Source organism: Lissotriton helveticus, chromosome 2_2, assembly GCF_964261635.1.
Source record: "Lissotriton helveticus chromosome 2_2, aLisHel1.1, whole genome shotgun sequence".
NCBI lineage: Eukaryota > Metazoa > Chordata > Amphibia > Caudata > Salamandridae > Lissotriton > Lissotriton helveticus.
Genome location: NC_136060.1, coordinates 181,310,586 through 181,382,674, shown reverse-complemented (window position 1 = coordinate 181,382,674; position 72,089 = coordinate 181,310,586).

Below are 72,089 nucleotides of genomic sequence, written 5' to 3'. Positions count from 1 at the left end.
CCTGGATTCGATCGGAAAGATGGCGGGCCGCATACTTCTCGATCGTCTCCAGGAGTGGTCAAAAGAACATGGTGCGCTCTCAGATCTGCAATATGGTTTCAGGGCCGGACTGAGTACCATGGATCAAGTGCTAAATTTAACATTATTGGCCGGAAAATATGTCAAAGCAAAGAGTTCTTGCTTACACATGGTCTATGTCGACCTCACAGCAGCTTTTGACTGTGTCCAACATTCCAAACTCTGGAGAATAATGCTGCAAATGGGGATTGATCCATCAATTGTCGACTTTCTCCGCGAACTATATACTGGCGCCACCGGCAAGGTCAGATTTGGGACAGGAGGACAACTGACAGATAGTTTTCCTATACAGAAGGGGGTCAGACAAGGGTGCGTACTGGCCCCCTTCTTATTCACGCTTTATACCAATGGCCTTGAGAATGCAATGCTGAAGGAAGTAAAAGATCTCCCTGAAGTAGGTCGTCGGCAGATTCCTGCATTATTATATGCCGACGACGCGGTAATTCTCGCTCAAACCCCTGTTCAACTTCAACGGGCTCTAAACAATTATAGCTCTTTTATGTCAAGTTTAAATCTGAAAATTAACATCAAAAAAACGTACGTGATGCACGCAGGTACCAAAGGGAAAAAAATAAAGACTACACGTGGACAACATACCCCTTGCAAGAACTAAAACGTACCCTTACCTAGGCATCATCATGGACGAGGCCTTTAACTGGAAAGATGCAGTAAATTCTCGAACCTTGTCCCTCATAAGAACTACAGGGGCATTAAAAGCTTTCTCCCTCCGTCTCGGAAAAAGGCCCCCGACTGAAATGATCAAGATCTATAATGCCAAATGTATAAGCACTGCCACCTTTGGAGCAGGGGTTTGGGGAACAACAAACGTCGAGCAACTGCAAAAAATCGAAAATTCCTTTTTCAGATTTTTACTGGCTGTCCCAAGAAGTACAACAACGTATGGATGTCATCTCGAACTTGGGGTGGAATTTATCAGTGACATCATTAAAATTCAACCAATTATGCTATGGCGCAGAATATGGGTTACGGAGGAGTGTCACCTCACAAGGTCAATAATCCAGGACTGTCTGAAATTAGACAATAGGAGAAAGATAAAATGGCTGGCCTACGTGGAATCCTTTTTTGCAGACATTGGTTTCCGGAGGTTTTTTGACGATCCATCCTCAGTTGCAGACATATCAAAAAAAGAACTGAAAACAATCTGTATGTCGCATTTATCCCAACTTCGGCTAATGACAGAAATAGGGAAGCCATCAGTCCAGCACTGTCTAATGATTCAGCTGACCCCTACCATCCAACCCTACCTACAGTTTGACTTTACTCAATATGAAAAGTTTCTTCTTACCCGTTTTAGGTTTAATCTGTATCACTATTTGGTCTTGTTTCCCAAACAAAACGACTGGACACATAACATTTCAGTATGCCCTTGTGACTCTATGGCACTACAGTCCACTATTCATGTCTTATTCTTTTGCAAATTCTACATACCATTACGTAACCGATGGATTATACCAGTACTTAAAGCTTTAAAAATTCGTAGATGCCGCCCCGCCTATATGGCACTACAATTCCTGGAGAACCATCTAATGTCCAAATCGGTTGTACATTATCTTAAACTCTGTATCAGACACAGACTGAATCTATGATCAAAGATGAAATACTTGATTTCTTTTTACATGTATCGTTTGGTTCAAAATGAATGCATTTTAAAATTATGTACTGTGTTTTTTATACACTTTTATGGTTTTCAAAGAAAAAGGAAACCGAATAAAGATGATTTGATTTGGATTTGAAGTCCCCGATTGTTAATAGATTCTTGAAGGCATCACTCATATGTTCCCCCCTGTTCCTTTCGTGATGCCCCAGTGGGACTTGAACCTGGTTCTGACTTACCTGATGTGTGCTCCTTTTGAGCCGCTTCATAACTGTCCTCTCCGTCTTCTTACACTTAAGACTGCTTTCCTGGTTGCCATCACCTCTGCCAGGAGAGTGAGTGAGTCCAGGCTCTTTCCTCTAAACCTCTTTTCCTTTCTGTCCATCCGGACAAGGTTGTGTTGCAGACAAGACCCTCTTTCCTGCCCAAGGTAGTCACAGCCTTCCACATCGGGCAGTCCATCACCTTGCCCACCTTCTTTCCCCCTCCGCATCCCTCTAAAGAGGAAGAGCGGCTCCACCGTGTGGACCCAAAACATGCGCTGTCATACTATCTGAATCTCACACGCCAGTTCCTGGTGGATGACTAACTCTTTGTTGGTTACGTGGGCGCTAAGAAGGGGCGGGCGGTGCACAAACGGACCATCTCTCGGTGGGTCGTGTTGTGCATCAAGGCATGCTACTCTTTGGCTAAGAAGGAGCCTCCTGTTGGGCTGTGGGCCCATTCCACTCGGGCCACGGCGGCTACTACTGCCCTGGGTCTGGGAGTCCCCTTGCAGGACATCGGTCAGGCAGATACGTGGGCCTCGCTGCACACGTTCGCAAGACACTACTGCCTGGACAGCCAAGTCCGGAGGGATGGCTTCTTTGGCCGTTGCGTCCTCGAGGACTTTCTGGTGTGATTATTGGTTCGTAGACCCACCACCGGGGTTGGTATTGCTGGGGTATCTATTCTAAGGTAAGGAATCTAATACTAACCTGTTTCTTTCAAATGCACAAGTTACTTACCTTCGGTAACAATATATTTGTAAGAAACAGTAGTTAGTAATAGATTCCTTACCGCCCCACCCATCCTCCCCGTTCTGCGAACCCATATCTAGGGTTAAGGTCATCCCCTTTCAGGGCCCTAGTGTCATGGCACCAGTGTTGGTTTTTATCATGGCTCTGCGTTTCTGGCGCGGAAAAGCTGTGTATAAGAACTGACATCAGCGCGCGAGGGCGACGTCTAAGTACTCCGGCGGCGCCAATGACGATGGGCGCGGAGCCGCAGACGACGCCTACCGGCGCGCAAGGGTACTGCTACCCAAAAGTTTCCGGATCCAGTCTGACGCCTGGGGATATTCTAAGGTAAGGAATCTAATACTAACTACTGTTTCTTACAGATATATCGTTACCGAAGGTAAGTAACTTGTGCGATAGTGCTTATAGCATGGTTAGGACTGACAATAGCAATACCTTACTTGATGGCTGCTAAACAGAATGACACTAGTATACACTGAAAGATAGCGCACCACAAACAAGATAGAGTCGATTTAGAAGCACCAGATGAGATAGAATTACATCACAGTAGAAATAGAAATGAGACTGAGATGAATGTATTTGCTAATCTATTAGTACATTATGTAGAGACAATGACAATTAGTGATTGCTATGTCTGTAGGAAATTACCGACATCAGTAGCTGAAGGGGTTACTTACCATCATTTACCACTGACATATGGTATTACCTGTAGTATGTTAACTAGTTTGTTCTATAGAACAGGAAGGTTACAGTATTATTATTCTAACCTAGATGTCATTTTTCCTGAAATTCCTATACGTGTAAAAATGAACCCTGTCCTTAGTGCTAAATCTGCCCAGTTCTTTGGTGTATTTTTTCTAACAATGAAAACAATACTTATGGCTGAAGCACATCAAAGCAACTTAACCTGTAGATTATATGAAGAGGAGAAAATATTTTAAAATTTAGTTGAGAAATGGAGACAGGGTTCCATAGAAAAGCCACTGAACCGAAACGCAAGATACCCAAATGGGCTGAAAGGGAAGAATTTATGGCAACTGGCAAGACTCATGCTGCTATGTCTCTAGATTTTGAAAAGAAGGGGAAAATCGGTCTCCATAGAGAGAAAACTGAGTATAACAATATATTCATCGGTTCCAGTGAATGTGAACACAATGTCCTAATAATTGGGGGTTGGGGACTAAAAGGGGAAACTGATCCAGTATTTCCTGGAGTCTATTATATTTGTGGGAACAAAGCTTATTTTAAGCTGCCTGATCATTGATACGTGAGTTGCTATTTCAGAATAGTATTCCCAAAAGTATACCATGTAAAGAGAATCACTGGAAACAATGAAAACGATAATGAACTAACACAACATAAAAGAGCTAGTTTTTCAGAGATTGTAGGTGATATATTTAGTGCATTGATACCTTCTGTGGGAGTAATTCTGAACACTCAAAGAATTTGTAAATTGTCTACAGTGGTGGATCGCTATCGACTGACACTGCTGGAGGATTCCTATTGATCAATACTGAATTGGTTGCGATCAGATCAATGGTTTTACAAAATCGACTTGCTCTTGATATATATTATTGACAAAAGAGGGCAAAGTCTGTAGAATGCTGAAGGCGCAACATTGTTGCACTTACATACCTGATAAAAGTGTTGAAATTGGAACGTATGTAAGAAATATTACTAATTTAAAAGAAGAACTGAAACCAATGGAGGTTGATAGTGCATGGAAGAGACTAACTGATGGTCTCTCCTCAGTAGGTAGTTGGCTTTCTAATGTTGGTAGAAGCATTGTAGGTAAAGTACTGATGCCAGTAATGGGAATATCACTAATAATTTTTGTGATAATGATTGGGTGCAAATGCTGCAGAAACAGAAAGCGAAACATAGTAAAAGAGGAAAAGAAAGATTGATGAAATTTAAATGGAGGAGTTGAAGGGGCTATATATAAAAGAATGAAAGTTTTCCAAAATAAAAGTGAAAAAAGAACTCCCAAAGTAATTGAAGAAATTGAAAAGGGAGAGTGCTAAAGTTGGCATCTGGTTCCGTAATTTGTGATGATATAAAATATCATCAAAGAGGGGATTGATGGAGCAAGGTTTCATATGCACAGAAACTTGCTTGGACTCCGTCCTCTCGAAATAACCTAGAATTAATTAATCAACAGGTTTTGTTTACTAATATTTGCATTTCATGACATTTTTAGTATCATGGGGAAGCTTTCCTATGTACAGTAACCAAAGTGTCTTAAAATGGTCGCCGAAAATGCTGGAACACTTCTGCGCATGCTTCTGCCACATCTACGTGGTGTGACGTATCTGTGCTTTTGGTGGGAACTTCTTGCTTCTGTGCACTAGTGCCAAAATGGCTGCTTCATGCTTACTCATACTAACGCACATGCTGCTGCTTGTACTAAACTTTGTTCGTTCTGCTTAACTATTAATGCTATAGTATAAATAAAGTAATTGGGTTAGAGTAGAGATAAGTAGTATACAGTGCATTGATTTATTTTTGTATTATAATGTGTCTCTCTTTGACTTCTTTAATAGCTCGTATTTGGGCCTGAGGGGTGACGTCCATCGCCATACTAAATCCATTCCGCGCATGTGCCAAGAACTTTGAGAGACCTCAAGCAATGGCATTGAACTGATGCCAGTGAACAGTCTTTCCAGCAACTCGCATGGGAACCACAACCTATAAACCTGGGAAAGGAAGAAGAATTGCTACTTTATTAAACTTTGTATATTAAATTGAAATAATATTGCTGGGTGGAATAAAAACGTGAGAAAGAAAATTATGGGCGGGAACATTGATCCATTACATTGAATAAGAAATTACCTCATCTTAGTATGGTGTGATGACCTCTCCTCGTCTTTCTGACCAATCACTGAAGGGGAACACATAGATTTGCAACATTTAGGGGTGTTACATTGCCCTGGAAATAGTATAACTAAGGTAGGTTTAGTTAGAGAAAATTGTCTGACTTGTCTGAATAGCTGACCTGTCACTGACCCCACTCATGCTATAGGAGATCAAGAGCAGAGGTGCTGGCGGAGCACTCTGTCAGAAGAATCGAGGTGTTGCTGAGGGAGATTTATTGATTATTCAGTCGGAGTACTTAATTTAGCTTCGAGAGAAGGGTGTAACTCTGGCGTTGCACTTAGCTGAGGTCACCTGTCCTGATCTGCACCTGTCCTGTCCTGTTGGCACCTGATTAGTCAGGAGCCCTATCTTTGACCCAGCCCGTGGCCAGGGTTGGTCCTCACATCATTCTAGGTAAATATAATCCATGTAGTATGTCCTTGTGCTATTTCCTTTTCTCACTCTTCCCAGGTACCAATGTCTAAAGGTGTTACTGTGATTTCTTGCAAACTTTATGTCCTATTATTCATATTCTTACTTGTGAAATTTATGATCACTGTAATTTGGATAAAGACTCACCCAAACTTGCATAGCTAAAGTGTTTAAAACTTCTCTTGAGTCTGTGGTTATTACAGGAAAGGTAACATTGTTAAATACTACTTATTATGCTAACACCCTTTCGATCCCTAGGACTTATAGCATAGGTGACAAGGATTGGTAACTCATGGTTTACAGGTATAAGTCCTAAAAGGACTCAAAGTACTGATAGGCTGAACATAGAAAACAGGACTACTAGTTCAAAGTGTGAATGTTTATGGGCCCAGGTGAGTATGGTAAATTGAGCTTGTGGTCCCGTGCGCCATCACTCCCTCAAAACTTTGAATGAAAGCAAAATCTTAAAGGAGCTCACATCATTGAACCCCTCTGACCACTTCGTCTATCCCTTGGGCATTCGAGCGCTATATAAATTTCCAAATCAAATCAATCAAATCAGATCCTCTACCAGCTAACTACTTAAATGAGTTCAAACCTTTCTTACTGCCACTATGGACCAAGATTATCAATGCCACTCTGCTTCAAGGCATTTTACCAGAAAACCTTGAATCTGAACCGGTATCCTCTATCCTAAAAAAAACGACTGCGGACCATACAGACCTAAATAATTACTGCCCGATCTCTAACATTCTACCTTTGGCTAAGCTCCTGGACAAATGTGTACACATCCAACTTCGCAACCACATCGAACAATTCAACCTGTTAAACCAACACCAATCTGGTTTCTGCGCTGGGCACAATACTGAATTGGCTCTGATGCCCATAGTGGATTATGCACTAAAAATCCTAGAGCAAATCAGAGCTTTTCTTTTAATCTTGCTCGACCTATCTTCGGCATTCGACACTATCACACATGACAATCTTGTAGACATCCTGAAACATAGAATGAGCCTATCAGGATCCGTCCTAAACTGGTTCACCTCCTTTCTCCAAAATAGATTCCAAAGATTTACGGTCAATCAATCTCTAAGTACATCCCAGTCACATCAGGAGTGCAGCAGGGCTCCTCTCTTTCACCCACTCTCTTTAATCTATTCATGGAACCTAAAAAACAAATATATCCTGAGCTTAAGTCCGTACAAATGAATGTCCTTGTTAAATCAGAACAAAATAGACGATCTTCTTTTCATTCCTTCCTTCATTCTTTAATATTCCAAACTTGGTCCTAGCCAAATCGTGTTTCGTCTCTCTTGGTGTCAACCATAGACTTCGTCAGGGCTAGAATGTTATATTTGATTTTGATATAACGAGAATTTATACAACTTTTGTGATTTTAAAACCTGGTGTGGTACTGACGATATGGAATTTTTACCTACACAGAGTTAATTCTCTATGGATATATGAAGGAACTGTGTTATATGTATATCCTAGTCTCTAGCCATTTTTATGGCTTTATACTCTTGTTTTAAGTTTTGCCATCTATAATAAGGCTCCCGTTTCTTACACACGGAGAAAGTCCTCTTTCTAAGTGGTGCGCGGCACTCGATAGAAAAGGGTGTTAAAAGGTGGCGCCGGTGCAAGACGCCGGTTTTCCCTATGAGAGAACATCGACAATGATAGAGGTGAGCGTGAGATTACAACTTCCCCAGGCAACTTTGTGCCCTTTGATTTCGCGACTTATGAGGCAGAATATATTTGACGAGAGTACACTCAATTTAGTGTTTTTGGCGGCAATAAACTTAATTTTAATATCCGACTATAATTGACGTTTCGGGACATATTCTGGACATGCCCTAATTAAAATGGAATGAGGGACGTTGCGTCCATAGTGGTTTTTAGTTTTGTGATCATGAATGTCTACTTTTGAATTATTGCTTAAGTGTAAACATTGATTTTAGACTTGAAACGTATACGAGTTAAACACAGTATGACATGTCGGCACCTCTGAGGTTTTCGTTAGAGGACACCCAGAACGTGGCTTATCAACGACTTTATACAAGACTCCTTCAAGGAGTGATGACCTAGTATTATTATTTCTCTTTTATAATTTGAGTTTGCATATGACCATACGTTCACGTATTTTTCTGAAAATTGCTGTATGTTTATTTCGTACAGACTGATCTGAAAGAGACACGTTAGTATTAGATTCCTTACCTTAGAATATCCCCAGGCGTCAGACTGGACCCGGAAATTTTTGCGTAGCAGTACCCTTGCGCGTCGGTAGGCGTCGTCTAAGGCTCCGCGTCCGTCGCCGGCGTCGTGGGCACCGTGATGACGTCGTCGGAGTACTTAGACGCCGCCTCCGCGTGCTGACGTCAGTTCTTCTTTTTTCCGCGCCAGCAAGCGCAGATCTGGAAAAAGCAGTAACCCTAGTCATTTTTTTACTGACTTTTTGATCGATTTTGATCATTTCTCGAAGTCTTTCGACTCCGATCGGTGTCGTAGGGATGCCCGGCTTTAAGCACTGCGAGGATTGCGACCGCCTGATGTCGGTCACGGATCCTCACCACCGGTGTTTAACTTGTCTAGGCGTCGATCACGACGACAAGGCCGGCTCCGACTGCTGGGCCCTCTCTTCGAAAGCCAGGCGGGAGCGGTCCCGCAGGCGACTCGAACTCCGGCAGTCGGTCCCGCGCCGCGAGAGGTCTCGGTCCCATGGGAGGTCGAGGGACAGGTCGCGGGCTTTGAGCCACCACAGCTCCGAGAGTAGGCCGCACTCCTCCGGGTCGAAGTCGTCGTCCAGTAAGAAGCACAAGAAGTCCAAGAGGCGTCATCGCTCTTCGGACTCCCCCCGACGCTCGCACGATGCGGCCGGGGGTTCGGGTGACACCACCCACGCGGCTCCGACGGAGTCGCGGGCGCCGCGTGCAGCTTCACACCCTCCTGGGCTGAACGCGGCGCCGGAGGAGATCGAGCGCTTCCTCATGGCCATGAGGAAACTCTCTCCTCCGACGGGCTCCGCGGCGCCTTCGGGCCCAGCGGACCCGTCTGGGACCCCTAGCGGGTCGGGGGGTTCGGCCCCGACGCCGTCGGGTGCTGCGGCCCCGACGCCGCCGCCGCCTTCTGACCCGGCGCCGCCGGTTCCCGCTATCCTTACCCCGCCGGCGCCTTCGGGCCCGGCACCGAGGGGTCAGTTGTCCTGGCGCCGCCGGCGCCTTCGGGCCCGGCGCCGCGGGACGCCGCTGGACCTCCTTCGGGATCTGGATCGTCGCCGGTAGACCTTACGACCTCCCCGGTGTCGGACCCTCAGGTGTCGCCTCCGGCGCCGTCCTCGGGCGGCACCGTCCCCGATCCCCCCTTCATTCCTGTTCCGACGGGACGGCCCCGATGGGCGCCGCTCCAGACGTCGTTTGGGGAGTTTCATTTCTATGAACAGGCCCCATTAGTTGAGAACCCTGAGTTTCAGGAGATGGGTGTTGAAGAGGATTGGGAGGGGTCTGAGGACCCTCTGACCAGAGAGTGTCAGTCTCATGAGGACTGGGCAGGAGACCTTGGGGAGGCCAGTGGCCTGGATACCTCTCCAGACACTGGTTTTGTCTCCCCTCCTACCGTGGCTTCGGAGGAGGGGGCAACCTATAGTGTGGTGTTGATGAGGGATGCCAAGGCCTTGGGCCTTGAGCTCCCCGTCGCGGCCGTGAGGACTAATCTCCTCACAGAGGTCCTTAAACCGCAGTCAAGCTCGGCTGAGCCTCTGCTGCCCTTTAATGAGGCCTTGACCGACGTTCTTCTGGGCACTTGGTCCAAGCCCGCTACGGGTTCGCCCGTAGATAGGAACGTGGCCAGACGCCACCGCCCAGCCCCGGGCGACCCATGTTTCCAGCCATGCCACCGCAGAACCACCGCAGAACCACCGTGTATCGGGGGATCATTTGCGACTTCTGCAGGAGGAAGTTACGGCCCTCTTGGCCAAGGGGGCCATCGAGCGCGTTCCTGGGCCAGAAGTAGGGTGTGGTTGCTACTCCCACTACTTTCTGGTACCCAAGAAGGGCAAAGGGGGCCTACGCCCTATCTTGGACCTAAGGAATGTCAACGGCTTCCTCCGGAAGGAGAAGTTCAAAATGCTGACTTTGGCTCACGTCTTAGCTGCCCTGGACCCAGGAGACTGGATGGTAGCGTTGGACTTGCAGGACGCTTATTTCCACATCCTCGTCCTGCCGGCCCACCGGCGCTACCTGCGGTTCATGGTTGGCCACGAGCACTTTCAGTTTACCGTGCTCCCCTTCGGCCTTACCAGCGCCCCACGGGTGTTCACGAAGGTGATGGCGGTGGTCGCAGCTCATCTGCGCAGGTTGGGGGTTTCAGTCTTCCCCTACCCCGACGACTAGTTGTTGAAGGCGGGCTCGGCCCAGACAGTCGTCAGCCACCTCCAGACTACGGCGGATCTCCTGCACCAGCTGGGGTTCTCCATCAATGTGCCGAAGCCACACCTGTGCCCCTCTCAGAAGCTCCTCTTCATCGGAGCGGTTCTAGACTCGGCGCGGTTTCGGGTTTATCCACCCGAGCAGCGGGTCCGGGATATTCAGGCTCTGATTCCCCTCTTTCAGCCATTATCCCGGGTCTCGGTCAGGTTGATGCTGCGGCTTCTGGGGCTGATGGCCTCCTGCATCCTACTGGTGCATCGCGCCAGGTGGCGGATGCGCGCTCTGCAGTGGGACCTGAAGTTTCAGTGGGCCCAGCATCAGGGCAACCTGTCCGACCACGTCCTGAACTCGGAGGGCACTGCGAGACAGCTGCAGTGGTGGCTCACGGACCGCGATTGGGTCAGCGGCAGATCCCTCTCCCTTCCCCAACCGTAGCACGTAGTTGTGACGGACGCGTCCCTCCAGGGCAGGGGAGGCCACATGGGAGAGGCAGAGATCAGAGGCCTCTGGTCTCCGGTGGAGGCCCGGCTCCACATCAACCTGTTGGAGTTACGGGCAATTCGTCTAGCACTGAAAGCATTCCTCCCCTCTGTCTGGGGGAGTGTAGTGCAGGTGTTCACGGACAACACCACCGCCATGTGGTACTGCAACAAACAGGGCGGGGTGGGGTCGTGGACCCTTTGCCAGGAGGCTCTGCGCCTCTGGCAATGGCTGGAGCGCCAGGGCGTGACCCTGGTGGCTCAACACCTGGCGGGTTCTCTGAACGCCAGGGCGGACGAGCTCAGCCGTCGGTGCATGATGGATCACGAATGGCGTATGAACTCGGACGTGGCGCAAGGCCTCTTTCAGCAATGGGGAGAGCCTTGGTTAGATCTATTCGCCACCGAAGAGAACGCGCAATGTCATCAGTTCTGCGAGTTGGAATTTCCAAGGCGGCACTCGCTCGGAGATGCTTTTCGTCGCGAGTGGAGTTGCGGTCTACTGTACGCCTTTCCGCCTATACCACTTCTGCCCAGAGTGCTGAAGAAGATCAAGCGCGACCGGGCCCAAGTCATCCTTGTGGCTCCGGACTGGGCTCGAAGGTACTGGTATCCAGAGCTACTCAGTATGTCAGTCTATCCCCCGGTTCGTCTGCCTCTTCAGGAGGACCTTCTGTCGCAGCAGCAGGGGACGGTCCTCCACCCGAACCTGTCCAGTCTCCACCTCCATGCTTGGAGATTGAGCGGCGACAGTTGAGGCCATTTGACTTGCCTCCTGAAGTCTGTAACGTCATTCTGGCAGCCAGGCGCCCCTCCACAAAGTCGGTATACGCCTGCAGGTGGAACAGATTTGTGGCATGGTGCACAGCAAAGGCTGTGGATCCTCTTGCTGCCCCTCTCTCTGAGGTTCTTCTCTTTCTTCTTTCTCTTGCCCAGCAGGGCTCTGGTCTGGGCACTATCAAGGGCTACCTTTCTGCCCTTTCAGCCTTTCTAAGGCTGCCTGATCAACCTTCTTTGTTCAAGTCCCCTATTGTAAATAGATTTCTAAAGGGCATCACTCACACATTCCCTCCTGTTCCGTTTGTGATGCCTCAGTGGGACTTGAACCTGGTTCTTTCGTTTCTGATGTGCACTCCCTTTGAGCCACTTCACAACTGTCCTCTTCGCCTTACTTTGAAGACTGCTTTCCTGGTTGCCATCACCTCTGCCAGGAGAGTGAGTGAGCTCCAGGCCCTTTCTTGTACTCCACCTTTCCTTTCTGTCCATCCGGACAAAGTGGTGTTGCGTACCAAGCCATCTTTCCTGCCCAAGGTTGTCACGGCCTTCCACATTGGGCAGTCTATCACTTTGCCAACCTTCTTTCTGCCACCCTCTAAAGAGGAAGAGCGGCTCCACCGTCTGGACCCAAAACGTGCGCTCTCATTTTATTTGGACCGCACACGCCAGTTCCGGGTGGATGACCAACTCTTTGTTGGTTACGTGGGCGCTAAGAAGGGGAAAGCGGTGCACAAGAGGACCATCTTCCGGTGGTACCCAGGCATGCTACTCCTTGGCTAGGAAGGAGCCCCCTGCTGGATTACGGGCTCATTCCACCGAGCCACGGCAACTACCACTGCTCTTCGCCGGGGTGTGCCCTTACAGGATATCTGTCAGGGAGCTACGTGGGCATCGCTGCACACGTTTGCAAGACACTACTACCTGGACAGTCAAGTCCGGAGGGATGGCTTCTTTGGCCGTTCCGTCCTCCAGGACTTTCTGGTGTGATTATTGGTTCGCAGACCCACCACCGGAGTTGGTATTGCTGGGGTATCTATTCTAAGGTAAGGAATCTAATACTAATGTGTCTCTTTCAGATGCACAAGTTACTACTTGTGTAACGATATATCTGTAAGAGACATTAGTTAGTATTAGATTCCTTACCGACCCACCCATCCTCCCCGTTCTGCGAACCAATATCATGGGTTAGGTTTGCCCTTTTCAGGGCCCTAGTTTCAAAGGCACCAGTGTTGGTTTTTAACATGGCTCTGCGTTTCTGGCGCGGAAAAGCTGTGTCTAAGAACTGACGTCAGCACGCGGAGGCGGCGTCTAAGTACTCCGACGATGTCATCACGGTGTCCACGATGCCGACGACGGACGCGGAGCCGCAGACGACGCCTACCGACGCGCAAGGATACTGCTACGCAAAAATTTCTGGATTCAGTCTGACGCCTGGGAATATTCTAAGGTAAGGAATCTAATACTAACTAATGTCTCTTACAGATATATCGTTACACAAGTAGTAACTTGTGCATTACAGAGGACTTTGGTATTGAAGATAATAATGGAGAGTTCACACTTTACCTCATGAATACTGTGCTCCTACAAGTGAGTTATAAAACTGCATTTATCTGGTTGTTTGACACAGTCCCTTCGCTGTAGAGAGGATAGACTCTTATTGACCATCTTGTTGACCATCTTACTGTTACCTTTTGACAGATATGTTGACCTTGGGAACCTTTTCCATCACTATTTACGATTTGCTCGCTTTCTGTAAGAAACAGACTCCTATATCTTGGTAGGTGAGTTTGTTTGGTTTCAGTAGCCTTTCTCTCAATTACATGTGGATTATTTGTAATCCATTCTGGTTTTTGATGTTCACTGTTATACTAACTTTTGTTCTCCTTTATTATTTGATACACTTCTTTATATTCTCACTTGCGTCATTAATGCAGTAGGATATCACACCAAACACTGGTGGCGTATTACTATATAATTTTCACACTCGGATGCCGGATTCACTTTTTTTCCATATTTGCCACTTCATTCCCTTTTTTTGTTTCCTATTTGAACTGTCTGCACTCTTTGTATCAATCAATCAATCAATCATGGCATTTGTATAGCGCCCTACTCACCCGGAAGGGTCTCAAGGCGCTGGGGGAGGGGGGCCGTCACTGCTCGAAGAGCCAGGTCTTGAGTTGCTTCCTGAAGGAGAGATAGTCCTGGGTTAGCCGGAGGTGGATGGGAAGGGAGTTCCATGTCTTGGCTGCCAGGTAGGAGAAGGATCTTCCACCGGCGGTGGCTCGGCGGATGCGTGGAACGGCGGCGAGGGCGTGGTTGGTCGACCATAGCTGGCGGGTGGGCGTGTAGAAGGTCAGGTGGTCGTTGAGGTACTTGGGGCCCAGGTCGTGGAGGGCCTTGTGTGCGTGGGTGAGGAGTCTGAACGTGATCCTCTTGCTGACGGGGAGCCAGTGCAGGTCTCTCAGGTGGCCGGAGATGTGGCTGTGTCGGGGGATGTCCAGGATGAGTCGGGCGGAGGCGTTCTGGATGCGTTGGAGTCTTTTTTGCAGTTTGGCTGTGGTGCCGGCGTAGAGGGTGTTCCCGTAGTCCAGCCAGCTGGTGACGAGTGCCTGGGTGACCGTCTTCCTGGTTTTAGTGGGGATCCAACGGAAGATCTTTCGGAGCATGCGCAGGGTGTTGAAGCATGATGACGATACGGTGTTAACTTGTCTGGTCATCGAGAGGTAAGAGTCCAGGATGAAGCCCAGGTTACGTGCGTGGTCCGTTGGCTTGGGAGTGGAACCCAGTGCAGGGGGCCACCAGGACTCGTCCCAGGCGGAGGGAGATGGTCCCAGGATGAGGATTTCCATCTTATCTGAGTTCAGTTTCAGGCGGCTGTTCTTCATCCACTCGGCGACGTCTTTCATCCCTTCGTGTAGGCTGGTTCTGGCGGAGGCTGGGTCGTTGGTGAGGGAGAGGATGAGTTGGGTGTCGTCGGCGTAGGAGATGATGTTGAGGTTGTGTTGGCGTGCGATGGCTGCGAGGGGGCTCATGTATACGTTGAAGAGGGTGGGGCTGAGGGAGGATCCTTGTGGTATGCCGCAGATGACTTCGGTGGCCTCGGATCTGAACATGGGGAGGCGGACTCTCTGAGTTCTTCCGGCGAGGAACGAGATGATCCATTCCAGAACCTTCTCTTGGATACCGGTGTGGCTGAGGCGCTGCACTAGGGTGCGGTGGCAGACAGTGTTGAATGCCGCGGAGAGGTCCAGTAGGAAGAGGGCCGCTGTTTTCCGCTGTCGAGCAGGGATCTGATGTCGTCAGTGGCTGCGATGAGGGCGGTCTCGGTGCTGTGGTTGGCTCGGAAGCCGGACTGCGAGTGGTCGAGGGATCCGTTCGCCTCGAGGAAGGCGGCAAGCTGTCTGTTGACGGTCTTCTCGATGACTTTGGCAGGAAAGGGGAGGAGCGAGATGGGGCGGAAGTTCTTGAGGTCGGTGGGGTCCGCTGTCGGTTTCTTCAGGAGGGCGCTGAGCTCGGCATGCTTCCAGCTTTCCAGGAAGGTGGCGTTTTTTTTTTTATTTATTTTTTTAAAAACCTTTATTGGAGCATTCAAAAGCATTACAAGCACAGGCCTACAACCACAGAAGCCGGCTGTAAACTCAGCAAATCAAATAGGAAATGTACTTATCAGTCAACGGCCCTGGCACCAGCTGTGATGAACGTTACAGCGTACGGTAGAATGCGATATCAATAAACAGGATAATACAGAGGTTTCTTTTTTTCTTTTTTGAAGAAGCAGTAGTGGCATTACTATAAGAGGCGTCACACCATATAAATAGGAGCAATTAGAGACGGGGTATGTACCTCGCACTGCAATCAATAGAAGGTAACGAATAATATAGCCGTAGTAACGCAACACCTAGCAGAGGCAGACAAGGAGTAAAGGATAATCGATTAGCGAGCGATCTAGTGCGAGTACCATCCAGAAAACCCACTCTTAGGAGACAGTAAAGTAAAAGCTAGTATGGACGCCCAATAGAGTAAGAAGTAACTGGAGGATAAACAGCCAACCACCCTGAAAAGAAAGAAAGGAAAAGAAAGGGACCATAGAACAAAACAAACTAAAATAACAAACCCCCCCCCGTATCCCCCCACCCTGCACCCCTTTAATGGCTACGGCCTACCCCACTAACAGCGTGCCTGTCGCCCCGAAACTCGCCCTAAAAGAAGGAAAAGAGAAGCGGAGGAGGAGAACAAAAAACAGACTCCCGGGCTCCCATACCCCCCGCTATCAGCGACCTCCCCAAGACGTATTATCCACTGTTTGAAGCAAAGTATTAAACCCCAGCCTGGGGAGGACATCAACAAAACCACCCGACTCCCGTTACACTATAAGGTACAATCCCGGCACATATCACGTAAATTAGCAAACCCTAAAAGTCAAAGTCAACCCTGGCCAGTACGGTTCTTTACAAGAGCCCTTGTCGCCCAGGCCACAGTCACCATGAGGAAATTGAAGCGTTCATAAAAGTTCAAGTCAATGAAATCGGATCGAAGACAGGATATAAGTTCGCGACATCCACAAAACCGGCAAGGAAGAGTGAAGAAGAATGGCAAACCTCTCCGATAGTCACTGAAGAACTGTTTGTGGCAATCAAAACCTTTAGCAACGATGTTCCGCCGAGCAAGGTTCGAGCAGGGAAAGCTGACGATGGTCATAGGTGCGCTATCTATGAAGCCAGAGTCATCAAAGCGGGCTGAATCAGGCTTCCGCACGGGGACCTCAAAATGGTAGGCAGAGTACTCCACGGGAACCACAGTTTGTTGGTAGCATGTCGGAGTGTCGTCGTCCGGTCTCAGACAGACGTTGTCCAGCTTTACAGACAACTGATGGTACATGACGGTGATTTGAGAGTGGAGCGCCCCAATGGCGGCCATTACGAACCTCAACGTTGGTGTGCCGTCCGTCCCCTCCATCTCCTCTCGCGAAGCGACGAAGCAGGACTCGAACCCCGGAGAGGACAACTCCGAGTCACCAGGCACACACGGAGCCGATGACAACAGTGGGCGCCCTCAAAACTGGCAATATCGACACCTACGCCGCTCGCGGGGCCCAAGCCCGTCAACCCCGGTCCCCCCAGCAGGGTCTCCGGGTGTCGGACCTCCGACCGCGGCTACCGATCTGCACTTGCGTCACTGTACCGTGTCCTTAGCAGAAGCCAGTTACTGAGTAGCCAATCGTAAATGCAAGTATGATCCAAGTTCGGAAGACCGGATGCAACCCTGGTCCCACTGCCGATGTTGATCAACTCTAACCCGGATGGGCTAGAAATCGAGGCCCCGGCTTCAGCCCTGAAGTAGGCCGAAAAGAAAACACGACATATCTTCGTCACCCGGTGAGATGGAAATTCAGGGATTGCACCGCAGGAGTCAGGAGCACTTCATATGCACGGGAGTCCGGCGTGAGGAAAGGATAGAGAGCAGGATATCCGAGCTGCCGGCGGAGGTCGGCGGAGCCGGGAGCTTATGCGGCCATCTTGCTTCGCAGCGTAGCTCCTCGAAGGTGGCGGTTTTGAAGGAGGCGTTGATGATGTCTCTGAGTTGGGGTGAGATGATGGAGTCGGCCTTGTTGAAGACGTGGTGGGGGCAGGGGTCGGTTGGCGACCTGACCTGACCTGGTCAGAACCGGTCGCTCCACCCGCCGCGTGGCCCATCCTTGGTGTGCCCGGTCTCCGCTTCCGCCGTCGCTGCCCGTTGTGCCTCTGCTGTGCCCCTGATCTCGCCTTAAACCGTATTGTATCTGCCCTGTTGTGCCCCTGATCTCGTTTTGCCCGTTTTTGCATGTTGTGCCAGTAATTTGTCTGTTTTGACCGTATTGTATCTGCCCCTGTTGTGCCCCTGATCTCGTTTTACCCGCATTGTATGTTGTGCCAGAAATTTGTATTTTGTTGTGTTCTCGCCAACTGTTGTGCCCCTCCACCCCGCTCCCCGCTCCCTGCCGCTGCTCCCCCGCGGCCCCACCCCCGCTCCCTCCAGCATCACCGTTCCGCTCCCCTCCCCACTCGCCACCCCGCTTCCGCCTCCCAGCTGCTCCTCCCTCCCACTGGAAACATAGGGTTGTATCCGCGAGGCGGGGAGCTGTGACCTGACCTGGCCTGACCTGGTCAGAGCCGGTCGCTCCACCCGCCGCGTGGCCCATCCTTGGTGTGCCCGGTCTCCGCTTCCGCCGCCGCTGCCCGTTGTGCCTCTGCTGTGCCCCTGATCTCGCCTTAAACCGTATTGTATCTGCCCTGTTGTGCCCCTGATCTCGTTTTGCCCGTTTTTGCATGTTGTGCCAGTAATTTGTCTGTTTTGACCGTATTGTATCTGCCCCTGTTGTGCCCCTGATCTTGTTTTGCCCGCATTGTATGTTGTGCCAGTAATTTGTATTTTGTTGTGTTCTCGCCAACTGTTGTGCCCCTCCACCCCACTCCCCGCTCCCTGCCGCTGCTCCCCTGCGGCCCCACCCCCGCTCCCTCCAGCATCACCGTTCCGCTCCACTCGCCACCCCGCTCCCGCCTCCCAGCTGCTCCTCCCTCGCTCCGCCCCCCCACTCTCCATTTATGGCAGAGTCCGCACGTACGCGCAGCGTTCACGCGCAGCGGGTGTGCCAAAGGCAAGCCTGTCTACGCCGGTCCGCGCCTGGCCCGCGCCCAGCACCTGGACCCCTGGCCCCCACCATCGCCAGACCTCAGGACGGACCTACAACGCCACCACCCTCAACGCACTCAACACCGGTCGATCACCAGCATGCTACCGTGCTACCCTGAAACGCACCCCCGGCCCATTAACCTGCCAAGCCTGCAAATTCACCTGCCTCCGGACCTGCACCTCACCCGCCAAGCCGAACACCAACAGCAACCACCTCAAAGGCATCCTGCTCAACACCCGCTCCGTCCACAAACACGCCGTCGAAATCTGGAACCTGCTCGACACAACATCACCAGACGTCGCCTTCCTCACAGAAACCTGGATGAACGCCTCCTCTGCTCCCGACATCGCCATCGCCATCCCGGAGGGATACAAGATCACCTGGAAGGACCGCGTCAACCAGACTGGAGGAGGCATCGCCATCGTACACAAGAAAACCATCCGCATCACGACCAGCTCCGACGACACCTTCACCGCCGCCGAACATACACCCACTACTAGTAGGGTGTCAGTTTTGGATTTGGTGGATTTTTTTTTAAACATATTTTATTGCCATTTCTTAATCACCATACAAACATGGATTCCACGAATTTCAATAAGCCATCATCATCTCCAGTAAGAATTAACTAAACAAATGGGGGTGGGGTCGCACACTACTCACACACCAGCGGGATCGCCCCTAAGGACGGTGGTAAGTGTAGTTCGTGTTCCGCGATGCATCTTCTTTCGATTCTCTGCTATCTTCGCCATCCCTGGACACGTGTTTCGGGGTATTTACCCCTCATCAGCAGGGATTAGGCCGTGTTCTGGGGTTGCCGGTGGCTGCCAAATATTGCCAGGTTTAGTACCACTCAGGCGCGCAGGTGCGGGGTCCCAGGCTCGTAAGCCAACTGCTCGAGGGAGCTTTAACATTACAAATGGGGGTATGTTCGCACACTACTCACACACCAGCGGGATCGCCCCTAAGGACTGTGGTAAGTGTAGTTCGTGTTCCGCGATGCATCTTCTTTCGATTCTCTGCTATCTTCGCCATCCCTGGTCACGTGTTTCGGGGTATTTACCCCTCATCAGCAGGGATTAGGCCGTGTTCTGGGGTTGCCGGTGGCTGCCAAATATTGCCAGGTTTAGTACCACTCAGGCAAGCAGGTGCAGGGACCCAGGCTCGTCACCCAACTGCTCGAGGGAGCTTAACATTACAAATGGGGGTGGGGTCGCACACTACTCACACACCAGCGGGATCGCCCCTAAGGACTGTGGTAAGTATAGTTCGTGTTCCGCCTGGGACCCCGCACCTGCGCGCCTGAGTGGCACTAAACCTGGCAATATTTGGCAGCCACCGGCAACCCCAGAACACGGCCTAATCCCTGCTGATGAGGGGTAAATACCCCGAAACACGTGTCCAGGGATGGCGAAGATAGCAGAGAATCGAAAGAAGATGCATCACGGAACACAAACTACATTTACCACAGTCCTTAGGGGCGATCCCGCTGGTGTGTGAGTACTGTGCGACCCCACCCCCAATTGTAATGTTAAAGCTCCCTCGAGCAGTTGGCTGACGAGCCTGGGTCCCCGCACCTGCGCGCCTGAGTGGTACTAAACCTGGCAATATTTGGCAGCCACCGGCAACCCCAGAACACGGCCTAATTCCCTGCTGATGAGGGGTAAATACCCCGAAACACGTGTCCAGGGATGGCGAAGATAGCAGAGAATCGAAAGAAGATGCATCGCGGAACACGAACTACACTTACCACAGTCCTTAGGGGCGATCCCGCTGGTGTGTGAGTAGTGTGCGACCCCACCCCCAATTGTAATGTTAAAGCTCCCTCGAGCAGTTGGCTGACAAGCCTGGGACCCCGCACCTGCGCGCCTGAGTGGTACTAAACCTGGCAATATTTGACAGCCACCGGCAACCCCAGAACACGGCCTAATCCCTGCTGATGAGGGGTAAATACCCCGAAGCACGTGTCCAGGGATGGCGAAGATAGCAGAGAATCGAAAGAAGATGCATCGTGGAACACGAACTACACTTACCACAGTCCTTAGGGGTGATGCCGCTGGTGTGTGAGTAGTGTGCGACCCCACCCCCAATTGTAATGTTAAAGCTCCCTCGAGCAGTTGGCTGACGAGCTTGGGAACCCGCACCTGCGCGCCTGAGGGGTTCTAAACCTGGCAATATTTGGCAGCCACCGGCAACCCCAGAACACGGCTTAATCCCTGCTGATGAGGGGTAAATACCCCGAAACACGTGTCCAGGGATGGCGAAGATAGCGAAGATAGCAGAGAATCGAAAGAAGATGCATCGCGGAACACGAACTACACTTACCACAGTCCTTAGGGGCGATCCCGCTGGTGTGTGAGTAGTGTGCGACCCCACCCCCAATTGTAATGTTAAAGCTCCCTCGAGCAGTTGGCTGACGAGCCTGGGACCCTGCACCTGCGCGCCTGAGTGGTACTAAACCTGGCAATATTTGGCAGCCACCGGCAACCCCAGAACACGGCCTAATCCCTGCTGATGATGAGTAAATACCCCGAAACACGTGTCCAGGGATGGCAAAGATAGCAGAGAATCGAAAGAAGATGCATCGCGGAACACGAACTACACTTACCACAGTCCTTATGGGCGATCCCTCTGGTGTGTGAGTAGTGTGCGACCCCACCCCCAATTGTAATGTTAAAGCTCCCTCGAGCAGTTGGCTGACGAGCCTGGGTCCCCGCACCTGCGCGCCTGAGTGGTACTAAACCTGGCAATATTTGGCAGCCACCGGCAACCCCAGAACACGATCTAATCCCTGCTGATGAGGGGTAAATACCCTGAAACACGTGTCCAGGGATGGCGAAGATAGCAGAGAATCGAAAGAAGATGCATCGCGGAACACGAACTACACTTACCACAGTCCTTAGGGGCGATCCCGCTGGTGTGTGAGTAGTGTGCCACCCCACCCACAATTGTAATGTTAAAGCTCCCTCGAGCAGTTGGCTGACGAGCCTGGGACCCCGCACCTGCGCGCCTGAGTGGTACTAAACCTTCCAATATTTGGCAGCCACCGGCAACCCCAGAACACGATCTAATCCCTGCTGATGAGGGGTAAATACCCTGAAACACGTGTCCAGGGATGGCGAAGATAGCAGAGAATCGAAAGAAGATGCATCGCGGAACACGAACTACACTTACCACAGTCCTTAGGGGCGATCCCGCTGGTGTGTGAGTAGTGTGCCACCCCACCCACAATTGTAATGTTAAAGCTCCCTCGAGCAGTTGGCTGACGAGCCTGGGAACCCGCACCTGCGCGCCTGAGGGGTTCTAAACCTGGCAATATTTGTCAGCCACCGGCAACCCCAGAACACGGCCTAATCCCTGCTGATGAGGGGTAAATACCCCGAAACACATGTCCAGGGATGGCGAAGATAGCGAAGATAGCAGAGAATCGAAAGAAGATGCATCGCGGAACACGAACTACACTTACCACAGTCCTTATGGGCATTCCCGCTGGTGTGTGAGTAGTGTGCGACCCCACCCCCAATTGTAATGTTAAAGCTCCCTCGAGCAGTTGGCTGACGAGCCTGGGTCCCCGCACCTGCGCGCCTGAGTGGTACTAAACCTGGCAATATTTGGCAGCCACCAGCAACCCCAGAACACGACCTAATCCCTGCTGATGAGGGGTAAATACCCCGAAACACATGTCCAGGGATGGCGAAGATAGCAGAGAATCGAAAGAAGATGCATCGCGGAACACGAACTACACTTACCACAGTCCTTAGGGGCGATCCCGCTGGTGTGTGAGTAGTGTGCCACCCCACCCCCAATCGTAATGTTAAAGCTCCCTCGAGCAGTTGGCTGACGAGCCTGGGACCCCGCACCTGTGCGCCTGAGTGGTACTAAACCTGGCAATATTTGGCAGCCACCGGCAACCCCAGAACACGGCCTAATACCTGCTGATGAGGGGTAAATACCCCGAAAAATGTGTCCAGGGATGGCGAAGATAGCGAAGATAGCAGAGAATCGAAAGAAGATGCATCGCGGAACACGAACTACACTTACCACAGTCCTTATGGGCATTCCCGCTGGTGTGTGAGTAGTGTGCGACCCCATCCCCAATTGTAATGTTAAAGCTCCCTCGAGCAGTTGGCTGACGAGCCTGGGTCCCCGCACCTGCGCGCCTGAGTGGTGCTAAACCTGGCAATATTTGGCAGCCACAGCAACCCCAGAACACGGCCTAATCCCTGCTGATGAGGGGTAAATACCCCGAAACACATGTCCAGGGATGGCGAAGATAGCAAAGAATCGAAAGAAGATGCATCGAGGAACACGAACTACACTTACCACAGTCCTTAGGGGCGATCCCGCTGGTGTGTGAGTAATGTGCGACCCCACCCCCAATTGTAATGTTAAAGCTCCCTTAAGCAGTTGGCTGACGAGCCTGGGACCCCGCACCTGCACGCCTGAGTGGTACTAAACCTGGCAAAATTTGGCAGCCATCGGCATCCCCAGAACACGGCCTAATCCCTGCTGATGGGGGGTAAATACCCCGAAGCACGTGTCCAGGGATGGCGAAGATAGCGAAGATAGCAGAGAATCGAAAGAAGATGCATCGTGGAACACGAACTACACTTACCACAGTCCTTAGGGGCGATCCCGCTGGTGTGTGAGTAGTGTGCGACCCCACCCCCAATTGTAATGTTAAAGCTCCATCGAGCAGTTGGCTGACGAGCCTGGGACCCCGCACCGGCGCGCCTGAGTGGTACTAAACCTGGCAATATTTGGCAGTCACCGGCAACCCCGGAACACGGCCTAATCCCTGCTGATGAGGGGTAAATACCCCGAAACACGTGTCCAGGGATGGCGAAGATAGCGAAGATAGTGAAGATAGCAGAGAATCGAAAGAAGATGCATCGCGGAACACGAACTACACTTACCACAGTCCTTAGGGGCGATCCCGCTGGTGTGTGAGTAGTGTGCGATCCGACCCCCAATTGTAATGTTAAAGCTCCCTTGAGCAGTTGGCTGACGAGCCTGGGAACCCGCAGCTGCGCGCCTGAGTGGTACTAAACCTGGCAATATTTGGCAGCCACCGGCAACCCCAGAACACGGCCTAATCCCTGCTGACGAGGGATAAATACCCCAAAACACGTGTCCAGGCATGGCGAAGATAGCAAAGATAGCAGAGAATCGAAAGAAGATGCATCGCGGAACACAAACTACACTTACCACAGTCCTTAGGGGCGATCCCGCTGGTGTGTGAGTAGTGTGCGACCCCACCCCTAATTGTTATGTTAAAGCTCCCTCGAGCAGTTGGCTGACGAGCCTGGGACCCCGCACCTGCGCGCCTGAGTGGTACTAAACCGGGCAATATTTGGCAGCCACCGGCAACCCCAGAACACGGCCTAATCCCTGCTGATGAGGGGTAAATACCCCGAAACACATGTCCAGGGATGGCGAAGATAGGGAAGATAGCAGAGAATCGAAAGAAGATGCATCGCGGAACACAAACTACACTTACCACAGTCCTTAGGGGCGATCCCACTGGTGTGTGAGTAGTGTGCTACCCCACCCCAATTGTAATGTTAAAGCTCCCTCGAGCAGTTGGCTGACGAGCCTGGGACCCCGCACCTGCGCACCTGAGTGGTACTAAACCTGGTAATATTTGGCAGCCACCGGCAACCCCAGAACACGGCCTAATCCCTGCTGATGAGGGGTAAATACCCCGAAACACGTGTCCAGGGATGGCGAAGATAGCAGAGAATCGAAAGAAGATGCATCGCGGAACACGAACTACACTTACCACAGTCCTTGGGGGCGATCCCGCTGGTGTGTGAGTAGTGTGCAACCCCACCCCCAATTGTAATGTTAAAGCTCCCTCGAGCAGTTGGCTGACGACCTGGGAACCCGCACCTGCGCTCCTGAGTGGTACTAAACCTGGCAATATTTGGCAGCCACCGGCAACCCCAGAACACGGCCTAATCCCTGCTGATGAGGGGTAAATAGCCCGAAACATGTGTCCAGGGATGGTGAAGATAGCGAAGATAGCAGAGAATCGAAAGAAGATGCATCGCGGAACAAGAACTACACTTACCACAGTCCTTCGGGGTGATCCCACTGGTGTGTGAGTAGTGTGCGACCCCACCCCCAATTGTAATGTTAAAGCTCCCTCGAGCAGTTGGCTGGCGAGCCTGGTGTGGTTCTGAAAATCTGGACCCTGTTGTTATCCTGATATTGAGGTCCAATACCCGTGTCACAAAACATCAACATACCATGACGAATTTAGTATCGACGAACCGATAATGACTAGGACATCATCCCTATGCATTTGAGTCATGATCGGAGGTTGCCAACACCCCTAAATCATAGTTTCCGTTCCGACCCTTTAAACTCCATTTTGTAAGCAGCATCCATCTTGTACCTTGCCCTCATGATAAGTCAATTAAAGGTCGAGCTTGATCCAAAAGGACACGTCCACCTTCCCTGACTTCCCCCTGACCTGTCCCAACTGACTCCACTGCCTTCAGCCAGACCTGTTTGGGCAGCTCCTCGCCCAGTGGCCGAATACGATAGCATCAATGCATAACATTCCACAAACCATTCACTACATACAGACCATGCTTTCTGCAAACATGTACCTGTCCACGTTCCTTGTTTATGGCCAGTTTTATGACTAGGAGGTGCCCTTCTTTATTGAGGTTTCATCGATATCTGATGGGAGTTCCGGGCCTAACTGGGTAATCTATCAACGAACTGGACATCTAAAATGTGGGCTTGCTTACATGACTTCGCTCTTTGTATTATTGTAGAAATATGTGTATAGCCATATCATAAACTCAAGAATTCTTGCTCGAAGCTATTATGTTTGTATATAAGGAGAAGGCTGGTTCTGTAAAAACGAACAGTCTCCCGAGAACCTACTATCCGTGTGGTGTACTTCTGGGACACGTGTTACTTGGTAGCTACCAATAAAACTTGATCTTTGACTGCGACTAGAAGACTCCGTGTTTCTGTGGTCCGGAACAAGGGAGAACTCAGAGGTCTTCGGGTGTTATCCCCTGGCACCAACGGGTTCCTAAAAACCCGTTACCTCAGTTGGCGCCCAACTCGGGGCGATATCAAGCGGCGACGGTCCAAGCCAGATGTTCGTGAGGAGCTTCGTGTGAAAATTCCTGAGGACGGCCAGCCACTCCAGCGACCCCTGTATGTCGACGTGGTTCCGAAGGTCTTTGCTGCGAGGTTCCCCGCGTCCCGACGGCTACGAAGGACTGCTGCCCTGACTATCGCCTTGTTTTGGACCCAGTGATCCTTGGTAGAGCGAAACGATAGACGAGTCTTCTAGCGACGTCACAGATCTTCAAATACTTCAGTTAAGTATAAGTGGAGCGTCTCCCAGTCCTTAGTTTGTCCTTAGTGTTTGGTATTCTTGAGATACGCTTTGATTTGGTACTTGCAAGCCCCAAAGCCGAAGGACTCGTGTATTCACGAGAAGTATCGTAATAGATAATCCTTTGAAGTTTGAAGCTAGACTAGTGAGCGAAGATGCCTGGTTTTAGCAGACTTGGAAACTTGTTTTGTCTTGGTTGTAGTAAGGACTCCCGATTAGAGGATTCTTGTCCGGTTCCTCCAATTGGAACTCCAACATATGAGCTCTATGTAAAGCACGGCGTAGGTCCTATCACATATAATGAAGCATGGATAAAATACACCCGCAAGGATGGTGTTTTAAAATGGCCCCAATATGGTAGTTTTGACTCAGAAATTTTAGATAATTTAGAGGTCAAATTGTTCAAGAAGAAAGCCCGGCCGGCGATGTTTGACTCTTTCCGTTTATGGCGTAAAGAGGCCAAACAAAAGGAAATTAAATTAGAAAAGAAAAATAAGAGAGAAAGAGGTATTTCGGTAATGCAAGCCGCGATAAAATTTAAAGACAACGAAGAAGATCAAATGAGTGAGCAGTTGCACAGGCAACGTAAAATGGCAATAGATAAATGCTATCCTGTTTTACCATCTCTTCAGCAAGAGACAGTAAAGGAGCGCGAAAATCAATCAATCAATCAATCAGTGACACTTATAAAGCGCGCTACCTACCCGAAGGGTCTCAAGGCGCTGGGGGGGGGGGGGGTGCCGCTACTGCTCGAACAGCCAGGTCTTCAGCTTCTTCCTGAAGGAGAGGTGGTCTTGGGTCAGGCGCAGGTCAGTCGGGAGGGAGTTCCAGGTCTTGGCTTGCCAGGTAGGAGAAGGACCTTCCTCCTGATGTCGCTCTTCGGATGCGGGGGACGGCGGCGAGGGCGTGGTTGGCTGATCGGAGGTGGCGTTTGGGAGCGTAGAAGTTGACTCGGCTGTTGAGGTAGCTCGGGCCTTGGTCGTGTAGGGCTTTGTGTGCGTGGGTGAGGAGGCGGAACGTGATTCTTTTGTTGACGGGGAGCCAGTGAAGGTCTCTCAGATGTCCGGAGATGTGGCTGGTTCGTGGGAGGTCGAGGATGAGTCTGGCTGAGGCGTTCTGGATCCGCTGGAGTCTCTTCTGGAGCTTGGCGGTGGTCCCGGCGCAGAGGGCGTTGCCGTAGTCCAGCCGGCTGGTGACGAGGGCCTGGGTGACGGTCTTCCTGGTCTCGGTGGGGATCCACCAGAAGATCTTCCGTAGCATGCGTAGGATGTTGAAGCACGCCGAGGAGACGTTGTTGACTTGCCTGGTCATGGAGAGGGAGGAGTCCAGGATGAAGCCCAGGTTGCGTGCGTGGTCCGTCGGTTTGGGTGCGGTGCCCAGGGCGGGGTGCCACAAGGAGTTGTCCCAGGCGGAGGGCGAGGAGCCCAGGATGATCCATTAATGGCGCATTTGCTAAATTCGCCACCACCCTATGCACAAAATGCCACAGCACCTCCGCAACCTTTAGTTGCACCTCTGGTAGCTGTTATACCGGCTCCTTCACAGCACCCACCAGCTGTTCTTCAGCTGGCTCCTGTTTCTCTGGTGCAGCCTCCTCAAGGCTCATAGATCACATCTACTTCTCCTACTGTTCCTTCTACAACTTCGCCTAGCGCACCTTCTATTTTCTCTGATACTCGTTCTACGAATGTTTCTGTTTCTGCTCTGCGTGACTCTGTTCTACCACCAGTTATTCCTCCACTTTCGCCTTCCGTCTGGCATAAAATGGCCAGCATTGTTACTAACTTTCCTTCACCACTTTTTCGGTCGCCTAAAACGACCCCTAATACGGAACGAAGACAATTACGAAGCCAAATGCCTGATTATCAGGAAAGGGAGTCATTGAATAAGTTAGCACGGAATTGGGCTATGGATACAGCGATATATGATGTAGAGTCTGTCATGAACGTCTTCCGTCAATGGGATGAACCAACGCAAAGATACGTCTTTGAGCAGATGTGTGTTTTTCTGTGTGAGGATTTGGAAGATAATGGTCAGAAGAGCAACCAGCAAGAGTTGTGTAGTGTACGATTTAAATTTGGGGAGGGTATGATCGTAGGTCCCGATGTTGAAAAAGCAGTTGAGATATTATTATCACATCGAAGTACGGGTGGTAATTCTGGGTCATCATCTGAATGCGGTACATCTAGTAGGAAAAGAGCGAGACAGTACCCCATGAGAGAGGTTCCTCCGGTTTGGAGGGAAGGCGATGCAAATGCAGTACCGCCAATTCCGCCTCATTTCCAGCGTGTATGGGTACATGTCCCCTGGAAAAGATCCGAAGTTTTAGCACTCAAGCAGACACTACCCGATCCCCGTAAAAACCCGACTGGGTATTATAAGGAGTTGTCGCAAACTGCAAGCTCATGTATAATGAATTTAGCGGATATAGACATGTTGTTTGGGAACGTTGTTCCCCATCCTTTATGGAGTAAAATCCGTCATACGGATCATGACCAAGAATTAGGTGACTCGTGGGCGAACATTACAACTACAGATGCTAGACAAGTCGGTGGTTTTAAACCTGAGCCGTTAATAGCTGAACTTCCCGGTAGAATTATAGCGTACATGAAGACAATAATGCCTGAAGTACGCGTAAACTGGGACAAACTCTCTGCGTGCAAGCAAAAGAAAGATGAGAATGTGTCTGACTTTTTCACGAGATTTGAGGAAACTTTCACCGACCATAGTGGTCAGGATATGGCTACCGAGGGTGGCCAAAGATTGTTCGTAGACAAATTTGTACATAATTTGCTTCCTGAACTGTGTACTAAACTAAAAGATTCAGAAAGTGCTTGGGCTGTCTCTACGTCAGCGCAGATTTTAGCAACAGCCCAGTACTATGAAAATAGGCGCAAAGACGAGCTAGATAAGGCAGACAAAAAGACGAAAGATTTGAAAACTAAAGTTCTTCTCCAGCAGGCCTATCCGCCTCGTATGGCTAGTCAGCCCAATTATCAGCAACAACAGCAGTATTCGAGAAACGCGCAAAGAAACGAGTTTCCCCATCAGCGTGTTCCGTATGGCCCGAATCAATGTGCGTATTGCAAGGAAGAGGGTCACTTCAAAAGTAATTGTCCGGCTCTTGCGCGACGCTTGAACGGTGTTTCAGGTGCAAGGGGAAGAGGTGTTCAACATACCCCTAGAGGTAGGGGCCGTGGAAATTTCTCCCAGAACACAGCTTCTTTTCCGTCTCAGAATTCCATGAATAGCTTTGACCAACAGAATAATGCATCGTCTAAGTCAGCTCGGTACTATGCTGACGACTATTACACCGAACACGAAAATGAGGGTAACGATTGCTAGGACAGCCATGGACAAAGAGAGGGAGTTGTTTCAGTTCCAGTAGATCAGAATGGACCTTATGTCGAGGTAATTACATCAGGAGTGTCAGAGCCATTTCTGCTGGATACTGGTGCTACAAAAAGTTCTATTATGCACTCAAAACTTCCTGGCGCACCTTTGTCTGGCAAAATGAATGTCTCAGTAGGTTTCTCTGGCGCCCCTGTTAGAAATCCGATCTCTAGTCCTATATTACTTTCTGTTGGCCCATGCGAGTTGGAAGCACCCCTCATTCTTACGGCAGGTTGCGGTGAAAATTTGTTAGGTTTGGATTTGCTAAAAAGGTTATATGCGACTCTATACTGTTCCCCCTTGGGAGTACAACTTACTTTAGGTAAGAAAGTCATTTCCCCAATGTATTTGTCAAAGGAAAATATTCCAACTGAATTGTTATCACTTCCTGATATACTTTGGGCTAATGGTTCTAATGATGTCGGTCGTTTGGAGATGGCACCGTATGTCATAACTTTGAAAGCCAACGTTAGGTTGCCACGTATTCCCCAATACAAAATATCTAGCGAATGCGAAAAGGCGTTGTTAACGATCGTTTATGATCTGATCGATAAAGATGTTATCGAAGAAACAACAGGTAACGTTTGTAACAGTCCAGTTTTGCCAGTCTTAAAACGTACTGATCCTTCACAGCCCCCTGTGTATAGGTTTGTGATTGACCTCAGAGAAGTAAATAAGGTAGTTATCCCACAGTTTCCAGTTGTCCCCGACATTACTGCTTTATTGACAATGGTTCCAGCTTCAGCAGCTTGGTTCTCGGTGATTGACCTGAAGAACGCTTTCTTCAGCATCCCGATTGCTGAGGAGAGTAGAGACCTTTTCGGCTTCAATTTAGGAGGACGAAGCTTCCGCTTCAAGTGCGCTCCTCAAGGCTACTGCGAAAGCCCATCAATATTCAGTCAGGCTCTGAAAACACAACTAGACACAATTGTGCTGCCAGATGGGTCAACTTTGATTCAGTACGTAGACGATCTGCTGATCGCCGCAGACACTGAAGAAATTTGCAAGCAAGCCACGTTGTCATTATTGCATCACTTATGTGACATGAAGCACAAAGTCTCTCTTTCCAAACTACAATTTTGTCGACAAGACGTAACCTACTTAGGTCACATCTTATCGAAGGAGGGAAGGAGACTGACACCAGAAATAATACAGGCAATCGCAGAACTAAGTGCCCCAAGGACACAGAAAGAGGTTCGAGCCTTCTTGGGCATTACATCGTACTGTAGACAATGGATACCGAATTTCTCATTACTAGCTAAACCCTTGCTGACACTACTCTGTAAGGACACGCCCAATCCTATGCCCTGGTCTGAAGATTGTCAGACGAGTTTCCACGAGTTGCGTGATGCATTATGTTCGGCTCCTGTGTTGGGAAACCCCAACTACAGTAAGCCTTTTACATTATATGTCCACGAAAAGGAAGGTTGTGCATTATCAGTCTTAACGCAATACTTTGGGGACAAACAGCGCCCATGCGCTTATTTTTCGGCAACTCTAGATCCTGTGGCTAAAGCCCTTCCAAGTTGTCTGAGAGCAACCGCCGCAGCAGCTGTCTGCATTCGACAGTCTGCTGGATTAGTCATGAATAATACTCTGATCGTTATGGTTCCGCATGCAGTAGACATTTTGCTAAATAGGACAAAGACACAACACCTCACTAGCGCTCGACTATCCAGTTACGAACTTACACTGCTAGCAAGTCACATCCACATAAAGAGGTGTGATACACTCAACCCCGCTACACTACTTTCCATCCCGACAGAAACAGACACAGACAAAATTGATAACCATGACTGCTGCTTTAGGACAGAAGAAGAGACAAAAGGGAGAGTAGACTTACAGGACACTCCCCTTCCCGAATGCAATGATACTTTATGGGTTGATGGTTCATGCTTCAAGTTGCCGAATGGTGATACGACTACAGCATATGCCGTAACGACATTACACACCATTATAGAGACCGCGCGTATTTCCCACAATTCTGCACAAGCCGCAGAACTTATTGCACTTACCAGAGCATGTGTGTTGGCGAAAGGAAAGCGAGTGAATGTGTACACTGACAGCCAATACGCCTTTGGTGTGGCTCACAGTTTTGGGAGATTGTGGCGTGAACGTGGGTTCTTTACGTCACATGGTGCAAAGATACAACATGGTCAGCTAGTTAATGAGCTCCTTGAGTCACTGACCTTGCCACTACAAGTTGCCATCATAAAATGCAGTGCACACAAAAAGATTCAGGATGATGTTGGCCGCGGGAATGCATTTGCAGACGAGGTTGCGAAAGAAACTGCAAGGAACACAATGAGTCGAATGTATGTTGTGGGTCCTGCTAGATGGATTGCTGATGTGGGAATGTGTGAGGACACCATTGACAGCGTGAAATCGATACAAGCCGAGGCCACTGAGAACGTGGTGAATGAATGGAGAGAAAGCACAGGTAGATTAGATGCGAATGGTTGTTGGGTCGAACTATCAGAACACCAGCGATGGCTATTACCTAATGCATACGTACTTGCAGTAGTAACGATGGCTCATGGAATTGCACACATCAGTTCGAGAGGAATATGTAAACTATTGGCCCCAGTATGGCAGAATAGTAATATCCCAAAATATGCAGAGAATGTGGTCAGAAACTGTATGGTATGTTTAAAGTACAATCCCGGTAGGGGAACCCCAACTCCAGCTGGTCATTTTGCGCCTCCAACGTACCCGTTCGAGGTTCTGCAGCTCGATTTCATCCACATGGAGAGGTGCAACAATCTGAAGTATGTGCTCGTCGTTGTCTGCGCCTTCTCCAGGTGGGTGGAAGCGTACCCCCTTAAGGACAATACCGCCTTGTCAACTGCCAAAGCCCTTGTCAAAGAGTTCTTCCCGAGGTTTGGTATGCCTAGAATTGTCTGGAGTGATAATGGAAGTGAATTCGTAGGATGCGTGATGAAGAGAGTGTGTGAGTGTCTAGGCATACACCAAAAATTCCACGCTGCAAATCACCCCCAATCAGCTGGATTAGTAGAGTGCTACAATGGCACATTAAAGCTGAAATTAGCCAAGATCCAAGCCAGTACAGGTCTTAAATGGCCTGACGCCCTGCCTCTAGCACTCCTGTCGACCAGAATGACTGTCCATTCCAGATTAGGACTTAGCCCCCACGAGATAGTGTTTGGCCGCCCAGCCAACGTCTGGGGCGTGCCAAGACCAAAGAAACTCAGTGAAATAGAACACCCCGTACTGCTTGACTACCTGTGCGAATTGACAACTAAATTGCGTGTTTTACACCAACAGGTTCACAGTTCCTCTCCGCCAGCCTCTGACGATCCAGGCCACCTCATCGAACCCGGCACGTGGGTCCTGGTGCGGAACTTCCAGCGCACCAACAACGAACAACCGAGGTGGACCGGACCGCACCTGGTACTTCTTCCACGAGATCTGCCGTTCGGGTGGAAGGCAAAAAGAACTGGGTACATGGGACCCATTGTAAACGGGTCCCTCTGCCCCTTCCATACGACCGGTGGGTCAATAAAGGACTTGCCGACTCCGAGACAGAATCCGTACCTCGCTTCATCCCTTTCAGCGATGCACGTTTGAAAGAAACTAGTACCGAAAAGGAGAGTGATGATATTTTACAAGGACTTGTGTCACCGTCTATGCAATTGGACACTACCGAACCCGAGACATTGTTTGAAGACCACACCGTACCTGGGAAACGACGGTACAACCTACGGTCTAGACAAAGAGACTAATAAAAATACAAACTAATGTAAATTTCTTTTCCCCTAAGAACTATTTTTGATTTTTCAGCTCTCTCGTCCCAGGGAACTTGCTCATTTTTGATTTTCGAACCGCCATCCGGTTCTGCTGCTAGGGTCGCGGTTGAAGTCTGGGGAGTGCAACTGGGGAAGTTTTAGGTCCACGGTTCTGGTTGGTCCACGGGAGTTACCCCGGACTGAACAGAGCGCGCTCCCTGGCAGAATCAATCTACCACCGCGGGCAGCAACTAGAGGATGGAGCTTCCTAGGGTAGAGAGACCTATCAGACTCACGAACTTTGAAAAACAGTTATGCACGATACTGTCCAAAAGAAGATTCCTGATAATATGTGTTTTAATGTCATGTAGCATAGTTGTGTTTTTGACTGGTTATACTCTATTCGTATTTAAAGTTACCTTTTTGAATGACACCCAGCCACCACCTCCTCCTACTATTTCTCCACACTACTTTCACCCTCTACCTGAACACGAGTCTGCCCGAAGACTCGAATTTGTAAATAACTCTTTCATTCAACTTCTACACCAACACCAGTCCATAATGAACACCTCGAACTGTTGGATATGCGACTCATGCCACACACAACCGTTAAGGGGATCCCATACTTCATTCTGCCATTCAGTTATTATGGTTCTCTGTGGGCTTTCCAGACCATGTTCCTATTCGCCCTAGAACCATACCCGACCCGTTCCACTGAGAGCGATTCCAGTAACAAGGCACTAATTGCAGGGATAAGAAATATGAGTAGGGATATCGACCCATATCTGACAATCCCCAAAGATGAACTCAGTCCCTACACCCGTTGGAACGTGACCAAACATGGGGTTTATCTGATCAAGAGCCAGGCAGCAAAGAAATCCCGCCCAGTTTGGGTAGTGCCCCACCGAGGTCATTTATGTTTACAGGGTATTGGTAGGGATCCCACGGCACAGTTAGGAAAGAGCATTTGCACAGAAACATATGTGTTCGCTTCCCGAACTTCCCCTATACTCTTAGCAGCCAAAGGCACGTATTTCGTCTGCCACGACCAAGCCTACACGTGGTTGCCCCCTGACTTCTCAGGTACATGTTTCATCTCATTTCTGCTGCCTCCCACCTACACGGCCAGAGCAGATTACCATCGCACAAGGACAGCTAAGGGTGTCGTGAGTAAAGACGACACCGCGGGTCAGGAATTCGCTGACTTTGCAAAGGGTTTTCGGCCATTTTGGGGTCTTATGGTGAACAGCAGGAATATTCGTCAGTTATCGAGGATAGTTGAATCCGCCGTGATTGGAACGGCCGGAGCCCTTGGCAATTTGACAACCGAGCTTTAGTCGGATCGACTTATGACCCTTCAGAACCGAATTGCCCTAGATATCATACTCGTCGATCGTGGTGGTGTGTGTAGAGTCATCCAATCCAGTTGTTGTATATTCATCCCTGATAATGCGCCAACAGTATACCAGGCCATCTCTAAACTACATGAAATATCTGGTTCCCTTCACGTTGAGAAAGGGGATTGGTCCTTGCTGGGGTGGTTCTGGGAACTGATCACCGGCTGGGGATGGAAAACACTGATCTTCATTGGGATGATCTTAGCACTTCTGTTTATGTTCTGCCTATGTGTACAGTGCGCTCCTGCACTATGTGGCCTCTGTGCTACTTCGTGTGTACGGAAGCCTGTGTCAAGGGACGAACGGAGTAACAGAATGATGCTACAGCAGCATCTCCACGAATTTCTCCATACCGATTTTGACTCAGATTAACGTGAATTATTGCCTTACATAAGGGCAAAAGGAGGGTCTGTGGTTCTGAAAATCTGGACCCTGTTGTTATCCCGATATCGAGGTCCAATACCCGTGTCACAAAACATCAACATACCATGACGAATTTAGTATCGACGAACCGATAATGACTAGGACATCATCCCTATGCATTTGTGTCATGATCGGAGGTTGCCAACACCCCTAAATCATAGTTTCCGTTCCGACCCTTTAAACTCCATTTTGTAAGCAGCATCCATCTTGTACCTTGCCCTCATGATAAGTCAATTAAAGGTCGAGCTTGATCCAAAAGGACACGTCCACCTTCCCTGACTTCCCCCTGACCTGTCCCAACTGACTCCACTGCCTTCAGCCAGACCTGTTTGGGCAGCTCCTCGCCCAGTGGCCGAATACGATAGCATCAATGCATAACATTCCACAAACCATTCACTACATACAGACCATGCTTTCTGCAAACATGCACCTGTCCACGTTCCTTGTTTATGGCCAGTTTTATGACTAGGAGGTGCCCTTCTTTATTGAGGTTTCATCGATATCTGATGGGAGTTCCGGGCCTAACTGGGTAATCTATCAACGAACTGGACATCTAAAATGTGGGCTTGCTTACATGACTTCGCTCTTTGTATTATTGTAGAAATATGTGTATAGCCATATCATAAACTCAAGAATTCTTGCTCGAAGCTATTATGTTTGTATATAAGGAGAAGGCTGGTTCTGTAAAAACGAACAGTCTCCCGAGAACCTACTATCCGTGTGCTGTACTTCTGGGACACGTGTTACTTGGTAGCTACCAATAAAACTTGATCTTTGACTGCGACTAGAAGACTCCGTGTTTCTGTGGTCCGGAACAAGGGAGAACTCAGAGGTCTTCGGGTGTTATCCCCTGGCACCAACGGGTTCCTAAAAACCCGTTACCTCACTGGGACCCCGCACCTGCGCGCCTGAGTGGTACTAAACCTGGCAATATTTGGCAGCCACCGGCAACCCCAGAACACGGCCTAATCCCTGCTGATGAGGGGTAAATACCCCGAAACACGTGTCCAGGGATGGCGAAGATAGCAGAGAATCGAAAGAAGATGCATCGCGGAACACGAACTACACTTACCACAGTCCTTAGGGGCGATCCCGCTGGTGTGTGAGTAGTGTGTGATCCCACCCCCAATTGTAATGTTAAAGCTCCCTCGAGCAGTTGGCTGACGAGCCTGGGACCCCGCACCTGCGCGCCTGAGTGGTACTAAACCTGGCAATATTTGGCAGCCACCGGCAACCCCAGAACACGGCCTAATCCCTGCTGATGAGGGGTAAATACCCCGAAACACGTGTCCAGGGATGGCGAAGATAGCAAAGATAGCAGTGAATCAAAAGAAGATGCATCGCGGAACACGAACTACACTTACCACAGTCCTTAGGGGCGATCCTGCTGGTGTGTGAGTAGTGTGCGACCCCACCCCCAATTGTAAGAATTAATTAAAGCACTCAAAACTGCAGTGTACATACGTCAGTCCATCATAGCCCATCGATGTCATAATTGCGCCGGCGGCGCCGGCCTCCTCATTATCCCCCCATATTCGCAGTGGCGTATAGTGCTAGCACATTGTCCATCTCGTCTCATCACCACTCATGGGCTATCGTCTGGTGTCCCTGTTGCGTGTGGTGGGTCACAGAGATTTCCCCTGGACTCATTCCATCTCCCCCATATTCAGGACCACTTTTTAGGACACCCTCTATGAATATAAACCACTCTCTCTGCGACCATGGCTGTGTCCGTGTCTGCTGCCCATTGCTATACAAAAGGGGATGATGGACGGAGCGTTTGAGCAAATCAAACACTCACCCCCAGTCAACTGATCTGGGTTTAATCCATCACCATTCTTTAGCCCACTCAGCCACCCCAGTTCAGACATGGCCATATGCAAATCAGTCTGACCTTGTGCCTCATGGGAACAGTCCAGCCCGAACTGCCAAGCCATGTCTTCCCTGGACCGGAAACAAGCATCCTGGGACCGGTTTCAGATTCATAATCCTCATCAGCCAGGCTATCTTGAATCCAGTGGCCAAGTGAGCTAGGGCCTCACGTCTGAGCATACCCTGCCAACTTAGGGCGAACAAAGCGATACAAAAGGGGATGATGGACGGAGCGTTTGAGCAAATCAAACACTCACCCCCAGTCAACTGATCTGGGTTTAATCCATCACCATTCTTTAGCCCACTCAGCCACCCCAGTTCAGACATGGCCATATGCAAATCAGTCTGACCCTGTACCTCATGGGAACAGTCCAGCCCGAACTGCCAAGCCATGTCTTCCCTGGACCAGAAACAAGCATCCTCGGACCGGTTTCGGATTCATAATCCTCATCAGCCAGGCTATCTTGAATCCAGTGGCCAAATGAGCAAGGGACTCACGTCTGAGCATACCCTGCCAACTTAGGGCGAACAAAGCAATACAAAAGGGGATGATGGACGGAGCGTTTGAGCAAATCAAACACTCACCCCCAGTCAACTGATCTGGGTTTAATTCATCACCATTCTTTAGCCCACTCATCCACCCCAGTTCAGACATGGCCATATGCAAATCAGTCTGACCCTGTGCCTCATGGGAACAGTCCAGCCCGAACTGCCAAGCCATGTCTTCCCTGGACCGGAAACAAGCATCCTGGGACCGGTTTCGGATTCATAATCCTCATCAGCCAGGCTATCTTAAATCCAGTGGCCAAGTGAGCAAGGGACTCACGTCTGAGCATACCCTGCCAAATTAGGGCGAACAAAGCGATACAAAAGGGGATGATGGACGGAGCGTTTGAGCAAATCAAACACTCACCCCCAGTCAACTGATCTGGGTTTAATCCATCACCATTCTTTAGCCCACTCAGCCACCCCAGTTCAGACATGGCCATATGCAAATCAGTCTGACCCTGTACCTCATGGGAACAGTCCAGCCCGAACTGCCAAGCCATGTCTTCCCTGGACCGGAAACAAGCATCCTGGGACCGGTTTCGGATTCATAATCCTCATCAGCCAGGCTATCTTGAATCCAGTGGCCAAATGAGCAAGGGACTCACGTCTGAGCATACCCTGCCAACTTAGGGCGAACAAAGCAATTCAAAAGGGGATGATGGACGGAGCGTTTGAGCAAATCAAACACTCACCCCCAGTCAACTGATCTGGGTTTAATTCATCACCATTCTTTAGCCCACTCATCCACCCCAGTTCAGACACGGCCATATGCAAATCAGTCTGACCCTGTGCCTCATGGGAACAGTCCAGCCCGAACTGCCAAGCCATGTCTTCCCTGGACCGGAAAAAAGCATCCTGGGACCGGTTTCGGATTCATAATCCTCATCAGCCAGGCTATCTTAAATCCAGTGGCCAAGTGAGCAAGGGACTCACGTCTGAGCATACCCTGCCAACTTAGGGCGAACAAAGAGATACAAAAGGGGATGATGGACGGAGCGTTTGAGCAAATCAAACACTCACCCCCAGTCAACTGATCTGGGTTTAATCCATCACCATTCTTTAGCCCACTCAGCCACCCCAGTTAAGACATGGCCATATGCAAATCAGTCTGACCCTGTACCTCATGGGAACAGTCCAGCCCGAACTGCCAAGCCATGTCTTCCCTGGAGCGGAAACAAGCATCTTGGGACCGGTTTCGGATTCATAATCCTCATCAGCCAGGCTATCTTGAATCCAGTGGCCAAATGAGCAAGGGACTCACGTCTGAGCATACCCTGCCAACTTAGGGCGAACAAAGCGATACAAAAGGGGATGATGGACGGAGCGTTTGAGCAAATCAAACACTCACCCCCAGTCAACTGATCTGGGTTTAATTCATCACCATTCTTTAGCCCACTCATCCACCCCAGTTCAGACATGGCCATATGCAAATCAGTCTGACCCTGTGCCTCATGGGAACAGTCCAGCCCGAACTGCCAAGCCATGTCTTCCCTGGACCGGAAACAAGCATCCTGGGACCGGTTTCGGATTCATAATCCTCATCAGCCAGGCTATCTTAAATCCAGTGGCCAAGTGAGCAAGGGACTCACGTCTGAGCATACCCTGCCAACTTAGGGCGAACAAAGCGATACAAAAGGGGATGATGGACGGAGCGTTTGAGCAAATCAACACTCACCCCCAGTCAACTGATCTGGGTTTCATCCATCACCATTCTTTAGCCCACTCAGCCACCCCAGTTCAGACATGGCCATTTGCAAATCAGTCCGACCTTGTGCCTCATGGGAACAGTCCAGCCCGAACTGCCAAGCCATGTCTTCCCTGAACCGGACTTCACTTGGAGCACAGGGGGAAAGAAAGGAGGAGGCTGCCCCTCACTCAAAGCCTATTTATACACAAAAAGACTCCTCCTACCAGACACATATTCTTATGTAAAAGTGACTCTATGGGAAAACCAATTTTTCTTATTTCCCTTTTTATAAGAATTTCATTTATTCATATACGTCACTGTGTCCAATTTATAAAAAAACACACACACTGCCCATCGGCTACCACCATCAGACCCCACATTCCATCCAGTGAAAAAATGTGGGAGCGAGAGAGAGCACCTCACTGACGCACCGCCACAAGGGGTTACTGGCTGGTGATTACCAGTTTACCCACTTATCATCATCGGTAACTCTCTCTCACTCGTGAAAAGAAGAGGAAAGGAAAGGAACGAATAATGAAATCAACACATCATTTCACTAATCAGGAAACATAAATAATAACTCCCATTTGTGCACATATCCACACAAACATACACCCCACGTGATAAAAACACAAAAATGTGATTCTCATCAATAAAATTGAGAGGCACGCTTGGCCACTCTGACCTTTATTCTGGGCTGCAAGCCTGTCAAACTAAAATTGGTTTCTGTTATAACCAACCTATTGTTTAATTGACAAAAAGGCTATCTTGAATCCAGTGGCCAAGTGAGCAAGGGATTCACGTCTGAGCATACCCTGCCACACTTGGGGCGAACAAAGCGATACAAAAGGGGATGATGGACGGTGCGTTTGAGCTAATCAACACTCACCCCCAGTCAACTGATCTGGGTTTAATCCATCACCATTCTTTAGCCCACTCAGCCACCCCAGTTCAGACATGGCCCTTTGCAAATCAGTCTGACCCTGTGCCTCATGGGAACAGTCCAGCCCGAACTGCCAAGCCATGTCTTCCCTGGACCGGAAACAAGCATCCTGGGACCGGTTTCGGATTCATAATCCTCATCAGCCAGGCTATCTTGAATCCAGTGGCCAAGTGAGCAAGGGACTCACGTCTGAGCATACCCTGCCACACTTAGGGAGAACAAAGCGATACAAAAGGGGATGATGGACGGAGCGTTTGAGCAAAACAAACACTCACCCCCAGTCAACTGATCTGGGTTTAATCCATCACCATTCTTTAGCCCACTCAGCCTCCCCAGTTCAGACATGGCCATATGCAAATCAGTATGACCCTGTGCCTCATGGGAACAGTCTAGCCCGGACTGCCAAGCCATGTCTTCCCTGGACCGGAAACAAGCATCCTGGGACCGGTTTCGGATTCATGATCTTCATCAGCCAGGCTATCTTGAATCCAGTGGCCAAGTGAGCAAGGGACTCACGTCTGAGCATACCCTGCCACACTTAGGGAGAACAAAGCGATACAAAAGGGGATGATGGACGGAGCGTTTGAGCAAAACAAACACTCACCCCCAGTCAACTGATCTGGGTTTAATCCATCACCATTCTTTAGCCCACTCAGCCTCCCCAGTTCAGACATGGCCATATGCAAATCAGTATGACCCTGTGCCTCATGGGAACAGTCTAGCCCGGACTGCCAAGCCATGTCTTCCCTGGACCGGAAACAAGCATCCTGGGACCGGTTTCGGATTCATGATCTTCATCAGCCAGGCTATCTTGAATCCAGTGGCCAAGTGAGCAAGGGACTCACGTCTGAGCATACCCTGCCAACTTAGGGCGAACAAAGCGATACAAAAGGGGATGAAAGAATGGTGATGGATTAAACCCAGATCAGTTGACTGGGGGTGAGTGTTTGATTTGCTCAAACGCTCCGTCCATCATCCCCTTTTGTATCGCTTTGTTCGCCCTAAGTGTGGCAGGGTATGCTCAGACGTGAGTCCCTTGCTCACTTGGCCACTGGATTCAAGATAGCCTGGCTGATGAGGATTATGAATCCGAAACCGGTCCCAGGATGCTTGTTTCCGGTCCAGGGAAGACATGGCTTGGATTTTGGGGCAGTCCCACAATATGTGATAAAATGTTCCGAGTTGCCCACACCCACGAAGACAAAACGGATCTGGTGCATGTCTGAGTTTATGCAAAGTGGTGCGGGGGTAGTACATCCGGTGCAACACCTTGAGTTGTATCAATTTGAGCCGGGATGGGATCGCCGCTTCCCGAGCGGACGCCAGCGCATCCAACCAATCCGAATCTTCTATATCCCCCAGCTCTGCTTGCCATTTGCGTCTCAAAATCAGTGTGTGATCAGGTTGATTATTAACCAGTTTGCAGTAAGTTTGGGAGATGGCTTTTTTCTCCATATGGTCTGTGAGTATCCTGTCCTCTAGAGGGGAGGAGCCTGCCAGTTTAGTGCGCTGGGGAATCGCTTATTGGAGAGCGTGCTTGATTTGAATGTATCGATAATGTTCAGTAGCTCCCATATGATACTTTTCTTGTAGTGCAGCGAAAGTGAGGATCCCCCCCCGCAGCCAAAGATCGCCTATTTTAGTGATGCCTATCAGGTCCTATTGTCTGAACCCTTTGGTGTGTGCTAGCGTGCCCAGCCGCCGCGTCTCCCAGAGCGGAGTGGCAAGCATCAATACTCCCTCCCAGCCCAATGCCCTTTGCGCGGTATGCCACATTTTGATCGCGTGTGCGGTGGGGCCTGTGAGGGTATGTTTCCGTTTGTTAGTATATAGGGCCTTCGTCAATTTGTCAGCAGGGAGGAGTGGCCTGTCCAGCCGAAAGGCAGGCTCGTCCTGGGGAACATGCAGCCACTGATTTATAATCATTAGCTGCGAGGCCCAATAGTAGAGTTTGACGTTCGGTAGGGCAATGCCACCGTCGTACCAGCTATGCACCAGTTTATGTTGCGCTATGCGGGGTGGTCTACCATCCCATAGTAGTGAAGAGATCTCAGCCTCAATTGCTTTAAAGTAGGGAAGTGGGACTGGGAAGGGGGTGTTTTGTAGGGCGTAAAGGAATCTAGGGAGTGCCAACATTTTAAATAGTGCCGCCCTCCCCAGAAGCGTCAGCGGCAGAGACCGCCACTGTCCAACATCCGCCTTAAGCCGTGTAAGGGGTTTCGTCAGGTTTTCGTCCATGAACACACTTTCTTGTGGGGTTACGTAAATTCCTAAATATTTTAATCCTCTGGATGCTATTTGGAGCGTGCAGCCCGGAGGTAGCTCCGGCGTGGGACCTTTCAGTACGTACAGTAGCGACTTAGTACAGTTAATGGTGTATCCAGACTTCAGCCCATACGCCGTGAGGACCTCCATCAGGACCTTCAGTGACTACCCAGGGCACGTCAAGTAGATTAGTGCATCATCGGCATATAATGAAACCAGGTCCTCCCAATCCGCCTCCCACCGGATCCCACGTATCTTTGGTTCCTGCCGGAGCCAGGCGGCCAGAGGTTCCAGTATGAGGGCAAAGAGGAGCGGCGACAGCGGGCTGGGATTTGGTGGATTTTGATTATGTATTTGAGTTCAAACTTTTGTTTGAACTTGAAGTAATGTTTACCTGTTTTATAACATTCTAGCCCTGAGAGAAGTCTATGGCTGACACCAAGAGAGACGAAACACGTGTTGGCTAGGACCAAGTTTGGAATATTGAAGAATAAATGAAGGAATGAAAAGAAGATCGTCTATTTTGTTCTGATTTAACAAGGACATTCATTTGTACGGACTTAAGCTCAGGATATATTTGTTTTTTTGTCTATAAGGTAGAGAATTTTCCCTACTGGTTGGTTAATGGTGGATGACCATTACCTTATCCTTTGAGCTATTCTTTTTGGTGTGCTATTTACTGTTCCTCAACTCTGCGCAATTTTCACCCAGTCATCTGGCCATTATTGTATTATTCATGGAACCCTTTACCGAAATTCTTAGCTTCTCCAACATTCATTATCACATGTACGCAGACGATACTCAACTGTACCTGAAGGTCTCTTCTCCGGAGGACATCAGATCTCCTAATTTAACTCTACAAAAACACAGCTTTGACTTCCTGAAAACCACCTGAAACTAAACACCCTCAGGAAATGAGTTCCTCTTCATTGCTCCCCCCATTCAAGCAACCATCATAGAGGAATGGCTTAAACAACTTAGAGCGCTCAACTGCCAGCCTCAAGGTATCGATCGACTCAGCGAGATCGCTGGGAATACCACTCAACTGGAATCTAAATCTGCATAAACATATCCGATTGCTTAAATAGATTATGACCCCAGGTCCTTGATTACCTTACGGGTTCCCTTGTTATTTCTACACTGCAACAAAAGAAACAAACATACAGATGAATATTCTGAGAAAATGAAAACCCTTCCTTCATGCTAATGACTTCAAATTGGCAGTACAAGGCTCTAGTAATTCCTAGACTAGATTATGGGGGTGCAACTCTGCAGACTTCCCAGGTCTATAACAGCCCCTCTAAAAGCCTCCCTCAATTCAGCTGCCAGGCTCATCATGGGTTCTAAAAGAAACTACCACATTTCCCTCTGACCTTAGAGCTCTCAGTTGGCTCCCATTCGAAGCAAGAATTCAACTCAGAATCGCTTGCATGACTCACAAAGCCCTTCACCACAAGACCCCGAGATATCTGACCCAAAAATTGGTGCTCTCTTGTGGGGATAGATCCTCCAGAAGTTCCAGCACTCTTCTTCTAAAACCACAAAGATTTGCCAAAAAGAAAACATACAGCCGAGCCTTCTATGTAATCGCCCCAAGGATCTGGAATGCATTGCCCCCAAAAATCAGACTGAATCACTCTACTGCCTACCTCTTTTAAGAAAGAAGTACATTCTCTACTCATAAGTATAATAACATGAAGAACAAGCTGACCCACATAACAGATGTTGTCCTCCATTGTTTTCGATGTCTTCGTATTTTATGTCTCCGTGCATACACCTTTGTAACTATCTGTTGCAGGAGACAATAATGGTATATATCGTACTTTGCTCTATGTTTCCACCTGTAAAGCTCTCTGATACCCGCAAGGGTCATGTTTGGCCTATATAAAACTTTCAAAATAAATAAAATATACCTAAAGGACATGATAGTGTTATTTCACACAGACAGTGTGACCACAATGTAGTGATTCAAAAGCAGAGCAATGTATATTCCCTACCATTATCCACAGTTCTTCAAAAGATTTGGCAGTGGGCACAGAAACTTCATATTCACCGTGTAACAGAACACTGGGTGTAATAGCAACTGTCCAGAGCTTCTAAACAGAGACAATCAAGACACAGTTACAGATCATGACAGAGGCTTTCACCTGTGGGCCACATAAGAAAACTGTTTGCCATTAACGTGAATTGAAATGCCAATGCTATACCTCTGGGTAGTCACTCCTGGTCTGTAGGGAATGTTCTGTGGATAGATTAATCAGGAATATTTACCTTTGAATTTACTCTTGTTACACTCATTACCTTCTTGGTGAGGAAAAGTGACAATGATTCTGGTGACTCCCACTTGGTTGAAACACCCTTTGGTTCACCTCAGTTTTACAAATGTCAGTTCTTCCATATTGCACACTTTTACCAGATTTACTAAACCAAAATCAGAGTCAAATTTGCCATCCTGGACATCCAACCTATCGATCGGACCCTGAGGTCTTAGAATTTGGGTACTTGCCGTGATGTCAGAAGAGAATGTAAATTTTGTAAAATGTTAGGCCTCCTATGACATGTTCTTGTTATGCTGTAAGATGGAAATGATTTGCCAATTGGGGTTCAGCATTAGTCCTTTTCATGCTACGTCAAAAGATATTGGGCCTGATTTAGAGTTTGGCAGATAGGTGACTCTGTCACAACGGGCAGATATCCCATCCTCCGCATTACAAGTGCCGTAGGATGTAATACACATATAATATGGCGGATGGAATTTCCATCACGTTTGTGATGGAGTAAACGTTCCAGCTAACCAACTAAACTTGAAATCAGGCCCTTTGTTTTGTACTTGAGTACACTGCAAAAGAGTGGCTTAGCCTACACTTTATTTAGACTACATTTGATGGCAATATACACCTATTTACAAAAGAGACAACTTTCTTCTGTCTTTAGAATTATTGTTATTGATTCTTTAATGAGGGCCTTAAAACAAATTATTCCACTACAAACTAACCATACCATGTATTACGATTTCAATACTGTGCTCACATGGTCAATAGGGCCACCATTTGAATCTGTACATTTCCAGTGGCTCACAGGCCCTAACTTGAAAGGTCATCTTTTAGTCTTGATCACTTCCTTGCCATTATTTGTTGGGGAGCCATACATTCAGGATCACAAAGACGGAGTTGTTTCATGCACGTGTTTGTTTCCCTACGAATATATGTATCCTTTTCATGTAAATTAAGCTATTGAATTGCCTACATTTTTCTCAGATGTTCAAGGTAAATCGTTAAGAATTATTTTTTTTCTCAAATAAATCTCTTCATTTGTTTTCCAGAACCATACACATAAATACCAAAACTGTTTATAAACTAATAACTCAGTGCATTGTACATTTCACAGTTATCATCCTGGAAGGGGAAACATTGAGTAAACATGAAATGCGAGAGAAGCATCCTGCCAGAGGCAGATGCGACCAGCTGGTAATCCCACCGGCACCCCAGGGACTCCAGGAACAATTTTAACCATGCTGTATCTTTATCCGTAACCAGCTGTGTCGAAGTCCAGGAAGGGTTAGCTCTCATCTGCGCAGTCCAGTAGCAGCTTCGTATATGGCCAGATTCATCACCTCTCCTAATAAGCATTCAAAAGGATGAGTGTTGAGCAGGAAGAGAACTTCTCCACCTAGACCCACATCTCCGGTGTGTCACAATGGTTAGGCCTTCTGTCACACCGTCAATGCCAATGATTGGGCCTTCCCCTGATCTGCAGCTCTGCAGTCCAAGGAGCACAGGTGGCAAGCAAGATCCGAAATGCCTTTTGGACTCACCCAGCTGCACTGTGGCCCCTCCCTGCCAGCTAACTAGACCCTGGTGTTCATAGCAGATTCTCTTGTCCCTAATTCGGATTCAGTGGGAGGCTTGTAAGACCTGACTGGCTGTCACTTAGGGCCATTAGGATTTCATGGGCATTGGGACAGAGCTCCTTTAGAAAACATCTATCTTCTTCTCTGCCCAAGTTACTCCCAAGCTTTGCGTTCTTTTGATGCCCTGCAAACTGTATTATATTACATTAGTTCCCCATCCTGGTCCTATTTTTCCCAGCTAAACTTGTGGAAAAATGGTAAATAAACATCTTACCAATTACTTGGCAATCTCTATTGTATTCATATCAATCTGATTTTCACACTTCTTACAGCACTAAGCTGGCTGTTCTCACTGCCATGGATGACCTTCTTACCATCTCGGACTGGGGGCTCTGCCGCCCTGATCTTATTTTACCTCTTGGCGACTCTCAACACTGTTTCGCACCCGATTCTTAGTTGCCTCTTCAACTCTGGTATCTGCTTGATGAATTGGCTTTGTTCTTTTCTGTCTTCTACACCTCAAGCAATCTCGGTTCCCCCATTTCAATCCACAGAGGTCACTAGTTCATGTGGTGTCTTTCAGAGCTCTTCATTAAATCCTACACTTTAAAAATAACTATGTCACCCTCTTTCTGACCCAGTCCGATTCTTTGGCTTTGTCTAAGGACTTGATTTAGATCTTAGTGGTAAAAGTCCTGACAGCACTTTTTCAACCGATTCACCACCAACTTACCCGGCGGACCACACGTTCTGTTTTAATGTTGGTGGGTACCGCTGACTCCACCAGGAACTATCACCCACGTCGACGGCGTCATAGGCAGAAGCTGCTTTCGGCAGGAGTCTAGCTAAGATGACCGCTAAGCTAATCACAATTTGCCTTTCCACCGAGGCACCCGTGGCAGGAATACCTCCTACTTTGAGTTGACAGAATCGAAAGAAATTAGGTAAAAACGTACCTTTTTACTGTTTTCCACGTCCATTTCAGTCATGAACCCCAACATACAGGTCCCTGCTTTGCTGCTCCGACTCTACCATGATACCAAGTGACTCAGTTGCTGAGAAATAAAGTGAGCAAATTTTACAATTGTTTTACTATGAATTGTGTGTTAAAAATTGCTGACGCCTTGTGTATTTTTGCATTTCTCTTACATACAATTTTTCCTTATGTGTAACAATAGTGTTAATTTCCCAAATAATAAAAAAACATCTATATTGACAGCTAAATAAAAATAAGGTTTTTGTGGTGCTTAGGAGTGTTTTGGTGCATGTGGGTGTGCATTCAATAGTGTGTGTATGTTGTTTTTGTGGCATGCAGTATGCAACAAAAAGGGGCATGAGACATTACCTATATATGATTTTAAGTGAAACACAACATATATGTGTATTGACACGAAAATAAGTAGTACTTACCAGTCTCGACTCGCCCAGAGACTCACTGCGTCAGCAGACCCCCAGCACAATGGGGACGGTTAAATATGCTTCGCGTAATACTGCCTACCTGGCGGCGAAGGAGCCAGCAGAGCCAGCACATAACTAAAAACAGCGGGCGGAACTCTCTAACTCGACGGAGTACTTGAAACCACTGCCACAGCAGGACAGCTGGAGTACCTACAAGATCTAATTCAGGCTCTAAGTCTCCCAGGTGGATGGTGTATTTCCTCAAACAACTACCCCAACGCCTGAGTGAAATTGCCCGCATATAGGTCAATCCTTTCCTGCTGGATGTAGGCCAACTGTCTTAAACTAAACTGAATCAAGAGTGGAGGTGCTCATGTTTGGTAATCTATTCTCTATCTGGCTCTCTGCTTGGTAGCCAGCCTACCCGCCACAACTACACAGAACCTTGGAGTTATGCTAGGTCATAGCCTTACTATATCAAGCCAAGTTTCTCAAGTTGCAGATGGGTGCTTTCTTACTTTGAGAAAAGTGTGCAGAATCTTGAGGCTGCCTCTTATCTGTTTGGAAAATTGTGGTTCAAGAAGTGAGTACTTATTGCTTAGATTTTCAGCAACACACATTATTTTGGTAGTGCATATCTTCTGATGCAACACTTTCAGGTGGTCCAAAACTCAGCTGCTAGGCTCATGCTCAATCTTCCTTTCCACTCTCTCGTTTCTCAACAAGGATCTGCACCAACTCCCAGTAGAAAAATGGTCACTCTTTAAAATTCTGTGTTTTACATATAAAGCCCACAAGAACATTGGCCCCTCTTACCTTAATAAGAAACTGAAATGTAACTTTCCAGTGCACACCCTATGTATCTCTAAGAGCATTTCTTCTCCTCTGTGGATACCAAGAAGAATTGGAACATCTTCTGTGATAGCCATTTGCAAACAATCCAATTTCTCTCGTTTGAAGAACAACCTCAAAACATGGGTATTTCAGTAGAGTCTTTTAACAAATGGGCTCCTTTTTTTAGAGTAGCAGTCACACATTACAACTCCCACTTACCTAAGTAAATAGGCTGCCATAAAGACAGGTAAAAGATTAACCACATCCAAATTTGAATAGTCTACAAACATTGCTATGTTTGTCTTTTTTGGATTAAGACTTTGCGAGTTCCATGCATGCATAACTGATTGCATAGAAACTCAATTCAAGTAAGGAAGATTGTTCTGCCTACAGGTAGAACAATATTTGCAAGTCATAAGTGTAAGTATGAACTACAAATCCAAAGTATGAAAGAAAGAAAGCAAGGGGGAGATTAAAGTGGAAATTGTGGAAGATATCAAAAAGTACTGGGGTTACTCTATAATACAGTTGACCTGAAAATGGAATGGTGAAATAATCACTGGTTGGCTTATGATGATGGAAAATGAAATGAAAGGTATATATTTAGTTTTTCAAACACACAACTACCAATCTTGCAAATACAATAAATTTACAAACTCATATTCTAGGTTGCTCAATTTTAGGACCACTTAGGCCCCTTTATTATAACATATTTTACCTTTATACGAACCAGCTATGCTATTACATTTTATAGTGTGTGTAATACATTGGATTATTATTTGTGGTGGGTGATTACCCACTTCAAGGAATAGTCACAAGCCTTGTCAGCTTGAACTCTCAAACTCACTAAATTATCCTGAGCTCAACACCTTGGTAGTTATGGCACAGAGCAGACAGGCTGAATGTATGGAAAACTGTGCTAAGTATTTATGCAGTGCCAAAACAGTAATTTCTTTTTTGCCCCAGTATTGGAACTTTCATAGATTCCCATGCTTTTGTATCATTCCCCGTCGTCGGAATGGGAGTCTCGGTAATAAAAAATACCATAGTAGTAGGTACAAAAGAGAAAGGAAAGGCCTAGGCCTCATTCCCTTTTGTAACATATCAGCCTCTTTTTGTAAAAGAGACCAAATTTTAGGCATCAGCCAATCAGAAGAGCCTCACCCCTGGAACCTTCCTGAAGGAACCTCAGAGCCTCAGATTTTCTACCGCACGTTGTGCTAGGGAGTCTCCATTGAGCTCTGCTCTATTTTCAACACTTTCAAGTAGATTTCTACAGTTTTTTCTTCAGGATTTCTTCAGTTTTACTTCAGGAATCTCTCCTTTTCTTCAGGATGTCTGAAGTTGAGAAAAAGAAAGCCCTTTTCAAGCCCTGTTCCACCTGTGGAAAGAAAAGGCTGTTTGTGGAGGACAAACACAAAGATTGCATTTACTGCCTTTATCCGGATCACAAGGCAGAGGACTGCAAAATTTGCCGCACTCTCTCCACCAAGACCATGAGAGATCGTGCTGGAAGACTGCTTACATGGCTACAGAGGCAGAAGGAGAGGAAACATGGAGTTTCCAGTGATGAGGAGGAATCGTCTTCATTTGCTTCCTCAAAAAGGTCAGTGAAAAGGGGTAGAGGTTCCCCATCTTCCTCTGTTGGGCGCCCCTCAAAGGCTTCTAAAAAGACCCCCAGAGAGTCTGATAGCCGGGGTTCAGGAAGTTCCCCCCACCGCAGTGGGAAGGATAAGGCAGAACTGGTTGCGCCTCCTAAGGGTGAGAAGACAGACCCAGCCTTCAAAAAACCCTCCTCACATTCTTCAGAGAGGAGTTCTAAGTCCTCTACGACGAAGACATCGTCGACGGTGGGTCCGTCGACGAAAAAAATGAAGCCCAAAATCCAATTGGTCCCGTCGACGGGCTCGTCGGCGGGAGAATCGTCGACGAAAGCTTCGTCGTCGTCGAAGAAGAAGGTATCGTCGACGGCAGCGTCGACGGGAGATGTGCCGATGACATCGTCGACGAAGACATCGTCGACGGCTTCATTAACATCGTCGACGAGGAAACCATCATCGTCGACGGCAGTGACAACGACGGCGTCGACGACGGTATCGACGACGGTGGTGTCGTCGACGAGTGCATCGACGACGACAACAATATCTGTAATTCCAATATCGTCGGCGAGGATATCTCCGGCGTCGACGGAGCCATCGACGATACTGGCTACGGAGAGACGAGTGATGGTTTCTTTAACAAGAATCACTCCTGAGATGACATCCCCGAGAAGGGTGACCCTTTTACCGCCAACTTTGTTGTTGGACCAGGGAGAATCTGAGGAAGACGGACAGGATGCTTATGACTATGCCAATAGCCCGTCTCAGCTACTAATCAAGAGTCAAGAGACAGATTCAGAAGGGGCATATGACCAAGGGGAAGGAGAATATCATCGAATGGCCCACTCTAAGGGCTATGTGCCACAAGACATGACTTCGGTTCCTACAACATTCCTGCATGACCTCCACAAGATGTTGCAGGACTATAAGTCAAAAGCAGAAAGACCAACACCACGTAGGTCTGCTCCTTCGACACCAGTGAGGAACCCCTCATCTGTAGTCACTCCGGTACTTCCGATACAGACGCCACCTCAACCTCAGCGGCCGGTGCCTCAGGCTCCGTCAGAGCCAGCCGATGACCCGGATGGGGATGGTGATGATGATGAATCATCCAATGATAACCAAGAGTCGGATCATGATGGGGATGAATATGATGACTACATCATCCCAGACCAAGCTTCGCCACATCAAGACTTGGTAGATTCACCTCCTGCTGACATCGGCAGTTTTCACCAGCTGATAGAACGTGCAGCTGGAAGATTTAAACTGGTAATGCCCGCTCAAACCACGGACTGTTTCTTATATGATTTCAAAGAAACACACCGCAAGACAACAAGGACGATTCCAATTGTGGATCATTTGTGGGAGGAAGGTTTGAAAGCTATGAAAAACCCAGCGACGGTGGTCCCTGTGCTACCGCGTCTGCATAAAAAGTATAAAGCACCAGATGATGGACCTGCAGCGCTAACGGGCCATCCAAAACCTGACTCTGTCATCTCACAGGCAGCACAGAGGAAGTCGCGGAACCCCTCTGCTCCCTTAACGGCCCCTCCTGACAAGGATGGACGACGACTGGATAACACGGGCAAGCGGTTTTCATCGATGGCTAGCCTGCTAATACGTGCCGCCAATGCTTTGGCGATATTAGGACGATATGATCGCCAATTATGGTGTGATGTAGCTCCATATCTGGAACAGCTTCCACCGGAGTCAGTGGCGGAAGCAAAGAAGACTTTACAAGAGGGTGAGGCGGTCTCTATGGAAATTATAGACTGTGCCATGGACATTGCCACGACGTCCTTTCGGGCGTTGGCAGGAGCGGCAGTGTTAAGACGCCAAGGGTGGCTGAAGGCGACTTGGTTTAGACCGGAAATTCAGAACAAGGTCCTTGATCTGCCCTTCGATGGCGAGGCCCTATTCGGGAAATTAATAGATGATACTCTTCAAGAGATCAAAAAGGACACAGAAACAGCCAGGTCGCTAGGTACCCTCCAGTATCGCAAATCTCCCTTCAGAGGTTCGAGAGGCAGAGGAGGTGGTTATAGAGGTTCATACCAACAACAGCAGCAACGCTATTCTTCAAACAGCTCAGGATACCAGCAAAACCGCCAGTCATACCAGCAAAGGCAGGGCCAATCTTCGGGTTACTCGAGGCCTTACAACAAGGGCAAGCAGGCTGCCCGTGGACGAGACACGTCCAAGCGCCAATAGCGGCCTCCTGGCTCTGCCTACTGTTCCCACCTCCAAGAAATCATCAGTTGGAGGCAGGGTGTCAAAATTCCTTCAAAATTGGTCCAAAATAAAATCGGACCGTTGGGTGATCAACATCATAAGGCGAGGACATACTTTGGAATTTATGGAAGTCCCTCCACCCAGGCCCCCGGCAGCCATTCCATCGAAACATCTGCGTCTCCTAAGGCTCGAAGTACAACACATGCTGCCCGCAAAGGGGCGATAGAGCCGGTCCCCTCCAAACAACAGGGCCAAGGTTTCTATTCCAGGTTCTTCCTGGTGAGAAAGACGCTGGAAAAATGGCGCCCCATCGTAGACCTCAGGGAGCTAAATACCTATCTCGTCTCCCTATCCTTCAGGATGGTATCCTTACAGGACATATTGAAGATGATCAGCCCGGGGGATTTCATGGCCACGCTCGATCTGGAGGACGCGTACTTCCATGTCCCGATTCACCCAGCACACAGAAGGTTCCTACGCTTCACAGTAGCCAAGAGCCATTTTCAGTTCAGGGTTCTGCCGTTCGGTCTTTGCTCTGCCCCAAGGATTTTCACGAAGGTGCTGGCACCGGTGGCAGCATTTCTGCGAAAGAACCACTTCCAGGTCTTCCCTTATCTGGACGATTGGTTACTGAAGGCCCCGTCCAGAAGGTTAGCGCAGGACGCTGTGCAGGCTTGCACCAATCTGTTCCAGAATCTGGGGCTCACTTTGAACAGAGAAAAACAGAGAAAACAGAGAAAAATCCACGCTGATGCCCTCAAGAAGAGCACGGTTCCTAGGAGCAGTGTTAGATTCAAGGCTCTCGAGGGCGTTTCCTACTCAAGAGAGGATAGAGAAACTGCAACGGTTGGCACGAAACCTTCGGGGTAAAAGGTGTCTTTCTGTACGCAGCTACAAGTCGCTGCTAGGGGTGATGTCCTCATGTATTCCCTTAATTCCACACTGCAGACTGCGGATGCGTCCCCTGCAAGAACAACTGGACCTCCAATGGAAACAAGTACACGGATCGTTCGAGGACAAGGTGGTTGTCACTCGGGAGATGAAAGAGGCAGTGATTTGGTGGTCGCATCAAGACAATTTGTGCCACGGTCTATCCTTCGCAAGCGTACCATCGCCTCAAATACTAACGACGGATGCGTCATTGGAGGGATGGGGAGCAGTGATGCAGGATCTGCAGGTCAGCGGCCATTGGTCTCCTCGCGAGCAAAAACTGCATATCAATCTGTTGGAGCTGAGAGCGATCAGGCTAGCTCTTCAAGCTTTTCTTCCGCGACTCCAGGGTTCACAAGTGCTCATCAGGACGACAACACCACAGCTATGCATTATGTGAACAAAGAAGGAGGAACGAGATCACTCCTCTTGTCGCGAGAAGCTCAGCAGATATGGGAATGGTCAATTCTTCAGAGAATTTCACTAAAGGCGGAGCACTTACCAGGAATGCTGAACGAAGGCGCCGACAGACTGAGCAGGTTATCCTCAGTCAGTCACGAGTGGGAACTAAAACAGCAGGTTCTGGATCTACTATTTCAGACATGGGGCACACCGGAGGTGGACCTATTTGCAACGCCAACCAACAAGAAATGCCGGTCATACGCCAGCAGGTTCCACCATCAAGGCTCATTGGGCAATGCCCTGTCGATAGCCTGGACGGGGAGGTTTCTTTATGCGTTTCCACCAATTCCCCTGATTCCACGCCTCATCAGGAAGATGAAGACGGAACCATGCAAAATACTACTAATAGCCCCAGCATGGCCGAGACAATTTTGGTACACAGAACTACATCTGCTGTCGCTAGTTCCTCCATTCCTGCTGGAGGAGGTTCCGGATCTTCTGACAATGTCCAGAGGACAGGTTTGGCATCCAGACCCAAAATCATTACACCTGACTGCATGGCTCCTGACCAGCGAGAAGACATACAGATTAAAATGGAAAAGGTTTTGTATTTGGTGTAAAAAGGAAAAGGTTGATCCTTTTACTTCAAAACCTCATCAACTCCTGCCTTATCTACTCTCGCTAGCAAAGTCTAATCTGACCCATTCTACGATCAAGGTCCATTTGGCGGCAATTTCAAGATTCAGGAGATCTGACTCTGGTCCTTCATTATGGTCTTCAAGAATTGTCAAGCAATTCCTCAAAGGCCTGTTCAGGGTCTATCCACCAGTGCGACCTCCTCCTCCAACTTGGCATTTAAACTTGGTCCTGGCTCAACTGATGAAGGAACCATTTGAGCAAATTCACCGCTCAGACTTGAAATACTTGTCATGGAAATTGGCTCTACTCTTAGCCCTGACATCGGCTAGGCGAGTTGGGGAGTTGCAGGCCCTTACTATCCAAGAGCCGTTTTTACAGTTCAAAAGGAACACGGTCATCTTGCGGACGAACCCAAGATTCATTCCTAAAGTTCCTACAGACTTTCACTTAAATGAACCAGTAATTCTAAAGACATTTTTTCCAAACCCAGTCACTCCAGCGGAGAAGACATTGCACACTCTGGATTTACAACGATGTCTAAAATTCTACTTAGACCATACCAAGGAATTTAGAAAGACTTCGCAATTGTTCATTGCCTTTGGTGGTCCAAGCAAAGGTCTCCCTCTGTCCAAACAGGGGATCTCAAGATGGATTTCGAGTGCTATTCTGCATTGCCACAACATAGCAGGAAAACCTCTGGGGGGCAGGATCCGTGCTCACTCAACGAGATCAGTGGCATCCTCAACAGCCCTCTTTGCGGGGGTACATATAAAGGACATTTGCAGGGCTGCTACCTGGAGCAGCGTGCACACTTTCACTAAGCATTACTGCTTAGAGTCATCGCAGCAGGATGATGCGGCGGTGGGCTAGGCTGTCCTGAGGAACCTCTTCAAGTGATTGGTGAGCTTTCCTTTCTATCCCACCTTCCAATGGTAACACATTTTGTGATTTCATTTTTAATGTTATAAGGTACTTATTTACAAAATGTGTTTATGATGGTTTACTGCTTGCTATTCTGATACAAAAGCATGGGAATCTATGAAAGTTCCAAAACTGGGGCAAGAAAACAAGTTACTTACCTGTAACTTTGGTTCCCCAGTATTGGTAACTTTCATAGATTCCCATGCGCCCACCCACCTCCCCGGGGAAAGCTCAGCCTTCAGCAAGTAGGGTGTCTAGCACACAACGGCTACGAAAATCTGAGGCTCTGAGGTTCCTTCAGGAAGGTTCCAGGGGTGAGGCTCTTCTGATTGGCTGATGCCTAAAATTTGGTCTCTTTTACAAAAAGAGGCTGATATGTTACAAAAGGGAATGAGGCCTAGGCCTTTCCTTTCTCTTTTGTACCTACTACTATGGTATTTTTTATTACCGAGACTCCCATTCCGACGACGGGGAATGATACAAAAGCATGGGAATCTATGAAAGTTCCAATACTGGGGCAAAAAAGAAATTACTGTTTTGGCACTGCATAAATACTTAGCACAGTTTTCCATAAATTCAGCCTGTCTGCTCTGTGCCATAACTACCAAGGTGTTGAGCTCAGGATAATTTAGTGAGTTTGAGAGTTCAAGCTGACAAGGCTTGTGACTATTCCTTGAAGTGGGTAATCACCCACCACAAATAATAATCCAATGTATTACACACACTATAAAATGTAATAGCATAGCTGGTTCGTATAAAGGTAAAATATGTTATAATAAAGGGGCCTAAGTGGTCCTAAAATTGAGCAACCTAGAATATGAGTTTGTAAATTTATTGTATTTGCAAGATTGCAAGTTGTGTGTTTGAAAAACTAAATATATACCTTTCATTTCATTTTCCATCATCATAAGCCAACCAGTGATTATTTCACCATTCCATTTTCAGGTCAACTGTATTATAGAGTAACCCAACAGAGGAAGATGGGGAACCTCTACCCCTTTTCACTGACCTTTTTGAGGAAGCAAATGAAGACGATTCCTCCTCATCACTGGAAACTCCATGTTTCCTCTCCTTCTGCCTCTGTAGCCATGTAAGCAGTCTTCCAGCACGATCTCTCAAGGTCTTGGTGGAGAGAGTGCGGCAAATTTTGCAGTCCTCTGCCTTGTGATCCGGATAAAGGCAGTAAATGCAATCTTTGTGTTTGTCGTCCACAAACAGCCTTTTCTTTCCACAGGTGGAACAGGGCTTGAAAAGGGCTTTCTTTTTCTCAACTTCAGACATCCTGAAGAAAAGGAGAGATTCCTGAAGTAAAACTGAAGAAATCCTGAAGAAAAAACTGTAGAAATCTACTTGAAAGTGTTGAAAATAGAGCAGAGCTCAATGGAGACTCCCTAGCACAACGTGCGGTAGAAAATCTGAGGCTCTGAGGTTCCTTCAGGAAGGTTCCAGGGGTGAGGCTCTTCTGATTGGCTGATGCCTAAAATTTGGTCTCTTTTACAAAAAGAGGCTGATATGTTACAAAAGGGAATGAGGCCTAGGCCTTTCCTTTCTCTTTTGTACCTACTACTATGGTATTTTTTATTACCGAGACTCCCATTCCGACGACGGGGAATGATACAAAAGCATGGGAATCTATGAAAGTTACCAATACTGGGGAACCAAAGTTACAGGTAAGTAACTTGTTTTCTTCCTCATTCGCCTCCAACCCCAGCTAACTTAGAGATCAGATGGTCGCCAATGTTGCTCACTTAAGAGAAGTCGGCCTCTGGGTAATCCTCTCCCTTCGTCGCTCGCCTACCAGTAGCTTACCAATCTTCCTTCCAGTTGCTGATCTCCCGTTGTCGTTGAGAGGGTGGTCATGCTCTTTTCTAGTTTCTTAGAACCAAAGACTGTTGCTGATGGCCTACCTTAGATTGAAAACTGGGGCCCATAAGGTAATAGCACAACCCAGCACACTCCAAGAGCTTCTCCTGAGGCTTAATCATAGGATAAAAAGAAATGTATATAAAATCTGATCAAAAGCAAAAAAGACTATTAAACTGAAGTCCAATTTAACAAACAATCCCAAATAGCTCTCTTCTTAGAATTCTTCAGTCTAGCCAAGTCGGTCTTTGAAGTTTTTTATAAGGCGGATAGCCAATCCGAATGTGTGGGGGGTAGAGTCTCGACCCATCTCTTGCATATTTCCCATCTGGCTAATAGTATGGCAAAAAATAAGAAACCTCTATTAAAGCCAGTGATATCACTTAGTATACCAAAAATGATAAGCCTGAGGGAAATTTGTACTGGGTGTCCCAAAATAGACATTAAGTAATTTCCAACTTTTGCCCAGAATTCGGAGCGGGATGGGCAAGCTCAAAACATGTGTATCTGGGACATTTTCCATATTGCATTTTTTACATCTAGCAGGCGTGCCTTTAGACCTTTTAGAGAGCCTCGCCGGGGAAAGATAAGCCCTATGTGTGGTAAAATAGTGGTTTCTTCTCAGCCAAGCTGGTTTAACAACTGAGAACAGGATGTTGTAAGAAGTTTGCCACAATTCCACACAGTCTGTCTCTTGGATGGATTCCTCCCACAACTCACCGGCTAATCTGAAATCCCCCTCTATGGCCTCTTCAATTGCCCAACAGAAGAATGATATCTCTTTCTTCCCTGCTGGCTTATTAACCAGATGTTCTTCCAGATTGTCCCCCTGCCCTAACGGATTTTTAAGACTCTGGGACCAGCTCTTTAATTGCAGATATTTAAATCTAGACATACCCTCCTCTAATTTATCATTTAATAGCACCCAGGGCAAGAGCGATCCTTACACCGCTAAGTCCCCCAATTTTAATAACCCAGCTGTTTTTAAAGAAACAGCCAACAGATTTTGTTTTTTTAACTTTATTTTGATTTTTTCAACAGGTAAAAACAATCCCTCCTACAATTGGCATCAATAATACAAGACGTGTAGACAGGTCGATGACCTCATTATGGCACCATTGGGTACAGACATCACAGTTCAGGCTGCGTCCATGAGCAATGAAAAAATCACATTGACAACAGGAGATGTATATGAGGAACGAGCAGAGTACTATACCAGAACGGACCCAACCTCCCCACTCCCTCCTCCCTCCCCATCAGACCCAGACCCCTCCGAAGAAAATAGTTCAGCACTCGTGCCATCTGAATCACTGTGAGACAACCCTGTAGCACACATGACTCGCCATGCGAGCAGATCCTCCTGCAGTTTCTTGTCACCGCATGTATGCTGCATATGCGTCTCCTCGGCCAGAGACCACTCTCTGACATCTCTAAGCCAGGCTGACATCTCAGGAGCCCTCTGCCCCATCCAGGTGATCGCCACCCTACGCCTCGCCAACACCAACATTAATTGCAATAGTTTATAGGAAAGGTTCCTCTTTTTAGGCTTAGGGACCAAGGCTAATAAGCAGTGAAGAGGGGTCAGGTCGATCCGAAGGCCGGTTACGGTATGTATAGGATCCACTACCGCCATCCAGAAGCTCCCTACCAAGGGGCAGTCCCAGGCTAGGTGTTGGAACCCCGCTCTCTCCACCCCACATCTGGGGCAGTTGTCCCCCCTGTCTTCTGAAATACGCTTCAAGGATATCAGGGTCAAATAGGTACGATGCATAAAATTGAAATGTGTCAGTTTGAATCGCGCATTGCATGACACCTTACGTGTGAGGTTTCCTATACGCTTGCGCTGCCCCGGGTCCAGGGCGGCACCAAGTTCTGTCTCCCAACCCTCCTATGAGGGAGGGACCGGCGGGGTGGAATCCTGTCGCATGGCTGAATACAGAAAAGATCTCAGTCTTCGCCCTCTACCACAAGAAAGGAGGATGTTCAGGGTATGGGACAGCGGGGGCGCCTCAGGGAACTGGGGCCAGGCCGCTCTTGCTGCCTCCTGGAGGCCCCTGTAGTGCAAGTATTGCCCCCCTCCCAGTCCGAAGGCCTCCGAAGGCCTCATCGGGATAAAGGTCTGCCAAGGTCTCACAGCCTCCCGCCCGCCAATCCCGAAAGGACATGTGTTCTTCCATGGCAACTATAGGGGCCAAAATCCACACCGGCAACTCCCTATGAAAGGGGGCTCGACGCAATATTCTCTCCACAAACCGCTGCCAGATCTCTGCAGTGTGGCGTACCACATACGGCAGGGCCTCGTCTGCTCCCCGTCCCCGCATCAATGCCACCTGTAATGCCCGCTCATTTGCTCTGCCGGCCAGAAGTCCCAACTATCAGCATCCACGAACCACCGTGCAGCCGGCAATAGCTGTGCCGCATAGTAGTACAAGTCAAACCTCAGCGCCTCCAGGCCCCCCTCCTCCCAGCTTCGGACAATGGTATGGAGGGCAACCCGGCTACGCCGTCCCGCCCAGAGTAACGAAGTAAGCAACGTGTTAAGTGTGCGGAAGACTCGCGGGGGGAGCGGGCTCAGAGAATTCTGAAGGACGTAGAGTGTCCTAGGGAGCATCACGCCCCATAAGGGAGAGTGGCAGGGAGTTCCAGAAGGACACCGACTGTTGTAAGGATTTAAGAACCCGGTCGATATTACGGGCCAATAACTGTGCATCTGTTGGAGCCACCTGGATCCCAAGATACCGGAACGCCTCCTGCTCCTAGCGCAGCCCTAGGTTCGGCAGGTCCGTCAGCGGCCTCGTACCGTAACCCGCCAGGGGGAAGATCAGGGACTTCCCGCAATTAATTTTCAGACCCGAAGCCGCACCAAAGCGGTCCAAGTGCCGGAGCAGGATGGGCAACGATTCCCGCGGGGCCATTAAATAAAAGAGGGCGTCGTCCGCGTACGAGACCACGTTACTCGTGTCGTCCACTGTGATACCCCACTGCGCCATTTCCGTTCGTATGTGGACCGCCAAGGGCTCGATCGCCAGGGCAAAAAGGAGCGGCGAGAGGGGGCACCCCTGCCGCGTGCCCCGTCCCAAAAGCCATTCCTCTGATCGTGCTGCACCGAGCCAAACCCTGGCCCGAGGGGCTTTGTATAGTATGCTGACCCAGCGACAGAAGTCGGGGCCCAACCCCACCACCTGGAGGACCTCCAGCAGGTACCCCCAGTCGACGGTGTCGAACGCCTTAGTGAGGTCAGTCGACACTAGGACCATCCGATCCTCCCTGTCGCGTACCTCATGGATAATGTGATTCAACCGCCTTAGGTTCATGGCTGCGGCGCCAGCCGGGTAGCTAATAGTTTGGTCAAAATCTTCACGTCCGTGTTTATCATGGTGATGGGCCGGTACGCCACAGGGTCGCAGCCATCCCCACCCGGCTTCAGGATCATACAGATTTTGCCCTGGTTCATACTGGACGGAAGGGTGTCACGTTCAAACGCCTCAAGGTACACTTGTAAGAGGAGGCGGGCAAGAGTATCCCTGAATATCTGATAGAATTCAGGGGGGAAGCCATCACTCCCCGGGGATTTAGCCCTCGGCAGGCAAGCCATCGCCGCCTTCACCTCACGGAGCGCCAAGACTTCATCCAATTCCTCTGCGGCCTCCTTCGGAAGGGCCTGGAGAGTCAGCCCCTGGAGATAAGGGAGGTAGGAGGCCTCAGTAACAGAGGGATCCGCGGCGTATACAGTTTGCAGGTGGGACTGGAGGACTCGGAGAATGCCCGCTTCCGAGTGTACCATTCCTCCCGCAGGCCCCCTCAGGGCCACGATCCTCTCCGGGGTGAACTCACGTCTGAGAATCCAGGCAAATAGCCGGCCCGATTTGTCCCCTTCTCGATGGAGACGCTGCCGATATTGGCCAAGAGTGTATTTGTCTAGACGATTCAGTATGTTATGCACACACGATCGGGCTGCCTGTTCCGACTCTTGATTCATGTCATCGGGATCCGACAATGTTTGTTGGCACAGAAGATCATCCTCTGCCTCACGTAAATCTCGAAGCAGCTGCTTCTGGACCCCATAGGTGAGGCCCATACATTTGCCGCATATTACCGCTTTCAGGGCGTCCCATTTGGTAGAATAGGCGATGTTCCCCCCCCCCTCCCAGGTCAAATCTAAGTAGTTAGTGAGGGCAGTCTCCACATGGTCCCTGCCCACTTGGTCCTGCAAGAGGTCTACCGGCATCCTCCAGGTTCGAGGGCGGGAGGGCTGGCTCTCCCACTGTACAACACATGTCACCGGAGAGTGGTCGGACAAGAAACGGGCCTGATGTGTAATCGTTAGGGAGATAGAAGCGTCAACGTTAGCAGCCAGAACCCTGTCCATTCGGCTATGTGTGTTATGAGTGGGGGAAAACATGTATACAGCTTCTGTGTCGGGTTACCTAGACGCCACACATCGCTGACCCCTAAGTTCTGCATCACCACCCGAAGTCGCGCTGTCATGCGTGGTTTTGTGCCCGTGCGGGGTGCGAATCTATCTAAGACTGGGTCCAATACACAATTAAAGTCCCCGAACCAAAGCAGAGGAGCCTCCAGGTCCGGAATAAGGACTTCCTGTAGGTGCAAAAAGAAGTCAGGGTCGTCTACATTGGGTGCGTATGAATTCAGTATTGAGCGATCCCTCCCATCTATCTTCACCCGCAGGAGCAGGTACCTGCCATTGATATCCGCCTCCACATATTGGACGGCAAAAGGGACCCCAGGGGCCACCCAAATCAGGACCCCCCTAGCATACGTAGAAAAGGAGGAGTGAAATACTTGGCCCGCCACTTTTTTCCTAACTTTTGGGCACCCTCATCATCCAGATGGGTCTCCTGCAGGCATGCAATTGAGACTCTGTGTCTTCGGGGAAAGGATAGAACCCTGTGCCTCTTGGTACATGTGCCTAGCCCCCTCACGTTCCAACTTAAAAACTTATATCCCATGGCCGTTGACAGCGCCCATCCGGGCCTACAGCTCTACTTCCTGTGGCCTGCCAACCCTGAGCCCGAACTGTGATACACCTGATGCCTGCAACAATCCCCCACAACTTTTCCCCCACAACCCCAACCACCCCCCTCCCACGAACACCTTAGAACAATCCCCCCCACCCCCTCCCGCGAGCAACAACCAAACACGCTAATCTGCCCTCCCCCTGCTGGTGCCAGGACGTACACAGCCACCCCATTCACCCCTCAAGGCAATCACCCTCAAAGAACAGTGAAAGAAACACCCCCCCTCCCAACTCCCTACGCGACCCGTTATCAGTGCGAAGAACACCAGGCTCAACTAGGCGGGTCTAGCCTCTGTACAGGCAGCTCCCCAACCACACACACCCGCCCCCCTCCATACACGCGCTATTAACAGACAGGAGGTCCCCCCCCCTCCCCCAGGAAAGAGTATGTCGCATGGTCACTGCACACTAGTGAGGAACTAAGGCGGTCCCAAGGGCCCCACAAGCCTGACACACATTACATTCGGTCCATAAAGCACCTCAAGGTGGTACCGTCTCTCCCAGTGGTTCAGCCCCCCCGGTATCTGGAATCACCGGAGCGGTGAGAGTCATGTCCTTCACTGTAGCCTGCAACGTGTCCGGGACCAGGATATCTTCGGATCCATCTGGCTTCAGAGCCCCCGAGTCATCCTCGGCATCCGACGGCACCAGAAACAGAGCCCCATCTTCCCCCACTGTGACTCTACGATGCTCCTCATTAACTGCGATCTCCAAGCGGCTCCGCCGCCAGTTGGGGCGTCTCCGCGGAGGCCGGGTCCCCCACTTCTCACGGGGGCCACCGCGTTCACCCGGCGGGAGGTCGTCTCCCCTGATCTCCAGCCATTCCCAGACCTCCTCAGGGGAGTCGAAGAAGTGCACCTTCCCCTGGGAGAGCACCTTAAGTTTAGCCGGGTATAGCAGCATGTACTGCAGTTTCATAATATAACCAAGATGGCGGCGGGTAAGGAGCTCGATGAGTGAGCTCCAGGGGCTATGGGTCGAAACTTGTTAAAATATCCCTGTTTAGCCCATGCAAGACCCACCGTATGAACATACCGCAAAAATACCGTATAATGCCAGCTGAGACGATATAGCGGATCACCGGAGAAGCCAAGATATCGGGAACACGGGACGGCAGGAGTCTGATCCGACGTGGACGACCCGTGGTTGATCAGGCGTGTCCTAATACGGTAGTTGACCCCGATCGCTGGAGTGCCTAATGCCAGCACCCGGAGCACCAGGACGACCCCCTCCCTCATCGAGGACCGGGACATCTGATCAGGCAGGTCCACAGACCGCTGTTAACCCCGGTCTCTGGAGTGCCTAACACCAGCACCCAAAGCACCAGGATGACCCCCTCCGGCAGCGAGGACCGAGACACAGGAGCAGTCCCATTCAGGCGGGTCCACAGACCGCTGTTAACCTCGTTCGCTGGAGTGCCTAATGCCTGCACCCGAAGCACCAGGGCGACCCCCACCGGCATCGAGGACCGAGACACAGGAGCAGTCCCGATCTACACCTATAATCCCCGAGCTGCAGCCGTCCTCGGAGCGGTCTCGCCCGGCCCTAAGACCTTCACGTTCATGAGGTGGGGACGGAGAATCCCTTGAAGAGCCACATTATTCTGAGGTGAGCCCTATCGCAGCCCTGTTGCAGCTGAGTGAGTTATGGCTCCCTGCATGAGTGGCACTACGTTCTAGCGACCCCTCCCATTCCCTGTCCCCACGCTTATTTCTGGAATGCTCCCACTGCAATTTGAGCCCTCTAATGGAGGTCTACTGTGCTCGCACTTAGAACGCTGAGGCCATCACACAGAGAGACCGATACAGATGAGCGTATAACATTCAGTAAATTCGGCTCTACGCTCTGCTCTCTAGCAACTGCACACTTGTTTGGTCTTCACTCTTGAACTGTCTCCGGTGACCGCGCTTTCATGCGGATGGGCATTTAGAGCAGCGCACAGAGATAGACTGAGGAAGAGGATCACAACAGTGATTTAGATGGTCACACCTCGATGAACAGCACAAGCCCCACCATTGTGTGCCCAGACTGTGCCTCAAATTGACTAATTAGCTGTATGGGTAACACAAAGAAAGGACCACTCACCTCACACCACCGCAAAGACATAGGACCTACAGCATTCAGCACACTATCAAACAGAAAGAAAGGACCAGGCAGGCTGATCTGCCCCCATAGAAACAGACAGAGGACAATACCTTGGTAGTTTTTTGTTGCATGGAAAGAGCAATAGGACTAATCCACAGATCTTCTCCATCACTAGATAAAGAAGCAGCCATCTTGGAACGACTGATACATTATGCAACCTCCACAGAACGTGCCCATTGTTCTCATCACCTGTCACTCTAACCCACATATCGATTGATATTATTTACTATAAATAACAGCCACCGCTAATTCTATGACTAAGGATCCCGGGAAACTACCTAGATTGGGACATAGTAAGCCAAGTTAATCCGACCCTTACAAATAACAAGGACCATTTACCACTACGTGACCTACTAATGGTAATGGAGCGAGGATCTACCCCAAAGACTCATCACCTGGAATAAACAGGGAGGCCCTCAACTTCTCATACTCCACAAATATTGCTCCCCCATACTACCTCTCTTTTCCCTAACTGTCATACCATATTATGGAGCCTATGGGCCTGTAGGAGAGTAGGATCTGCTTCCTATGGTCACCCCCACTTTTTGCTGGTACTCTCTGGTTTTTGCGCCCCAGCTCCATACCTTCTAGCCCACCTCTAAGCAAGGAAGTGCAGCCTGACTCACGCTATCGGAAAGCAAGGACTGTCCGCCCGATCACATACTAATGTGATCGACGCTCCCCTGCCTTCCCGTGACCCCAGGACACCTCCAGAGCGAAACTTACAGGTACCGGAACCACCTTCAGCCGTCAACATTGCCCTCCCCGCAATCCTCTAGTTGATGCTGGATCGTCTACATTTTGGCTGTCTTCAAGGACTCTCCGGCTCGCGGACACCTGATACAACCTTGGTGAGTTGCGTCACCTAGCGCAACACCGTAACTAAACTAGGTACTCTCACGCCCTTTACTACCTTCAGGATGGCTCAAGACCGACCTTCCCCTTCCCCTCAAGTATTATCTACCCACCTGAAACCCCACAGCCGCAACTCCTTCACCATCATCTCCCCCCCTCCTCTCTACTAAATCGAGACGCTCTTTCAAACAGAAACTTATCCGTCAACATAGGAAAACCCTAATCACAGACATCTACCACTCGTCTGCAAATGGTCCGACCAAGATGGACCTTATATTCCATACTGAGAGACCTGATTACTGGATCTCCGTGATCAGAACGCAACTATTTATCGCCAAAACCACATCCACTCCCCAAACTTACCACTATACTCTCTTTTAGATCGGTCGGTAGAGGCTACACTACGGTGACCATCTACACCAACGGCACGGTCCTTATCCAGGCCAATAACGAGAACCTTGAAGCCTTCGACGTCCTTTTCCCCACATTAAGATCAACCTCCCCAACCCTACCTCACCACGCCGCAACCCCCTCTCCGCCCTCCCTCATTACTAACAGAGAAGACTATAATTCTCTCCTCCGTGATATCTTTCCTGCCTGCTACGCCCCCCCTCGCCCGTTGTCTCACAAAGGGCATTTACTACCAATCAGCCACAACATGAAACTCCAACCCCTCCTTCAATCCCCTCTTCCAACAGCCACACCTCCCCCAGTTACCGCCTCCCTCATCCCCCTACTGACAATACTTCCTCGCCTCCAGGAACCTCACGCCCCACGAACTTCATCCCAACTCACAGTCACTCTAAGCCTCCCCCTGTCCCTTCCCCTCCCCGTCCTCCGTCTTCAGTAACCCTCCTCCCCTCGAGTCTCATTCCTGCTCACAGTCACTCAAAGCCCTCCCCTGTCCTTTCCCCTCCCCTTCCCCCGCCTTCTCCCTTGATCCCTCAACCTGATCCCATCAACCGCACCCTGATCCCTCAACCTGATCCCACGAACCTCATCCCAGCTCACAGTCATTCAAAGCCTCCCCCTGTCCCTTCCCCTCCCCTTCCTCCGGCTTCAGGAACCCCCCTCCCCTCGAGCCCCATCCCAGCTCACAGTCACTCAAAGTCCTTCCCTGCCCCCTTCCCCTCCCCTTCCCCCGGACCCCTCAACCCCCCAACCCGAACCACAACACACCGGGCGCTACCCCAGATACCCCCATCCCCTCCCTCAACTCTGTGTCACAACGTCTCGCGGCTCTTGAAAACCAGATTGTCACAATCACCCAGGGCCTACTTGAGATCCTTTCTAACCTAGGTATAGCCCGCAGACCCTCCAAATGCCCCCCGCTGACGGCTCACTCCGGCAACGCTAACAGCTCTCCTAGGCCCACAGAAACCTCTAGTACCCAGCCTCACTATCCCCCCCTCAAGATCTTGGAATCCTGCCTACAGCAGACTGCAAAAAACGGAGACCCCTTCCCTAGGTCCAAGACTCATACTCCTTCCCACACTCCTCCAAACCCCCTATCAGACACAAAACACTTCACTTCAAGGCCTTTAAGATCAGCAGCACCTATGTCAGACAGCGAAGCAGCCCTACTAGCCGCTACATACAACGCCTTAGATTCTCCCAAATCCAAAATCCAAGTAATCACAGGTCACCGGAAAGTCCCTCCTAGCACTAAACCTCAGAGATACCCGGTCCTCACCGCCATACCAAGGGATATCAAAGATAAATCGGCCAGCAATCAGGAACAATTCTCCAATTGCTTGCTAATCAACTGTAGATCGGCCTCACTGCACGCAACAGAACTAGCTGAAGCCATCCTCACTCACGATATTGACATTGCGTTCCTCACAGAGACCTGGCTAAATAAGATATCCCCTCCCTGCCTTGACTTGCTGGTACCACCTGGCTTCTCCCTCATTACCAAAGACAGGATAGAGCATAGGGGAGGAGGGGTGGCTATCATCCACAAGGACAGCCTGGACATCTCGGAAACCACCTCTTTTGACTACGATTCATTCGAATGCCTATCCACCATCATCAAGACCAATGACCAAGACTCTCTATGGTGTCACCTGCTCTACCACTCCCCAGGTAAAAACAACCCTTTTGGAGAACAACTCTCCGACCTGATTGCACAAGGCGCACTCAGCGACTCCAATAACCTAATTCTTGGGGATCTGAATCTTCGCTGGAATGAGACACACAATCCCCTAATCCAATCGCTATGCAGCCTCCTTCATGATAACAACCTGCAACAACACTGCACCGAGGAGACCCACTACAAAGGAGCCACACTGGATGCTATCATCTCACAAAAGAAATCAATCACGATCAACCACATTCTTCCCGTTGACTGGTCAGACCACCACATGATCCTCTTTCATATCAATCACCCCATTACCTCACATAAACCCCCCCCAAGACCCCCCCAAATGGACAAGAAATCTCTCTCAAATACCCCTGGATATCCTGGATGATCAGTTAAGCTCTCTTCTTCCGGCCAACAAAGCGCACCTTTCCACCAATGAGCTCATCGACTGCTACAACTCCGAGCTAGTGTCCATACTCGACAAACTTGCGCCACTAAAGCTCAAAAGAAGCAGAGTTATCCCTTCCAGAACGTGGTTCAACGCTGACCTCAACACTGAAAGGAGAACTCTAAGAGCCGTGATCAACTGAAAGCAGCCCGAAGGAAATACAATAACCACATCAAAAACAAAAAATCCAGCTTCTTCCGCGAGGCACTGGACAAAGCCAAAAATAGACCGAAGGAACTTTACAACATCATCAGGCAACAAACGTCCAAACCACTGTCTTCGTCTGTGCTAGCGTCCAAAGATCTTTGCGACAATTTTGCCCACTTCTTCAACGAAAAGATCACAAAAATTGAACTTTCACTTGACCCCAACAATTCACACCGCAAAAAAAACAGTTCGGCTACTCCTCAGGCTCTCTCCCCCGGCTCATTGAGCACCCCCTGGCTTAGCTTCCGCCCCGTCCCAGACGCAAAGATAATTGCGCTGATCTCGTCCTCCAAACCATCAGCTCATATCTCTGACCCCATCCCTCCCTCACTAATCATGAAAATGAAACACTCTCTTGCACCTATATGGGGCAACATCATAAACAGCTCCCTAAAAAACGGAGTGGTCCCTGACTGCCTAAAAATTGGGCAAGTTACCCCCCTGCTGAAAAAAACAGGTCTTGACTCAACAGACCTGAACAACTTCAGACCTATATCTAACCTCCCTCTACTAGCCAAAACATTGGAACGCTGTGTACTCCTGCAACTGACTCATCATCTGGACAACATCAATCTCCTAGACCCCCTCCAGTCCGGCTTCAGACAAGGATGCAGCACAGAAACAGCGATGCTGAATATCATAGACGATATCCACGGATCTCTGGATTCAGACAAATGCTGCCTCCTCATTCTCCTTGACCTTTCTGCAGCATTCGATACGGTGGATCACAAACTCCTCACCAAGGCTCTTCAAGAAAGAGCTGGCCTCGGCGAAGTAGTTCTCAATTGGTTCTCCTCATTCATACACAACCGAACACAAATAATAAAAATCAAGAATTTCACCTCCGAAATCCAACAGGTCAATAAGGGCGTCCCCCAAGGTTCGGTGCTCTCGCCTCAGCTTTTTAACATCTATATGGAACCACTCGCCAAGCTACTCAGAAAAGCCAACATCCGCTTTCACCTCTACGCGGACGATACACAAATCTAACTGGAAACTTCCTCTCTCACTGAAATACATAGACTAAATGATGTCCTGAAAGATGTTCAACAATGGCTGACAAACAATCACTTGAAACTGAATCCAGACAAAACTGAGACACTCCTCATCTCGAACAAGAAAGACAACCCTCAAATCACCGAATGGCTAAAAGCAATCGATACGCTTAAAGGAAATCTTACTCTAGCCGACTCTGTTAAATCTCTTGGCATCATCATAGACCCCAAACTAAACATGGTAAAACACATCAAGAATGCAGCCAAAGGTGCTTTCTTTAACCTCAGACTGTTGAACAAGATCAAACCCTACATTCCTAACAAGGATCTCAAACTGGCCACTCAATCTCTGGTACTGTCAAGACTAGACTATGGGAACGCAATCCTAACAGGCATCCCGAAATCGAACTTGGCACCAATCAAAACAACACTACATGCTGCTGCTAGAATGATTACCGGCATCAAAAAATCGGATCACATTTCCCCAGCACTCAAGGGACTTAAATGGCTCCCAGTAGAAATGCGTAGTAACTTCAGAACGGCCTGCCTAACCCACAAAGCCCTCCATACCGGCAAACCCGAATACCTGGCAAATAAATTCAAAAAAGCAGGCCAAGCCAGGAATCTGAGAAGCTCCAACTCCTTCCTGCTCATCCTACCCAAAACCAGAAAGAAAAGAACAGCGGACTGCTCCTTCACTGGAAACGCCCCCAACAGTGCCGTTTCTAGGTGTTTTGCCGCCCTAGGCGAGAATTGAAAAATGCCGCCCACTCCCTTTTACTACCATCACTCTCCCCCCCACGTCATCCAGGCTAGAAGCCTCAATCATTTCCTGCTTTGATAGAGTTTCTATTATGGTCTTTTGCGTCTTGTTGAAGCATTGCACTAACACATTGGTGTTGGTTGGCACACAGCGATGCAGTAAATCACTCTAGCTTGCTCTCACATTCCCTCAAAGGTGAAAAGGTAAAATGTGTTCCTTGGCAGGATATCACATTCTTTGAAAATCCAACCATGAAGATGAGTGCAAGAGGGCCCTCGCCATTATCTCAGAGGCACCCCCTTAGAGTACATATTGGAATGGTCCACCACACCTTAGACACACTTATGGCCTGTGTCCATCATCTCACATCAATCATTGGTAGAGGCAATGAAGGAGCCTTGGAATGGCCTCTAGTCTTGCCACTCACTTTAGATGCTGGTCATACCTGGCTAGTAGAACAATAGATCTAACCTGTCCTTTGTCTGGCTGAAAGTAACTTATGAGCTAGAAACAAGATAACGTTTCTGTGTGCCTCTAGAGCTATCAGAACAGGTACTTACACCTGTTCTGGTTCTATAGGTTTTCTGTATGGTAGACCTTCCTCCCAGACCAAGCTTTGACTGCTAACCACCCCAGTGGCAACTTGTTCTTTGACCACCATGCATAGGCCCAGTAGAGTAGGACACTCATCCTGTGTTTGTTTGAACTTCCACCTGTAGCTCTGACAATGACACTGAGTCAAATACAAGAGTGACCCCAGGGGCGTCAATGTCTGGAACAGAGGCAGCGGGCACCATAACAAAATATTCTCAGACCCTGCCCTGGTTTGCACTACAATACACTCTCTAGATCCTTCACCTCCAGGTGTGGAGACAACCTCAGCCTAAAGCTGAAATGCTGCCTGTGATCTCGACAGCAATGTTGTCCAGGAAATGCAGGGCTCTGGCCATGGCACTAGCTCAGGTACAATTAGGTTATTGCAAATCAGGCACACAACACCCTGTATCTGTTTCACAGCTATGTCGACCAAGACCATATAGCTGTTTACCTCTAGCACACGTCTGTTTGTTTGCAGTGGCTGCTAGGAGAAGACTCGGACAAGCTGCCTGAATTCATGGGCACCGGCGGCAAATTGAAAATGATTGCTGTGGGAGGTGGCTCAAGGCAGCCCTTAGCCTGCTGCTGCAGAGTCAATGGCCGAGGCCAGACACACAGCGCTACGGCTGCCTGGATGAAGATCAGATCACCAAGAACAGCGAGTTAAGTAAAGCAAATGTTGCCACCCCTACCCGAGTATCTGTAAGAGTACTAGATTAGTGACCTTCAATTTCTGGTCCAGTGACCTGACTGTGCAGTATGTTTCAAGTCTTCTTAGTGTTTCTCGTTGCTGAAATTAGTGCATTTTCTGATTATGTGCTTCCCTCATCTTTATGTTGCTTGCCAGAAAGTGTCACTCATAGTCCCTGAAACGTCACTCATAATTACACTGAAATTATGCACGTCACATCACACATAGCATTAAAAAGAAATCAGCCATCCCAGGTACAGAATGATGTCTAATTATCTCTGAAATTAGTGTAATCCTAATATATTAACTCTATTATAGCCCTTTTATCATCATAACTGATTGAACCACATGTCAGGCCCTAGTCATAATAATAACATACAAATATGGGCAGATATTTACATCTCCAGCTAAAAGTACTTTTCTTTTCTATTCGCAAACGTTCCCAGAGGTTTGCCTAAAAAGCTGCCCCAGACAGAGATTTCCGTGCATCGTGGGAACTCATGATACATATCCCAAGGGCTCCTCTTCCACCTGAGCACAACTCTTCTTGCCTTAGAGTTTTGGCAGCCATGGTTTAATGGCGTGCCTGGAATGACCCGGCCCTGCACGCACTTCAAACCCCTCTCGGCTCCAGACAGACACGACCGCGGCGCTCAACTTACTGCTTGCTTACTTATTAATAGTCTGGGCCAGGTTATAACTAACTGACCAGACCTTTAGCCCCCTATATATTTTTACATCTACCTGCCTGCCACAGCCGACCCGGATCCCACCCCGGCCTCCCCCGGTACCTGATAGGCCTGCAGGCAGCAGCGGGAACTCTGTCTCTGTGCCTCTTGCCGTCCGCGCGCACACAGCCTGCGCCTGTGACGCCGAGCGTCATGTCAACGGTGGAATTGAAGGCAAGTTACCTGGCCTCACAGGAATGTCACTGGGATTCCACTCGAGACAGTCATGCAAGGATCGCAGCTAATATTTGATGATAGATAAGATATTGGGAGAAAGGGCTCTTTAATGCGTTACTGAATTTGAGCTTCAACGCAGGCAAGCACCTGCTTCATTTATATCTGTAAGTGCTTCCTGACTGTTGAGGTTTCATTTTTTTGCTGCGGCAACCGGCCGCCCTCCACTTTTTGCCGCCCTAGGCGGCCGCCTAGGCCTGCCTAATGGTAGAAACGGCCCTGGCCCCGAAATCTGGAACTCCATCCCCCCGCACATCAGAACTATTCCTTCTTTTGTGGAATTCAAAAGGCAACTCAAATCCTTGTTCCTGATCCGCTCCCTTGGCTGTGGATAACCGGGTCAGCAAGCAACCCCTGAACTATGTGACTACAGTGAATCCCATAACCAAAGAAGCTCGGCAACTCACCCTTGTTCCGCTTACAATGTCACTCATCGAATGCTTATACCTTACTTAAGTTATGTTCATGTTTATGTTATGTATATGTTTATACAGATTTTTGTCATTCTATTACTGTAAAGCGCTCTGCTACCTCCGGGTCTTGACAGCGCTATAGAAAACTTCCTAAGTAAATAAATAAATAAATCTCACGGAGCTTTTGCTTGACCCCCAGGAAGGACTTCCGTTGCTCTTGGACTTGCTGGGTATAAT